A 72,089-nucleotide genomic window follows, 5' to 3' on the forward strand; every position below is an offset into this window, starting at 1 on the left:
GGAGGGAAAAAGAGGGGAGGTGAGAGAAAAACATGAAGTTTACTCTCATCACATTCCACTAAAGGAAGGAATAAAATGCACACTCATTTTGGTATGAAAACCTATCTTACAATACAGGAAAGTGAGAGAGAAGGGGATAAACAGGGTGAGGGGGATGATGGAAGGGAGGGCAGGGGGAGGAGGGAGCAATTTGAAGTCAACACTCTTGGGGAGGGACAGGATCAAAAGAGAGAATAGAAGCAATGAGCAGCAGGACAGGATGGAGGGAAATATAGTTAGTCTTACACAACATGACTATTATGGAAGTCATTTGCAAAACTACACAGATCTGTCCTATATTGAATTGCTTGCTTTCCCAAAGGGAATGGGTGGGGAGGGAGGGATGAAGAGAAGTTGGAACTCAAACTTTTAGGAATAACTGTGGAGTACTGTTCTTGCTACTAGGAAATCAGAAATATAGGTAATGGGGTACAGAAAATTTTCTGGCCCTACAGGACAAAATAGAAGTTGGGGATAAGGGAAGGGAGGGATGGTAGAAGAGAGGGCAGATTGGTGATAGGAGCAATTAGAATGCTCGGCATTTTGGGGTGGGGGGAGGGGGGAAATGGGGAGAAAATTTGGAACCCCAAATTTTATGAAAGTGAATGTTTTAAGTCAAATAAATTAATTTAATTTTTTAAAAAAGAGACCTATCATTACATCTTTGCTCCCTTCCCATATTGCCACATCATTCGAAAATGAGATGAGAGATGAGATAGATAGAATAAAACCCCATGTGACTACATGATGAAGGGTAGGTAATGAAAGAGACTAAGAAATGATATCAAAGCAAGTGCATGCAAATTTCCTGAAAGTCCCCTCTCCTAGGGAACTGGCAAAAAATGAGCTACCCCAGAAGGCAAACCACATTGGAAACAATGGTGTCACAACACGAATTTCAATAATTTCCTCAGTGGTGACAATATTTAGTAGTTTTCAACCATTTTGATGACATTTTTACAACTCAATGCATGATCTAATAGAATGCAGATTAAAAGAGAAGTTACTTTCCTAAAAGCATTTCTGACACAATAATTTTCCAAATTTCACAATATGAGAAAAAATTTAGAAACAGCACAACATACATATGCAGAAAGTGATTATTGATAACTAATATCTTGGAGATTCTGAACTTCCCTCAGGCTCCTTCCTCTAAAATCTATACTTTAAGTTCAGTTTTTCTTCAGAAGGATATTATTGATAATGAGATTGCATTGACTCTCATTATCTTAATCAGCTCCCACTCATTTAGAATAAGCAATGGAATCTAAAATAGGGAAGCCCACCATGTTCCCTTCAAATTTGGATGGAGACAGAATTCTTTTGTCTAGATAGCCCAAGGCTGGGAGCTGTCTGGGATAGATGGAGGTGGTACTTTCTCTATCCAGAAGTAAAATGATAATGAGAGTCCTATCAGTCCCTGTTGGAAAGACATAAACTTCACAGTCTAACTCCAAAGAGTGTTCAGTTTCAAGCTGCAGCTCCCGTGCATGGACACATTCTTGTTTCCAGCTTTAAAAGTAATAAAAGCATGCAATCAACCTAATTTTGTTTGTCTTTCCCTTTTTTTTGGCGGGGGGGAGCTTTATTTTTTTTTAATTTTCTTAAAATGTATCTATTTTTACTTTCAAATATTTATTTGCACAAGATTTTGAATTCCATATTTTCTCCCCATCTCTCCTCTCTCCTCACTCCAATAAGGCATGCATTCTAATTACCTCTTTCCACAGTCTGCCTTCCCTTTATCTCCCCTTTCCCTTATCCCCTTCCCCTGCTTACTTTCTTATATGGCAAAATAGATTTCTATATCCCATTGCCTATATATATTATTTCCCAGTTACATGTAAAAATAATTTTTTAGCATTTGTTTCTTTTAATGCTTTGAGTTCCAAATTATGTTCCTTGATTCCCTCCCCACTCACCCTCTTTGAGAAGGCAGGCAATTCAATATGGGTTGTATATATTTAGTTATGCAAAACACTTCCATAATAGACATGTTGTGAAAGCCTACATCTCCTTCCATCCTATCCTGTCCCCTACTAAATCTATTTTCGACTTACACTCAGTCCCTTTTCAAAAGTGTTTATTTCTGACTACCCCTTTCCCCAATCTGCTCTCCCTGCTATCATCACCTACCCTTATCTCCTTCCCCCTTACTTTCCTGTAGGATAAAGTCCCAAATTGTTTGTGTATGTTATTTCTTTCTTAAGCCAAATCCAATGAAAATAAAGTTCACTCATTCTCTCATCTCCTCCCTTTTCAGCTCCATTGTGAAACCATTTCCTTGCCTCTTTTATGTGAGATAATATATGCCATTCTGTCTCTCCCTTTCTCCTCCCAATATATTCCTCTCTCATTCCTTAATTTTGTTTTTTAGATATTATCCCTTCATATTCAACTCACCCCATGCCCCACCTATAGATAGATAGATAGAGAGAGAGAGAGAGAGAGAGAGAGAGAGAGAGAGAGAGACAGACAGACAGACAGACAGACAGACAGACAGACAGACAGACAGACAGAGACACAGACAGAGATAGAGATAGAGATAGAGGTAGATATAGTGAATTTTCTATTCAGCTCTGGTCTTCTCATCAAGAATGCTTGAAAGTCCTCTATTTCATTGAAATTTAATTTTTTTTCTTACCCTGGAATATGACACTCAGTTTTGCTGGGCAGGAAATTTTTGGTCATAATCCTAGATGCTCTGATGTTCATATTCTCAGCTCTTTGATACCTTAATGTAGAAGGTGCTAGATTTTGTGATACCCTGAATGTATTTCCATCTCTTTGAGGTGGGAGCTGTGGAATTTGGCTATAATATTCCTAGAAGTTTTCCTTTTGTGATCTCTTTCAGGAGGTGATCAATGTATTCTTTCCATTTCTATTTTACCCTCTGTTTCTATTAGATCAGGGCAGTTTTCCTTGATAGTAGATAATTTCTTGAAAGATCATGTCTAGGCTCTTTTATTGATCAGTGGTTTTTCCAATGAAGTATTTCACATTACCTTCTCTTTTTTTCATTATTTTGGTTCTGTTTTATAATTTTTTGATTTCTCATAAAGTCATTAGCTTCCATTTGCCCCATTCTAATTTTGAAGGAATTATTTCTTCAGTGAGCTTTTGGACCTTCTTTCCCATTTGGCTAATCTTGCCTTTTTAGGCATTCTTCTCCTTTTGGATTTCATTTGCATTTGAGTTATTCTATTTTTTAAAGTGGTATTTTCCTCATTCCCTTTTTGGTCTCCTTTAGCAAATTATTGTTTGGTTTTTCATTATTTTCTTGCATCACTCTCACTTCCCAATTTTTCCTCTACTTCTCTTACTTTATTTTCAAAATCCTTTTTGAGCTTTTCCATGGACTGTAACCCATTCATATTTTTCTGTGGCTCTTTTGATGTAGGAACTTTAACTTTGTCATCATCTGGTTGCATGCTTTGATCTTCTTTGCTACCAAAGTAAAGATTCTAAAATCTGACCTGTTTTATTCTCTTTGCTTATCTTCCCAGCCAAATCTTGCCTTTCTAATTCATTGTCAAGGTAGGACTCTGCTTCCAGTTGGGGTGGATCTGGGGGTGAGAGTGGGTGTATTCTCTCAAGCTTCAGGAGTGTTGTATCAGCTGCTCCATTTCTCACCATCTGTGGGCCTAGAGCTTCCAGAAGATGCTGCTGCTGTCAGCATCTCCTTCTCCATCCCCAGGGCTGTGGCTGGACTCCTGCAGGATTGCTATTCTCCCCCACTCTGGTCTAACAGTTTTCTCACTGACCATCTATGATGTCATTGGCATTTATGAGTTGAGGAGTCTGGAAACTGACACAGCTCTGAGTCTTGCTCCAGCCCCATCTGTCCTGGCATGGTTCATGTCAGACTGCACACCACTTCTCTCCCAGGCTGGTATGACTGATGCTTCCTGTCAACCTTCCAGGTTGTCTTGGCCTGGAGATTTGCCTCACTCCATCACTTTGTGGATTCTGCAGCTCTAGAATTTGGTTAGAGTCATTTTCACATGTATTTGAAGGGGCTTAGGGGAAGAATTCAGGCAGGTCCCTGCTATTACTTCACCATCTTGGCTTCATCCCCTCTATGTTTATTTTTCTTAGACCAAACTCTGAAGGTTGACACACATTATCATATATTTAAAAAGTGAAAGAAAACATATTATCAGTGAGGTGACATCAATTCAATGAAATGCATTTCCAAAGTATCTTACATAGAAAATCATTCATTCTATCACTTTTGGCATTCTAGACAGATTTCACTGTGTACATATTACAATTTTGTTGTCCTCCCAATTTTAGGAAGTGGTTGCCACCATTTTCCCCTTTGCAGATGAGGAAACTGAGGTAAATACATGTGAACTAACTTACTTAAGGTCACAGAGTTAATAAATTTTTTGAGATTGGGTTTTTACTCAAATTTTCCTAATCCATGCTATTTTGGGGTTTGGGTGTTTATGACTTAGATCAGGGGTATCTAAGAGCAAAGCTTAATATTTGGTGATCTTGTGGTTAGACAGCTACTGGCAGTCCTCTGCTTCCAGGATGATCTGAAATTGATGGGGAGTCAGAACTTCCAGGAGCTGACCAAGTGTATGTTTAGAGGTTTCCTCAATTAGAATGGTGGTAGCAGCCATGGTATCTAATTGTTTTGAAAAATAGACAATGAGCCTGTAGCCATGTCCTAAAGACTGGGTTAAAAATTCCAAAGCCTGTCATCTAGATTCATCAACATACAGAGTAAAAGGTTTTCCTAGATTGGGGAAAGGTAATGCTGGAGTGGTGGTCAATTTGGTTTTCAAAGTTTCAAAAGGTTTAGCCTGGATGGGGCCCCACTCTAGGAGTGATTCAGGGCCTTGAGTAGCAATTAATGGTTGTAGTGCCTCACAGGTTTTGGGCTTAATTGGATGGTAATAACCATGGGGGAACACTTTAGCATCTCCCAGGCTAACAATGGAGTGGCAAAAGTAGCTTGCCCAGGAATTCCCTGATTCCAAACAACTGGCTCAACTGGCTTCCACATTTCTGGGGGAAAATGGGGAGATCTAGTGAACAGTGAGAAAAAGGATATGGAAGGCTTACTTACTTAGAGAAAATTGCCTCCCCAATTTCACCATCAGCTTCCTTCCCAGCAATTGGATAGGCAAGGGGAGAGAGTAATGAAGGAGTGTTCAAATAACAGATTCTCATATAGACAGAGGAGAGATTATATCTTGAGACATCCCTTAATTTCTCTTTTGAAACCCACCAGATTAAGGGGTGGGAAGGGCCAGAGTAACTTGCTGTGATGTAAAGGGAATTTGAAGATCTTCCCTGCTCATTAAAAGGCACACAGAGCCCTGACCCAAAGCTAATCAGGTTCTGGGCTACTGGGCATGTCCAATTAATGGGTGAGGCATGAGGATTTTCAAGCTTCTTGACACTCAGTCAAATCAGATGCTATGACTTTATTATATATTCTGGGAGGTTGGCATTTTGCTTTGGCAGTTCACTTATGAGATGGATCTTTTTATTTCCTGGTCCACACTCTGAGTAGCTGTATGTTCAGAACCTCCCTTCCTGTCAACTGCTCAGATGTCTGTGCTCCTTTGATCCAGTGATGTATGTAAAGTTTACAGCAATATTTCATCCTCAAAACAAAATGTTGAGATTTAAGGGTGCTCAGGACCCCAAAATACTGACACACTGGGTCCTGCCCAAATGAATTCGACTCAAATCTTCTTTCAGTCAAAGAAAAATGATGTTTATATTGGCCAGACTGAGGAATCTAAGCATTTGTGACACTTGTATTGACAAGTAAGGTAGACAGAATCTGAGCTAGATTTTCATAGAGGCAATATAAACTGTATATCCAGAAAGATTGTGGGAGGGATCTAGAGTTGGCCAAATAGTCTGGAGTGACAGGATGAGGGTTGAGGGAGGGTCTTGAAGAAGAATCTAAAGAAGAGTTGATAACACTATGGTGACTAGAGGTCAGACTACAGGAACCAAGAGAATGAGATTTTGATAAGATCAAGTTTGGGAGGTAGCTGGAGGCAATCCAAAGGTAACAGACAATGGAGGGCTAGACTAGTTTAAGGGGAATAGATTTGGGCATAGACATTTTGATAGGATCAAGTGGAAAGATTCAAGGAGAGTTCAAGGGGGTTCCCAGAGCCTATATCCCATTTCATGAATTTTCCCGCAAATTACCTTAATGTTAGCAAATACATTTTGCATTCATTTCTTATTTGCCACAATTATATTAATAGGATAAGGTCTCTAACTGTAAATGAGACCATATTAGGACAAAATTCAGCCAAATGAAATCCAGTTTTATAGTCCTTAATGATAACATCCAGAATTTCAATTTTCCAGGGGCTAAATAGTTGCCAGTATTTCAAATTTTTGAGCTCATGGTTATCAATTAGGTCATTTCCGGATTGTGAAAAGGGAAAAAAAAAATACTGTTTTGGGGTTTTCATCCTGATAAAGAGGTAAAACTCTGAAAGAGAAAATTAAAAAGAGTTTATTGAAACAAAACAAAACAAAACCAAAACTGAAATACTTTGATGGGATGACCACCAACTCAAGATTCAATCACTAGTTACTTTTCAAGACAATTTTTCATAGCAAGAGCTAAACAATCTTCATTGGTAAAGGGGCAAAAAGAAGAGTTGAGTAATTGTGTCTCAGCTCCCACTTTTTTGGTAAATTAAGTTAAATATGAATAGTAGGCAATAGACAAGAAAATGGTATCCAAGTGAGTGTCTGGGGACTTCCTGATGCCTCACTGAACAGATTGATAACACTATGTGATACCCGATAATACTAGTTAGATTGGAAACAATTGTGTCAAATGTCAAAAATTTCAATAGCTTAGATAGAAAATATAACTTTGGATTTTCATGAATTTTTCAAGCTAACTTATCACACACCTGTGATAAATTTTACACCATATATATGATGCTGGACAAGTGACAACCTCTGTCTCAGTTTCTTCACCTGTAAAATTATCATACTAATACCTAATTCTAAGTGTTCCTGTGAAGAGCAAATGAAATAATTGCAAAGTTCTTAGCACAGTGTGTGGAACAAAGCAAGTGCTATAAAAATTATTATTGTTGTTGTTATTTCTACATGTGTGTATACACATAAATTCATACAACTGCTTTGCATATCATTCTATGAAACTGACTATAATTTTCTAGGTAGCTATAATTTAATTCCTGGGTTATTTTCTCCACTAACATAGATTGCAACCCATCACATAGCAGTTTAGCAGTATGAGATATTATGGTCAAAAATGTCACCCAGTAAGCCAGTCATTAGTGATGAGACTCTAAAAGCCTAACTAGGCTAGTCCTCAGACAATTCACAAATAGTAGCTTTTTCAGACATGGACAGCAAACCTTTTCAACTTGGGCCCTAATAATCTGACTGCTTTGAAAAAAATGCTCACATGCATATTATAAGGAATCAATAAAGTTAAACCTTTATGCAGGATATAAAGAATATGTAAAATATTGCATTTTATTTAGAGACTCATTCACTATACACACACATACACATACTATGCACATATATGCATAGGTGTATATATATACATGTATATAAATATATATATGTTAACACTGAACAATTCTGTGATGGATGATCACTGTATAATACAGAATATCAGTGAAGATAAAGCCTCAAATTTTCTATTAAAATAATGAAATTGGTTGAAATGTTGTTACGTATAATGTTTGTCAGTTCATTTCTATAATTTTATTGTTCCAATTTAATTGTAATTTATAAAGCCCCAATTATGCATTAAATTGTTTTATGTGGATGTGAACATGTTTTTAACATGCTGTTGGCACTGTTATCATGTCTTTAAGTGTGGATGCTTGCTCATTTCCAATTTTTACCTTTATGTATAGAAAATAAATTTCTCTGAAAAAAAACTTCTCTGTCTTCAAGAAATAAAAAATGGGAAGGAGGCAGGAATAGGAAAGATCATGGTGTGCATAATTAATGCAAGAATTAAGGAGCCAGCCTACTGTGATGGATTTTTCTTTAAAACAATCAGTTCCATATTTGAAAATTTATGCTCTACCATCCTACAATACAGCTATGGCACTAGCTGATTGAAAGTGTATATTGTTTGTTTTTGTATTAATTACAAGGTTAGGCTTTTTTTTTGTTTGTTTGTTTTTTACTAATTCCAGACCATTCAGGTTTTATTTATATTGCTCTCTTGCCAACCCACAGGAGCTCCCACAGCAAAAAAATTTATTTCCCTCCAGGCTCCAGCCAGTAAAGAACAGCAGTGTCTCTATTGCTTCTTTCCCCTAGCTGGATGCTTGCCACAACTTTCCACACCAAATCAATGCTCTTTTAAAAAGCAGCATTGATTTGCTAATTTCAGTACCATTGTTTTATCTTCCCTCACACAAGAGCTTCTGAACTTTTTTTTCTTTCCTTCTAAGTTGTCTTTTACTTTCTTTTTTTTTCTTCACTATAGCTGATTCACTGCCCCCTTCAACCAATCCATCCCTCTCCTACCTTAGATGACATCATTGGTCAATATGATCTCATACATATATCTTTAATCTATAGATAAAAATAGCATGTCACATAAGGATTGCATGCCAGTTTTTGAAGTTTTAAGTCATAGATTTTTTTTGTGCATGCAAGTGGATGCAGAATTTTTTTAGCATGACAATAAGGTCTCACTGCTTTCCATTTTTCAACCATGCACATCACTGTGATTCGAAAGAGAAACCTTAGAACTTCTCCTTAAAAGCTTGGTTTTTGAATTGTCTTATGTGAGAAGTCTAATAAATATTTTTAAATCTTTTTCCATGCAAGTGACAAATTTGAGAACCTTAAGGTGGATAAATGTTAGAGAAAAAATCAAAAACAATTTTCCAAATATGCGACTTGTCATTTCCATTGCGAAAAATAGATACAGACAAGGGAAAGAAATGCACATTTAGTTGAATCTGAAAACATATCTTATCCCCCCTTCATATTTTAACATGTCTCTACCTCTATACAGAAGACATCCTTCATTATCAGTCTCCTGTTACTAAGACGTTCTTCGTCATTTCTACTTCCTTTCTTCTGCGGCTTCCTCCAATTCTCAGCTAAAATTCCATCTTATATGAAAGGACCTTCCTGGCCACTCTTATGTAATTTTCTTCCCTCTCTTAATAATTCACAGTTTATTCTTTTTATAGCTTATTTGTAGATCATGTCTTACATATTACTAACATCATTAGAATGGGAGCACCTACTCAGCAAGCAATTCCTTTTGCCTTTCTTTGTATCCCCAAAGCTTAATGTCTAGTGCATCATAGATACTTAATAAATGTATATTGAACAACTGATTGTTTTGGATGATTATGAAATAAAAATAAAATCAATCATTTGATTTAGTAAAGTGAAATATAGTATTAAAAGCCCTTATGCAATGATATATTTCCCATGAAATTCACATGTTCATGTAAGATTATTTTCTTGACACGGCAGCATCAATAACTTGGTTTGGTGATCCTATGACCATTCTAATCAGATATCACATAAAATAAAGAACTCAGTTAACCAGCGGTGTTTGCTACTCTCAATAAAAATGCTTAGAATGAAATATACATAGTAGGGGGAAGTTCCTTAAGCAGATGGAATATTCTTCATCTGAATATTTATAGATGATATGGTCATAATAGTAGTACACTCTGGAAGATAACATTGCAGAATTTTTAAATTAAATTATGTAATATTTCAAAGAGTTCATCCAAAAAATCTATATACAGAGGGGAAAAAACAGTAAATGAAGACTGCCAGTTGTCTACACAGATGTGTGCATGATGCAAAGTTGGATGGTTAACACAAAGAAATGGTATCACAGTACATTTATCACAGACAGACACTGAAAGAGGATAATGACTAGGATCTAGAACTCAACAGGAAAAGAGCAGACGTGATGGATTATTACTGGAAAATATTCAGGGCTTTTCATGACACAAAATTTCTCCCTGAAATAAATTGATCTTTTTAAAGAACATCATCCTTCCAGTGATTCTTTATGGGTACAAGTCACAGCATAACATAATTTGAGAGCTCATTTCTTATGAAAAAATGTAAACAAAGTATGCACAGCTGATCTGTAACTTTTTTTCTAGTAGATCAGGAAAATGTTTTATTAATCTACTAAGTCAATCACAGAATGGCATAGCATAAAGAGCATTGGACATGTGGTCAATAAATTGGAATTTTGCTGCTGAAGTTTGCTTTTTGTAAGCAAGTCACAAGTGAATCCCATTTCACTCATCTAAATGTCAACAACATCTATCTTCCTAAAATGGGGTAACACTACACAAAGGGAAAACAATAAGAAGTTGCCCAAATTCAATGTGCATTCTGATGTACACCATATAGAGCATTTCAATATGGGGCAAACAATACAAATGGATAGTGAGTAGGACATAGAGTTGAACAGGAAGAGAACAGGCAAAATCATTTGTTTGGATATAATAAAACTATTGTTTTCTTTCTGTTAACTTCTTATGCAAGCCAGTACCTATATTTCTAATACTAATATTCACCTAATATTGCTATATAGCAGTGTAACATGGAACATTCAGGTCTCTGAAAAATTAAAATGAGTATTGCTCATAAGACTGCAGAGTAGTAAAGAGTGGGTACAAACACATTGATATACACATACAAATATATGTATGTTTATATACAAATATAAATACATATCTACATATGTTGATGTGTGTGAATGTGTGTGTGTGTGTGTATGTGTGTGACAGGCAATTCACTAAATATTTCAATACCAGGAGAATCTGGGAACTCATTTTCCTATATTTTACATGCTTAACAGAGACACTCAAGTGGTGACTTTATAAGCAAGGTCCAAAATTATGAATGATGTAACACTTTAATACTGTAAATTGCTAGACATTGTAAAGGTACTTCAATGACAATACTTTCTCTTCTGGAATTTTCCACACACCATAGAAATCACAGGTCAAAATCACCCAAAGTTATTTTGTTGTTGTTGATGTCATTGTTTTAGTGTTTACCTGTGATTTAATTTGCATTGTAGGGTCCCTGTGTGTAAATATTGTCCATCATTTTCAATCTGCAAGTCATTGGTAAATTAGGGTCTTAACAAATTGACTTAATACTTAGATGTTAAGTGACTTATCTATGATCACACAGCCAAAATTTATCTGGTGCTGTGGTTGAACCTAGAAATACTCAACTTAGCCAAAATTCGACCAAGCATCCAATGTTAACTCTCATTATTATTATGATAGGTGCTAAATAAAGCTGCTGAGTTGAATTAATTATTAGCTAAGATGTGCTACGTTGTATTATTTAAAAATATGTTTAAAACATTTTAGAAGTTCAGTAAAGAAAGTAAAATATTTTCATCTCTTTAAAAATGAATTGTTAGCAGAAATCCAAGCTGAGGAAGTGAAACATTTGAAAAATATTGAATTAAAAAATTAAGAGGTCCCAGGAAGGGCAGAGTGCTGCAAGTACAGCCTAGGAAGCATGGAAAACATGCAGTAAAGCCAAGGAAGCACAGAGCACAGCCCAACTTGGCAGGGACAGGACCCTGAACAGACTTCACAGAACTACCAGAAGCAGTAGTCCCTAAACTGCTCAAACCACAAATTCCACAAACAGCTTCAAAGTTCAGTAGAAGGGCTCTTCCACTCAGGAAAGGGGAGCACAGTCTGGAACCCCACCCCTGACAGCAGTAACTACAATGGTTGCTTCCATTTTTGGAGCCTTTCCCCTAGAGCCTCTGAGGGAACAGAGCAGCTGATCTGATTATCAACCCTGAAATGGGCCCTGGAAAAGAACTGAAAAGTCAAGTAAATGGCTGGGAAAACGCCCCAAAAAAGGGAAAAAGAATAAGACAATAGAAGGTTATTTTCTTGGTGAGTAGGTATTTTCTTCCATCCTTTAGGATGAGGAGGAACAAATTAGGTCCTCACAGGAAGACCTAAAAGTCAAGACTTCTGTATACAGAACTTCTAATATAAATATACAATGGTCTCAGGATATGGAAGAGCTGAAAAAGAATTTTGAAAGTCAAGTAAGAGAGGTGGAGGAAAAATTGGGAAGAGAAATGGGAGCAATGCAAGAAAACCATGAAAAGAAAGTCAACAGCTTGCAAAAGGAGACCCAACAAAATGCTGAAGAAATTAACACCTTAAAAAAGAGACTAACTCAAATGGCAAAAGAGGCCCAAAAAGCCAGTGAGGAGAAGAATGCTTTAAAGAACAGAATTAGCCAAATGGAAAAGGAAGTTCAAAAGTTCACTGAAGAAAATAGTTCTTTAAAAATTGGAATGGAACAGATTGAAGGTAGTGACTTTATGAGAAACCAAAAAATTACAAAACAAAATCAAAAGAATGAAAAAATAGAAGATTATGTGAAATATCTCACTGGAAAAACAACTGACCTAGAAAATAGAGCCAGGAGAGACAATTTAAAAATTATGGGACTACTTGAAATCCATGATCAAAAAAGAGGCTGCACATCATCTTTCATGAAATTATCAAGGAAAACTGCCCTAATATTCTAGAACCAGAGGGAAAAATAAATATTGAAAGAATTCACCAGTCACCTCCTGAAAGAGATCCAAAAAGAAAACATCCTAGGAATATTGTTGCCAAATTCCAGACTTCCCAGGACAAGGAGAAAATAATGTAAGCAGCTTGAAAGAAACAATTCGAATATTGTTGAAATATAATCAGGATAACACAGAATCTGGCAGCTTCCACATTAAGGGAATAAACGACTTGGCATATGATATTCCAGAAGTCAAAAGAACTAGGATTAAAACCAAGAATCACCTATCCAGCAAAACTGAGCATAATGCTTCAGGGGAAAAAATGGTCTTTCAATGATATAGAGGACTTTCAAGCATTCTTGATGAAAAGACCATAATTGAAAAGAAAATTGACTTTCAAACAGAAGAATCAAGAGAAGCATGAAAAGGTAAACAGGAAAGAGAAATCATAAAAGACTTTCTAAAGTTGAACTGTTTACATTCCTACATGGAAAGGTAATATTTGTAACTCTTGAGACTTTTCTCAGTATTTGGTTAATTGGAGGGATTATATACACACACACACACACACACACACTCACACATATATATATCTATATCTGCATATACATATATGTATATGTATGTGTGTATTGTATAGACAGAGAGCACAGGGTGAGTTGAATATGAAGGGATGATATTTAAAAAATAAAAGTAAGGGGTAAGAAGGGAATATATTGGGAGGAAAAAGGGAGAAATGGAATGGGTCAAATTATCATTCATAAAATATGCAAGAATTAGCATATTCAATGGAGGAGAAAAGGAAGGAGGTGAGATGGAAAAAGTGAAGCTTACTCTCTTCACATTTGGCTTAAAGAGGGAATGACATGCTCATTCAATATGGTATGAAAATCTATCTTACACTACAGGAATGGAGGGGAGAAGGGGACAAGTGGATGAGGCAATGATAGAAGAGAGGGCAAATGGTAGTAATTAGAAGTTAACACTTATGGGGAGTGAAAAGGTGAAAAGAGAGAATAGAATCAATGTGCTCAGGATAGCATGGAAGGAAATATAGTTAATCTTACACAACATGACTATTATAGAAGTCTTTTGCAAAACTGCACATATATAGCCTATATGGAATGCCTTGCCTTCTCATTGGGGATGGGTGGAGAGGGAGGAAGGAAAAGAAGTTGGAATTCAAAGTATTAGGAAGGAAAGTTGAGAAACGATTTGCATACAACTGGAAAATAAGAAATACAGGTAATAGGGTTTAGAAATGCATCTTGTCCTACAAGAAAAAAGGGAGAAAATTGGGATAGGGGAAAGGAGAGGTGTGATAGAAGGGAGGGCATATTGAGGGAAGGGGTAATCAGAATTCATGGTATTATGGGATGGGGGAGGGGAGAGATGGGGAGAAAATTTGGATTTTTTTTCAAAATTTTTTCAAAATTTTGTGGAAATAATTGTTGAAAACTAAAAATAAAGAAACAAAAGAAAAACTTTCCACAGAAAAACAAAAACAAAACAAAACCAAAAAAAGAAACAACCAGTTAGGAGTAGAGGGAAGCTAGAAGGCACAATGAAGATTTCTTCCTGATTGGCAGTAAGGCATCATAATGATCAAGTTTTAACTAAAACATTGGCACAAATGGTCAATTAAAGACAATGTCAGAGGTAAGATGATCAGGTAATTCATTTTTTCATATCTTAGGTTCTTGCCAGAGGCACTCAAATGGGGATTTTATCAGCAAGTACTCCAAAATTCCCAAAGTATAAATAATTCTCTGCCTCTAATTGCCAAAAGACAAAGAGGTCTAACATCAAGCCTGTCTCACTACAATGTCTACTTGAACTCAGTGGTTACAGAATTTGTCAGACTAGAAAAAGAGAAAGGGGGTAAAATGGTTATGTCTAGGAGATTTCTAGCAGTTGAATTCAAAATAAATGTACTGAAAACAACAGAATAAGAGGACCTAGGTTTTGCTTGAAATTTTTCAAAAAATAGCAATAAATTTTTATTTTATAAAAGAATAGAACTATGTATAGCTATGTATATACACATAGTATAAATTACTAAATTAAGATTTATGATAAAGAATTTATGCTAAGACCAACATTCATGTAAAAAGGGAAAACTAATCTGGAAGTATAAGCCCATGAAGAGCGTACTACTACTATTACCACCACTACTACTACTATGACTATAACTACTAATTCCACAAGGCAGCCAGAAAAATTAATCCAGTCCGTGAACACATGATAGAGATGTAATCTCTAGAGCACAGGAGGTGTTAATCTCATTGTGCCCTGGTCAGACTAAACCTTTGTCATTGCAAATATAGAGATACCATCCTGAGGAGAAGAAAAATATGTTAAAAGCACTGGATACCATGAGATATGAGAGATGATTGTCACAAAGAAGATATTTCATTTGTTGTTGAAGAAATATGGGAAACATAAGCTAGACTGAGAAAAGAAATAGTCCATAGAGATCTCATCATTCACTCTATTTTGTATCTGTGGAAGTGGAGGTAAAAAGGCCCACAGCTGTTAAATTGCAGAGCTAAAATGTTAATTCAAGCCCTTCCATGAAAATTCTAGTACTATTTCTAGTCAACATACTGCCTTTCACTTTCTTTTGCATATTTGAAAAATGCCATATGGAATAGACTTTTTTTTTTGCTTGGTCACAGAAGGATGAATAATCACAATAAATAAAAGTTGGAAGGATTCAGATTTAGGTTTGATAGAAGGGAAAATGTGCTATAATGGTGGAATGGGACTTAAGCAACTGGAAAGATAGTCATTACCCATAGTTGGGATATGTGACTATAAAAGAAATGCAATACTCCCTAAACTAATTTACTTAGTGTCATACTATTTAAATGCAATGGTTTACTTAATGGAAATAGGAAAAAATATAGAAAAAAAGAAAAAAGTGAAGAATAACAATGGAAGTTATAGATAAAACAATAGTAATGACAAGTTCAAAGGAAAAGAGTTTGGTTTCAGATCTCAAAAAATGTTATTAAATATAATTTTCATAATTTGTTATTCTAAAATTGACAGATACATTTTTCCTGCAAAGAAAAATACATAAAATTATATCTGAAATCATGAAACTCTATCATTTATAGATTACTGTTAAATATGTGTGTAAAAAAAAAATCAACATTTGTTTCCAAGAGATGATTTTCTGTGACTCTGTTGAACTTCATTGTTTTTTTCTGTGCGTCTTAAGTAATACTGCGGTTTACATTTCTCTCACCTTTTTAAAGCATCACTATGAATGAACCCTGTTGCACTCAATTATTTAAAAAATAATAACAAATTTCTCATAAATAATCAATATTCTCATAAATAAGAGATATTGGTGTTCAGCAATTGTCTTATCCTAAGCTTCTTAACTCTGGGAACCATAAGTTCCATTTATTTTTGGCAAAGATACTGCAGTATTTTGTCATTTCTTTCATCAGTGGGTTAAGGAAAACAAAGGTTGATTGACTTGCCCAGGTTCACACATCTAGTTAGGGTATGAGGTCAGATTTGAACTCATATCTTCCTGATTCTAGTCCTAGGGCTCTAAAGACCAAAACATGTAGCTGCTCCCTAAGTATGCATAGTAAAACTAAATAAGTCATATATTGCTCATGTCCAGCTACATTTGTCTCATTCCATTTCTAGAATTAGGTATCATGCTTCATCATTGTTCCTCTGGAGTCATGACTGGCCACTTCACTACACATTTTTAAGTCAAAGTTTTTTATTTTTTGTGACAATTTCCCAGTTGTTGAATACAATTCTCCCAGTTTACTTCACTTCACTATACATCAATTTATACAAGTATTCAGTTCTTTTTAATTATGCTCCTTCTTTCCATTTTAGTAACACAATAATATGAAATTACTGAATATTGATATACAATAATTTATTCAGCTATTCTCATTTTATGGATACTCAGTGTATTTCAAGTTCTTTGAAAAAATGAAAAGTACTTCTATAAATATTTTGCTACATATGTAATCTTTCTCTGTGTATTTGGCCAATTTGGGGTATACAAGTAATAGAAGTATTGCTATATAAATGGTATACATATTTTCACAAGTTTTGAGGAATTACTTTCACCAATGACTGGAAAGATTCACAGTGACAACAACTATACATTTCCATGCCTTTCTTCCCAAATTTCGTCAAAAAATAAGATTTTTTTCTTTTTTGTCAAATTAATAAGTCTGAATTGGAAATTCAACTATTTCAGTGTCCGTTTCCATTATTAGTTGTAATTTGGAACTCTTCATATGATGATTAACAACTTAGATTTCTTCTCCTGAAAATTCCTTAATCATATTCTTTGGAATTCAACTATTGGTGAACGGTTCTTGTTCTTATACTTACAAATTCATTGAGTGCACACACACACACGCACATGCACACACATGTGTGTATAATCTTATACAGAAAAAAACTTGAGTAATTTTTCCTCTTTTAGTTTTAACTAAGCCAATTGCATGCAAAAAGCATGCAAACTTATATAATCAAAGTTGGTCTCTTTATCTCCTGTGATCTTCTTTAGCCTTTCTTTTGTTAATAAAATTTCTCCTATCCATAGTGGAAAAATATCTCATTCTTCAAATCTCTTCAATTGTCTGTATGATGTGAACTTTTGTATCTGGGACATATATTCAGTTGTAGATAATTATAGTATTGTTTAGGTCTAAACCTGATTTCTCCAAGAATGCTTTTGAGACATTCCATTTTTTTCTCTGAAAATTCTGAATTATTAATAATGAAACACAAATCAAGACAAATCTGATTTCACCTAACACTCAGAAAAATAGCAAAGATAATGGAAGATGGAAATAACAAATAGTTGAAGCACTATGGGAAAGTAGGAATGATAATAATACTGTTATTAAATTGAATTTGTATTCCTATATTATAATAAAGACATTTGGAAATATTTTAGAAAAGTGAATGAAATTCATATACATTTTGACCCAGAAATTCCATTGCATGGACATCAATAACAAAAAGCAGGACTCCATATACACAAAAAATTTACAGTGGCACTTTTTATGGTATTAAAACAAAAATCTGGAAACAAATGAGATGTCCATCAACTGGGAAGTAGCTTACAAACCTATTGCATATGGTTATGTTGAAATATAACTACTATAAGAAAAAAAATGATTTGGATGAAAACAAACAAAGAAAGACTAAAGAGATTTGATGAAAAACAGAGTGAGCTAAACCAAAAAAAAATTACGGGTGTAAAATCTTACAAATGGAAAGACCAATCATCATAAGACATTAGAAAGAATACATTATGAAATTTTGATGACCAGTTTTTGCTTTGAGATTGAGGTATATCAATACCTTCCCTAAACCTTTGCAAAAATGTGGGTCCATAGAGGTGAAACATTGCATATAATTTTAGAGTTTTTCAATATTTGATTAATTTTGTTGATTTTTTTCTGACTTTTTTTCATTATTAAGAATAAGTCATTAGGGGTAGGGGAAGAAAGAAAAAGAGGAACATAAATGTCATATAAAGCCAAATAATATCAATAAAATTTTATTTAAATACCTCTGAAAACTCAGATATACATATGTAGGGTTCATTATCTTAATACTTGATAATCGTTAGGTTTGGTTTAGGAATATCTCTTTCAAAAAATGATTTCTAAATTCTCTCCTTCACCCCTACCCCTGAATTATTGAGAAGGCAAGCAATTGAATGTAGATTATACATGTGTTGTCATGCAAACCTTATTTTTATGTTAGTCATATTGTAAAAGAAAGCATGGAAAAGAAAAATAAAGTAAAAAAAATATGCTTCAATCTATATTCAGATTCCATCACTGATTTGTCTGTGGCTGGATAGCACTTTTCATCATAAGTCCCTCAGAATTGTTTTGGAATTGTATTGCTGGAAATAGCTAAATCATTCACTATTCATCTTCTTACATTATTGCCGTTACTATGTACAATATTCTCCTGTTTCTGCTCATTTGTATCAGTTCATGTAAGTCTTTCTGAGAGCATCCTGTTCATCATTTCCAATTCTTTCCCATTAGAAAAAAGCTGTTATAAATATTTTTGTATATATAGGTCCTTTTGCTTTCTTCTTTTTAAAAATCTTTTTGGGGGATATGAATAGAGTAGTTGTATTCCTGTGTCAAAAGGAACACATGGTTCCATAGCCCTTTGAAAATAGTTCCAAACTACTATACATTAGGCCTGTACAACCTGCTGCCCACCAAAGGATTTTGGGTGGTCCACAAAAAATATAGAGGAAAATATCCCTACATTTTTCACAGGCTGCTGGAAATCCTTTGGCCTGCCCATGGACTATAAGTGGACCTGCTCTACTGAATGACTGAATCAGTTGACCATTCTACCAATAGTGCTTTAGTGTCTGAACTTTCCAGCATCCCCTAGAACATTTCTTATTTTTCTTTTCTGTCCTATTAGCCATTCTAACAGATATAAGGTACTGTCTCAGAGCTGTTTCAATTTGCATTTCTCCAGTCAATACTGATTTAGAACAATTTTTATGACTATAGATAGTTTGATTACTTCATATAGAGATGGTTCAAATATTTTGATCACTTATAAATTGGGGAATGGCTCTCATTTTTATAATTAGACCTTGCTCACTATATATTTGAAAATAGAAGATTTTATTAGAGAAACTTGCCTTGAAATTTTTTTCAGTTGATTGCTAACCATATTTCCCTTCTGTTCTATTTCCATCTTATTCTCATCATAATTACCTCAAAGAGAGAATAACACACACACACACACACACACACACACACATACACATTCAATTTAGTATAGAAATCTATCTTGTGTTAAAGGAAAGTAGAAGAAGAATGGAATTTGAGAAGGGGGGGTGATAGAAAAGAGGGCAGATTCAGAGATGGGGTAGTCACAAGCAAAATACTTTTGAGAAGGGACAGGGTGAATCTAGAGAGAGTATAGAATGAATGGGGCAATGGGGAATAGAGTGGAGGGAAATATTATTACCAAACATAACTATGGGGAAAAAAGAAAACTTAAAGCAAGTTTCTCTGATAAAGGTTTCATTTCTGAAACATACAGGGAAATAAGCCAAATTTATGCAGATGGGAGCCATTCTCTAACTGAATAATGAAAAAATATGAACAGTTTTATATGAAGTAATCAAGATATCTATAGTCATCTAAAAAGGTTTTCAGATGCAGTAATCAAAGCTATCTATAGCCATAATAAAAAATTGCTCTGAGAGCTGGGGCCAAAATAGCAGAGTAGAAAGACGGACCTGTAGAAGTTCCTCTACATAACCCACAAAATGCCTGTAAAAAAATGACTCTAAACAAATTCTAGAGCAGCAGAAGTCACAAAACAACAAAGTGAAAGAGTTTTCCAGTCCGAGACAGCCTGGAAGGCTGAAAGGAAAGGTCTGTCACACTAGGCTCAGAGCAGAGTGCAACCCAGCATGGCATGGCAGGCACAGGACCAAAACAGGCTTCAGGGTGCCACTAGGAGCAGCAGTTCCCAGATTGCTAAATCCACCAAGACAGCTTCAAAAGTCAGAGACAAAGCTCCTTCACCCAGAAGAAGGAAACGACATCTGGACCACTGGCAGTAGATGCTGCAGTGGCAGCATCCATTTTTGGAGACCTCCGCCTAAAGGTTCAGGGGGAATTGGGCCTCAGATCTGAATCTCAGCCCTGAGTGTGACCTCAGGGTAAGGAGGAGTGCTGGCATGTGGAGAGGGAATTCAACTTCTCACAAATTATGGGCAGAACAGTTTTTAGTTGCTCCCAGACCAGTGTACAAAGCAGGAGAGGAGTAACTCCTCACACTTGATTGTGCCACCATGGAGGAAATGAGAAATAACAGGTTGGCAGAATACACTCTCTTCTTGACAAAGGACTCAAAAGTCAAGCAACTGACTGGGAAAATGCCCAAAATAGAGGGAAAATAAAACTATAGAAGGTAACCTTCTTGGTGGACAGTTATTTTCTTCCATTCTTTCAGATGAGGAAGAACAATGCATACCATCAGAGGAAATCAAGACTTCTGCATTGAAAAACTCCAGAATAAATATGCAATGATCTCAGACCATGGAACAGCTAAAAAAGGATTTTGAAAATCAAATAATAAAGGTGAAAGAAAAATTAGGAAGAGAAATGAAAGCAATGCAAGAAAATCATGAAAAATGAGTCAACACCTTGGTAAAGAAACTCACAAAAATGCAGAAGAAAATAGTAGCTTTAAAAACAGGCTAACTCAACTGGCAAAAGAGGTCCAAGAAACCAATGAGGAGAGGAATACTTTAAAAAGAAGAATTAGCCAAATGGAAAAGAAGGTTCAAAAGGTCACTGAAGAAAATAGTTCTTTCAAAATTAGAATGGAGCAGATGGAGGCTAATGACTTTATGAGAAACCAAGAAATCATAAAACAAAACCAAAAGAAATGGAAGATAATGTGAAATATCTCATTGGAAAAACAACTGACCTGGAAAATAGATCCAGGAGAGACAATTTAAAAATTATGGGGCTACCTGAAAGCCATGATCAAAAAAAGAGCCTAGACATCATCTTTCATGAAATTATCAAGGAAAACTGCCCTGATATTCTAGAATCAAAGGACAAAATAAATATTGAAAGAATCCACCAATCACCTCCTGAAAGAGATCTGAAAAGAGAAACTTCTAGGAACATTGTAGCCAAATTCCAGAGTTCCCAGGTCAAGGGAAAATATTTCAAGGCGCTTGAAAACAAAAGTTTGAGTGTTGTGGAAATACAATCAGGATTTCACAACATCTAGAAGCTTCTGTGTTAAGAGATTGAAGGGCTTGAAATATGATATTCCAAAATGAAAGGAAGTAGAATTCAAACCAAGAATCAACTACCCAGAAAAACTGAGTATAATGTTTCAGGGGAAAAAATAGTCATTCAATGAAATAGGGAACTTTCAAGCATTCTTCATGAAAAGACCAGAACTGAATAGAAAATTTGCCTTTGAAACACAAGAATCAAGAGAAGAATGAAAATGTAAACAGGAAAGAGAAATCATAAGGGACTTTCTAAAGTTGAACTGTTTTACATTCCAACATAGAAAAATAATATTTTTAACTCTTGAGAATTTTCTCAGTATTTAGGTAGTTGGAGGGATTATACACACACACACACACACACACACAGAAATACATATTTATGCATGTATATTGGCAGAGATCATTGAATAAGAAGGAATGATATGCAAAAAATAAAATTAAGGGGTGATAGAGGAATATACTGGGAGGAGAAAGGAAGAAATGGAATGGGGCAAATTATCTCTCATGAAAAAGGCAAGAAAAAGCTTTGTCAATGAGGAAGAAAAGGGAGGAGGTCAGAGGGAAAAAGTGAAGCTTACTCTCTTCACATCTGGCTTAAGGAGAGAATAATATGCTCATTCAATTAGGCATGAAAATCTTACACTACAGGAAGATAGGGAAGAAGGGAACAAGTGGAGTGGGGGTCATGATAGAGGAGAGAGCAAATGGGAGGATGAGCAATTAGAAGTTAACGCTTTTGGAGAGTGACAAGGTCAAAAGAGAGAATAGACTAAATGGGGGCCTGGATAGGATGGAGAGAAATATAGTTAGTCTTACACAACAAAACTATTATGGAAGTCTTTTGCAAAATTATACATACATAGCCTATATTGAATTGCTTGTCTTCTCAGTGGGGATGGGTAGGGAGTGAGGAAGAGAGAGAAGTTGGAATTCAAAGTATTAGAAATGAATGTTGAGAATTGTTTTTCATACATCTGGGAAATAAGAAATACGGATAATGGGGTATAGAAATCTATCTTGCTCTGCAAGAAAAGAGAGAAGATGGGGATAAGGGAAGGGAAGGGTGTGATAAAAGGGAGGACATATTGAAGGAAAGGGCAATCAGAATGCAAGGTGGTAAGGAGTGGGGGGAAGGGAGAAATGGGGAGAAAATTTAGAACTTAAAATTTTGTAAAAATGAATGTTGAAAAGTAAAAATAAACATTAAAAATGCTCTAACTTACTATTGATTAGAAAAATGTAAATTAAAGTAATTCTGAGGCACTACCCCATACCTACTAGATTGCATAATAGGACAAAAAAGGGAGGCAAATATTGGAAGGGATGTGGGAAAAATGTAACATTAAAATGGTGATTTATTTATCTAAAGCAATTTGGAACTATGCCCAGGGAGCTAGTGAACCATGTACACCCTTTGACCCAGTAATACAAGTACTTTCTCTGTGTCAAAAAGGAGACAGAAAATTAAAAAGAAAAAGGACCCATATTACAAAAATATTTATAGCATTTCTTTTTTGTTGTGGCAAAGAAATGGAAATTGAGGGGACACTTATTTACTAGGGAATGACTGAACAAACTGTGGTATGTGATTATGATAGAACATTATTGTGCTGTAAGAAATGGTAAGCAGGTTGCTCTTAGAAAAACCTGGAAAAGACTTATATGACTTGATGTAAAGTGAGTGCACTGTGTATAAAGTAACAGCAATATGTCAAGGTGATCAGCTATGAATGATTTACATATTCTCAGCAATGCAATGATCCAAGACAACTCTGAAGTACTTATAATGAAAAATGCTATTCATCCCCAGCAAAAAAATTGATGGTATCTGAATAACGATTGAAGCATACTTATTTTTACTACTTCATTTTTCTTGAGGGTTTTTTTGGGGGGTTCTATGTTTTCTTTCACAACAAGACAATTATGGAATGTTTTGCATGACTACACATGTAAAAGATGTGAAATTACTTGCCTTCACAATGTGGGGTGGGGAAAGCAGGATATAATTTGGAACTCAATTTTTTAAAAACTAATGTTAAAAGTTGTTTTTACCTGTCTGTATAAAATAAAATAGTAAATAAGGGGGAGGGGAAAGAAACTCAATTTTTTCATGGTATTTTTGAGTACAAGAATGAGTCTTTATTTTTTTTTTTAAAGAGAACAGGTTCTGCAATGAAGGAAATATACACTTACATGTATATGTCTCTAAATGAATCTACTTATTTAACATTATCAAACATTATGTGACAAGTAGACAAAAAAAACCTGGGAGTCAGAGTTTCTGCCTAATTAATAATCAATTTATTAATTAGTTAGAGTAGCTAGTGTCATAGCAAATTGGTGACCTTTTGTTTCCCTAAGTAATCAAAAACATATAATGGAAACAATGTTTTAAATACCTTGTTTTTGGAAGGGGAATTTCTTCTGCCCCTGACAGAAGAAATCAATCTTGATTTATGGACGTGTAAATGAGGATATGGACTAGAAATCATTAGTTCTCTCTGCTGAGTATGTGCCTTGATCATGAGAACCATTTGCCTGTAGCAATCTGGACAGAGGAATCCATCTTTACTCAGACCACTCAGATTGGTTTTTTCTTTCATAAACTCGGTCACCCTACATGCCAGTGAATGGATACATGGACTTTTTTCCTAAGGCTAGGGATTCATCTAGATTAGATTCTGTTTACACTATGCATGGAAGTATTTGAGTGATGTCTTGCCCAATTTTCCATAGCATGTTCCACAACTATTAGGGTAACCTCTTTTATCAGGCCTGTGATTCAAAGATTGCCTGAGTGACCTACAAGGGCTGGTCATTGAATGAGGAAATAAAGAGCAGAAATCCTATAATTGGTCATTAATATGATAGCAAAATAATAGTTCTCTCAATTATAATGTAAAATAAAAAAAAAAGATTGAGAACAGCTAGATGGTGCAGTGGATAAGAACACTGGGTTTGGAATAAAGAAAACTAATCTTCATGAGTTCAAATCCAGCCTCAGACACTTGCTAGCAATGTGACATGGGCAAATCACTTAACCCTGTTTACCTTAGTTCCTCATGTGTAAAATAAGATAGAGTATATTTGCAGAGAAGTACCCAAATAGGGGCATGGAGAGTTAGATATGGCTGAAAAATAATTTAACAACAAAAATGAAAGCTTTAAATTTCTATTAGTAGTCATATATATATTTTTTAAATTTTAGTTCATCTCTTTTATTTTGGAGATATGAATCCTGATTCAAATTGTGGTCCAATGACTCATTCACAATCTCTAAGTAATAAGAAGCAGAATAAGAATTTAAACTAAACCTTTAATTACAAATCTAGGCTTCTTATCACTGCACCATGTTCCTTCTGATAATGAAGTAATAAGCAAGGAAAATACATGTAAAGCTGTTAGGATAATGTTAATTTGTATAATACAATCCTCTGAAATTAAATGAAGAAAGCACTCCCTATCACAAGCGTTATTGACTGATCTCTGGATTTGAGTAGCTTTTATACTTCCTGGAAATGTAGCCACAGGAAAGTAATTTTGTATTTTTATCACTGAGCCTCAGTTTTCTCCACAGTAAAATTAAATTAAGTTGTCCCATGCCCTCTAATAGAGTTGTGAATAAAAGTACTTTATAAACCTTATGTTGACATCTACACCCAAGTCATGTAGGCAAGAGACAGAGTAATAAACAAAACTTCAGTTAACACTACTATAGAAAAAAAGATCAAAGAGATCATAGTGTAATTGGAGGGGAGAAAATTATATAAATAACACTACACTAGCAAAATATATCCATTTTTATATAATAAATTAAAGGCATGAACATAGGACACACACTGGAATTAAAGGAGATTGGGAAAGGATTTTTTTTTTTTTATTTCAAGGAGGTAGGATTTTATCCAGAATTGATGGAAACCAGGGAAACTAATAGAAATGATGATGCAGAGGATTCCCAATATGGAGGACAACCACTAAAAATGCTGGAATCAGGACTAAGATCACTTTGTGTAAAGAAAAGCAAGGAGGCAGAACAGAGAGTGAATTGCATATGAGAGATGTTATAAAGGTAAATTTATAGAACTTAGAAAGATTGTACGTGGGGAGTGGTGAAAGAGTATGAGGAGTCAGAGGTTACACCTATATTTTGAGACTTGAATCCCAGAAGCCTGGCAGTACCTTTGGTAGTAATAGTGAAATTAGGAAGAGGGAGAGGGTTTTATAGCAAGATACGTAATGAGTTTAGCTTGGGAAACATTCAGCTTAAGACATGGACAGGAAAATCCATTTGAAATGTCTAATTGGCAGCCTGATCTCAATTTTTAAAGTGCACTATGAATCACAATTCTCAGATGACAAGATGGGAGGTAATGGGAGCTTTGAAAGGTTTGAGGACATATGAAAAAGGTGTGAGAAAGTCCTTGTGGTAGGTGCAATAGTAAGACAATTAGGGAGGTTTATAGAATTACCTTCTTGCAGTGATAGTTCAGTTGAAACTATTTTAAAAAAATTTTGCAATAGATTTAGTCAGCATGATTTTTTTCAGCTTCACTCAATAGCACATAAGTAGAAATGAAATCAGTGGATGGTGTGGATAATCCATGCCTAAGGCCTAGAAGGGGTAGATTAGGAAAAGATAAGAGGTCAAGGAATGGAAAAGAATGAAATTTTGTAGAACTGATCTGGTTCACTGAGTCAAAATGGGAATGGGAGGAGAATATTTTCAATGCAAGGGTATTGACCAGGGAAAGAAAAAATATCTAAGGACTGAAGACGATAGGATAAAAAAGATGGTTTGGTGTTGTAACATATTAAGGACAGATGGAATCATAACAGTTTGTGATCAGATAATTCAATTTTAGAATTCAAGAAAAGAGAAATGATACATATGTAGATGAAGCTAAGACTAAGGGCATAAGCCTGTGTTTAGATGAAGTGGAGGAGAGGGGTAGGTCAAAGGAAATAAACAAAGTGAAGAACTGGAAATTTACAGATCTTAAACAAGTATCAATATGTGTATTGAAGTCCACTGATATGAGGCTGGGAGATAAAGGAAGATTGTGAGACTACAAGTGGCAAAGTAGAACATGAAATATTCAAAATACCCTACCTTGACCAGTGAGTGAGGTGAATGAGTGAAAACGTGACAATTAACAGAAAAGGTGCTCAGAGAGGCTGTGCCTTCAGGAGGGTTGTATGTCTCAGTGAGATCATGAAGATAAAAGAAGTTGAATGGAAAAATAAATAAAATCTTCTTTTCTAATTTAAAAATGAGAAAGCACAAAGAAGGAGGTAATTTAACAATGATGGATTGATGGAAGGATGGGGAAAGTGGGTTTGAGTGATGAAAACCAGGGTTTTATAATCACTATGATGAGGAGAATATGATGGAGTAGAATTTTGTTAATCATACAGGAATGTATTCACATGGCTTATTAGAAACACTAAGGATTTGGCTCAGGGTAGTGTCCTCTCTGGGAATTGAGCAGCTCATGATAGGGTATAGATAGGCAGAGGGAGCAGAAGGGAATACCTCTCTATTTCTTTCAGACAGGAAGGGCACCATATCCATGGAAAGAGGCCAGTCCAGAACAATGATGTGGAATGAAAAAGTGTTTCACTGAAATTCTGCTGTCAAAAAGAGGCCAGTCCAGTATATGGGCTTACAATTCAATGACATTGTCTCTCTCTGTCTCTTTCTGTCTCTTTGGCTCTGTCTCTGTCTCTCTGTCTCTATCTCTCTCTGTGTGTCTGTCTCTCTGTGTCTGTCTGTCTCTCTGTGTCTGTCTGTCTCTCTGTGTGTCTGCCTGCCTGCCTGCCTGCCTGCCTGCCTGTCTGTCTGTCTGTCTGTCTGTCTGTCTCTCTCTCTCTCTCTCTCTCTCTCTCTCTCTCTCACTGCTAGCAGGAAAAAAGGACATATCAGGAGAAGAGCAAGTAATGAAACAGTTCTTCATCTTAAAATTAAGAGAAATCACCAAATTTTGACCTAACAATTGGCACAAAGAAAACATAGGTGTTCCATTAGCCACCACCACACCATACATATATGGAAACATCAGTTACAGCAAATACAGAAGTTTAGAATGTTGTGGATAAATTCACTTATCTTGTTAGTATATTCTTCAGGGTTGCACACATTGCTAATGAGGTAGACCTATGGATTGCCAGAGCCAGTTCAGAATTTGAGAGTCTCCAAAGGAAAGTGTGGGAGAGAAGAGATATTTGATTAGCAATCAAACTGAAGGTCTACAGAGTCATTGTTCTTATCTCATTATTGTATGCCTGTGAAACATAGACAGTATACAAGCACCATGCTAGGAATCTGAATTGCTTCCATTTGAATTGCCCTAGGAAGACTCTGAAGATCACCTGACAGGATAGCATAGTACACACTGAGGTCCTTTCTTGAACTAAATTACCAAACATTGAAACTTTTCTTCAAAGAGTGCAACTCCAATGGATTGGTCCCATTATTCAAATGCAAAACATAGGCTTGCCAAAAAAATAAGATTATTTTATGGAGAACTTAATAATGTTATGGAGAACTTATGGAGAACCATGTGTTCACATGGTGGTCAGAAGAAGTGATACAAGGGCACTTTCAAAGTTTCATGTAAAATCTTTGGAATTAGGGGGTGGAAGATGGTAGAATGCAGCAACTACTCACTTAAGCTCTTAGACAAACTCCTTCAGATATCTCTAAAAAAAGAATCTGACCAAGTTTTGGAGGTGCAGAATCCAATAAGAGACAGACTGTGGCAGATTCACAGACCAGGACAGACTGGAAAGATGACGGGAAGGATCTTTTCCAAATGGATTGAGGACCACACAGCATACAACCCAGAGCGTCCATTCTATGGCAGGACCAAGCAGCAAAGCCTGGAGCAGTCTGAGGCAGTGGGCAGCATAGCAGAATAGCAGACCAGGGCAGTAGTTCAGCAGAGCCCAGTGAGTGAGAGCCACAGTGCCCCAGGTATCCGCAGCAGCTGTTCCTGAGACTGTCAACCCACAGATCAAACAGAAATAAGCTATTTGAACTTCCAGGAGCCAAAATGGCGAGGTGATCAGTAAATGCTCTTTTCCCCTCCCCTTATTGACTTCAAAAAACCACAAAATATTTACCTAGAAAAATCCTGGATCAGTGGGATTAGGAGAAGGGGCAAACAGGCTTATAGCAAGTGAGGCTAGGAAAATCGCTAAGGAGTATTCGTCTTACTGTGGCAGAGGAGTGGAGCTGTACCACCTCAGTGAAGGGAAAGAGATTTGGAGCTACAGTGGAGTAGAGTCTTCCAAACACCAATACCAGGAGCCCAGGCTTGCCTCGGTTCTCTAGGAGAAACGAGAAGACAATAGGGCACCCAGAATCATCAACCCCTGAGTTTGCCTCTTCTCTAGCTCAGCTGAGGAGATCTCTTGTGACCAAATCATTCCTTCCCCATAGTTAACAAGCTAGCTCCAGGGCTACTCTGGGGAAACTGAAAATAACCAAAAAAATGTCACTTGGCCTCTGCTTTCCCACATCAGTCATCTCAGCACCAGGTTATTTAGCTTCTAGCTGAAAGAATCAGAGGCCACAATACACAAAGTGTCATCATCATGAGTAAGAACAAAGCAAGAAGGAAAAGATCATAGAATATTTCTTTCTTTTTAATTAATTTATTTAACTTTTAACATTCATTTTCACAAAATTTTGAGTTCCAAATTTTCTCTCCATTTGTCCCCTCCCCCCACCCCAAAACACCCAGCATTCTAATTGCCCCTATCACCAATCTGCCCTCTTTACTATCATTCCTCCCTTCCTTTGTCCCCATCTTCTCTTTTGTCCTGTAGGGCCGGATAACTTTCTATAACCTTTTACCTGTATTTCTTATTTCTTAGTAGCAAGAACAGTACTCTACAGTTGTTCCTAAAACTTTGAGTTTCAACTTTTCTTCATCCTTCCCTCCCCACCCATTACCTTGGAAGGCAAGCAATTCCATATAGGCCATATCTGTGTAGTTTTGCAAATGACTTCCATAATAGTTGTGTTGTGTAAGACTAACTATATTTCCCTTCATCCTATCCTGCCCCCCATTGCTTCTATTCTCTCTTTTGATCCTGTCCCTCCCCAAGAGTGTTCACTTCAAATTGCTCCCTCCTCCCATTGCCCTCCCTTCCATCATCCCCCCCCCACCCTGCTTATCCCCTTCTCCCCCACTTTCCTGTATTGTAAGATAGGTTTTCATACCAAAATGAGTGTGCATTTTATTCCTTACTTTAGTGGAATGTGATGAGAGTAAACTTCATGTTTTTCTCTCACCTCCCCTCTTTTTCCCTCCACTAAAAAGTCTTTTGCTTGCCTCTTTTATGAGAGATAATTTGCCCCAATCCATTTCTCCCTTTCTTCTCCCAATATATTTCTCTCTCATAGCTTAATTTCATTTTTTTAAGATATGAACCCATCCTCTTCAATTCACTCTGTGCTCTGTGTGTGTGTGTGTGTGTGTGTGTGTGTGTGTGTGTAATCCCACCCACTACGGAGATACTGAAAAGTTTCAAGAGTTACAAATATTGTCTTTCCATGTAGGAATGTAAACAGTTCAACTTTTGTAAGTCCCTTATGACTTCTCTTTGTGAGGCCAAGGCAGGGCTGGGCTCTGCTCAGGGTCCAGGGTGCAACAGACCTTTTGCATTAGGTTTTCAGGTCTCTCTGGAACAGAAATCTCATCTGCTCCATTGTTCTGTGGCTTCTGCTGCTTCAGAATTTGTTGGGAGTTCTTCTTTACAGATATTTTATGGGCTGTGGGTTCGGAGATAGCATATGTGTGTCTTTCTACTCCGCCATCTTGGCTACTCCCCCCAGAATTTTTCTATGGGGACAAGGAACAAAACACAAATACTGAAGAGGTCAGTATTGAGACTTAACTCCCATCTGAAGCTTGAGAAGGGATTATGAACTTCTCACATGCACAAAGAACACTCTTGGAAGAGTTGAAGAAGGAAATAGAAGAAAAACAGGCCAATGATTTTAAAAGTATGAAAAAAAGGAAATCACTAAAGAGAATAGATCTTTAAAAAGAAAAATTGAGCAAATGAAAAAGGAAGCACAAAACCAAACTGGTGAATTTGGACAAATAGAAAAGGAAGTACAAAAACTAACTGAAGAAAATAACTCCTTAAAAGGAAGAATTGGACAGATGCAAAAGTTAACTGAAGAAAACAATTTGACAAAAATTAGAATTGGGCAATTAGAAGCTAATGAGTCCATGAGCCATCAAGAATCAGTCAAACAAAATCTAAAGAGTGAAAAGATAGATGAAAATGTAAAATATTTAATTGGAAAAACAACTTATCTGGAAAATAGATCCAGGAGAGAAAATTTAAGAATTATTAGCCTACCAGAAAGCCATGATAAAAAAAAAAAAAGAGTCTGGACAAAATCTTACAAGAAATCAAGAATGAAAACTGTGCAGAAGTGCTAGATCCAGAGAGCATAATAGTCATTGAAAGAATCCACTGGTCACCTTCCAAAAGGGATCCCAAAGTGAAAACACCAAGGAATGTTGTTGCCAAATTCCAGAATTATCAAGTGAAGGAGAAATACTACAGGCAGCCAGAAAGAAACCATTCAAATATTGAGGAGCTACAGTCAGGATCACACAGGACCTTGCAGCTTCTACATTAAAAGATAAAAGGAATTTGAATATGATCTTCCATAAGGCAAAGGAGTTGGGACTACAACCAAAGATCAATTGCCCAGCAAAATTCAGCATAATATTTTAGGTGTGGAGATGGATATTCAGTGAAATAATGGATTTCCAGACCTTCCTGATAAAAAGGCCAGAACTCAATATAAAATTCGATTTTCAAATGCTGCTCTCAAGAGAGGCATAAAAAGGTAAAGAAGGGAAAAGAAAAAACTTGTTACTCAATTTGGGCAAACTGTTTACCTCCCTATAAGGGAAGATGATACTTCTTAATCTTGAGAATTGTATATCTATTATGAAATGTAAAAGGGATATACATAGATAGAGAGAATGGGTATGAAGTAAATTATTTGATGATAAAAATGTGATTTAAGCATGCAAAGGATTTTAACTTGAAATGTGAAAAGGAGGAAGCAGAAAATGATAAATTACATCGTAGGAAGAAATACAAAATTATAGTACAGTAGAGGGAAAGAAGGGAGAGAGATGAGCATTGTTTGAGAGATACTCTCATCTGATTTGGTTCAAGGAAGGAACAACACAATTAATTAAGTATATGAATCTAGCCACCTCTATAGCAGTAGGAGGGAAAGGGAGGAAGAAAGGAGAGGGCAGCTAAAAGGAAGGGAAGAAGTAGTAAGGGTAAAGGGGAGTAAAAGTGAGGGGAACAGAAAGAAGGAAGGGAAGACTGTGGGAGGTGACAGTCAAAAATTAAAACTCTATTGTGGAGGAGAAGGGAGAAGGGAGAACTAAAAGCACAAATGGTGGGAAAGAGGATGGAAGGAAAGACAGGTAATAATCATAACTGAGAATGTGAATGGGATGAACTCTTTCATAAAACAGAGATGGATAGCAGAATGGATTAGAAGCCATAATCCAACAATATGTTGCTTACAAGAAACACATTTGAAACAGGTAGATAAACACAGGGTAAAAGCAAAAGACTGGAGCATATTACATTGTGCTTCAGCTGAATTAAGAAAAGCAGGGGAAGCAATCCTAATCTCAGAAAAAGCAAAAGCAAAAATAGACCTAATCAAAAGAGATAAGGAAGGAAACTATACCCTGCTAAAAGGCACCATAGACAATGAAGCAATATCATTACTGAGATCAATCAATGTACCCAGAAAGTAATCAAACAGTAGCAGTTATTAAGGGATTTTCCCACAATCTCACAACCATGATAGTCAATTCATTTCTAAGCTGTAATATGAAAATAAGATTCAGAAGCTTTGATCATGCTGTCAGAGAAAAGTCTTTTAGCTGAAAGGATCTATCCTACCCCTCAGGCCTATGTATAGAAATAAGAAATGAGGAAATGATCTGTCTAGCATGGGGGATTCCAAGTGTGGGGGCACTTTATAAAGGCAGACCATTGCGCCTTTACCAGAGGTCAGGAAGTTGAAGAGTGGCCAAAGAGGAAATTTTATACTCCTCTTTCCATATCCCCACCCGCATTGTCAAAGGTGCCATCCCTTGAGTAACTAATTAAAGAATCCTGTTTATTGAATGGGTATATCTCATTCAAAGTGATAATGTGATAAGACCTTAGCCTAAAAGGACCAAGGTCTCACATTATATCCTAGACCATCTCCAGTCATCCTGATGAATATCAGGCCCCTGGACCCAGTTGGTTCAGGAGAAGAAAGTGAGGCTGGTGACCTTGCATCACCCTCTCTCACTCAAATCAAAGTCAACTACAAGTCACATCATCATCTTTATGTCATGGTCTTCTTCAAGAACGAAGCTCAAACACAACAATCCCCACTGACCATATCACCAGAATAACTGAACCAGTAACTGCCAGCACACCTAGCCAAAACCAAATGCACTAAGGAAAGATAGATTTAGAGGGACAGTCACCTGAGTACAAAAATAGCCCTACAAGGTTACCTATCAGTAGAATCTTGAGTATAATCAGTCACCACTTGGAGACTCAACCTTCAAATGCAACTTGAGGAAGTTATGCCAGACAGAAGCAAAAGAATATTAAATTCCCATTTATCTGTAACAAATAAGAAATGAGGTTGTTTGGCCAATATATATAATACCTTTGTAACCTGTGCCTTTGCTTGTCCTTTTATCTCTTTGAATTTTGCTTTTCTCTGGAGTCAGGAAAAGGATTTGTGGGAAAAGATTATTACCATCATCATCTTCTTCTTTATTGCAAGCATTTATATAGTCCTGTAAGATTTGCAAAAGTTCTTTATGAATATGATCTCATTCTCACAATAATTCTGGGAGATAAGTGAAGCCAATTTTACAGATGAGGAAATTAGGTCAGACTGAGTTTAAGTGACATGCACAGAGCTATCTATCTAGCAAGTGTCTGAGAAAGGATTTGAATTTTGCTTCCTGACTTCTATCCAGCATTCTATCCATTATGCCACCTGGCTGTCTTAAAGACATATTGCAGCACTTTTTGTGAAAGCAAAGGATATGAAGTTGAATTGGCCTATTGACTGAGGAATGGCTAAACAGATGGTAGCATGTGGATGTGATGGATATTTCTGAGCTTCCAGAAATGACAAATGTGATGAATACAGAAAAGCATGAAAAGATCTTTATGAACTGATGCGCAGTGAGGCAAGCAGTACCAAGAAAACAACACCCACATCAAAAAATAAAAAGTGAATGTAGCCAAATTATCAAAAAGAAGAGATAATAAATCATACCTCCAATCCACTCCTTTGTAAAGGTGCGTGGTCCACAGGTATTACACATTGAACTTATTTTTAGACGTTTTGAATATATTGATCAGTTATGCTGATTTTGTTTCTGCCTTAAAAAATACTGTGTTATATAGGATGGCTTTCTGGGAAGGGGGAGGAACACTAGGAACAGCTATAATGATTTTACAAAACACGGAAGACATCAATAAAATGTACTTTAAAAAAAGAAAATCTTTGTAACTGACTGTGTGACATGGCAGACACTGGCACAGGACCACTCATCATGATATGCCCTCATAAGAGAAGGTACTGTGCTCCATGAGCAAAGCAGAATTGAAGCAACTCAAAAGAAAACATAGGATGCACAAATTTAGAGATTCCATCCCAAATGTTCACATAGACTATTTATTACTGATCTATAGTAGAATATTCTGAGCTAATATTGGTCTGATCAACCAAAATTGGACACACTTTGACTTGACTCTAGCGTAGTGATGTCATTTTGGTCCTCTTTGAGAATGAAGGACAACAATCAACCAGAAAAATTATAAAAGCCATTATAATTTTCAAGGGTGGAACATGTTGCCACATATGGTAATGAGTTATCTCTCAAGATTGACTTTCAAAAGCAGAGTCAAGATGACAAAGTAAAGGCAGGGACTTTTCTGAACTCTTCCAAATTTCCCAGCTAGAAAAATGACTCAAAACAAATTCCGGAGCTGCATAACTCACAAAAAGACAGAGTGAAACTTTTTTCCAACCAAAAATAACTTAGAAGGTTGGCAAGAAAAGTCTGCCTCACAGGGGTGAGAGTTGAATATAGCACAGGTTGCTACCTGACAAGCCAGCAACAGACTTTGGGCACAACAAGAATCAATGAAAACCAACTGATTTTGCAGACAGTACAGGAGTTAGACAATTGATAGGAAAAGATTGTAGGGAAACTTTCTTGGTATCAGGTGCAAGACTCTGTTACATTGCTCAAATTTGGTTCTGGGTCAGAGTCCCAGGGCAAGGAGTAGCACTAGCAGTAGTGGAAACCCTGGTCATAGTTTGAGGATAGAAAAGAGTGTGTGGGGTCACTCACAGGCCAAAATAAGATCATGAGAGTGGTGAGCTCAATTCTCCTTTGATCATACCACCTTAAAAGTGGAAAGTTTGGGGGATGGAACCAAGATGTCAAAGTACAAAGATAGAAGTGTTCTGGCTCTCCCCCATAGCCCATAAAATACCTGTAAAATGACTCTAAATGAATTGCAGAGAAGCAGAAGCCACAAAAAGACACAGTGAAAGAGATTTACAACCCAAGACAGCCTGGAAGGCTGACAGGAAACATCTATCACATTGGATTAAGAGTGGAGCACAGTGAGGTCTTGGTCATGCCACCCAACACAGACAGGACTGGAGCAGACTTCAGGGTGTGGAATCACAGGTAGTATCTGTGCTTCTCAAATTTCTCAAACAGCAACTCCAAAGACAGCTTCAAAGGTCAGTGAGAAAGCTCTTTCATAGTCTGACCTCAGTCCCAGCCCAAGGGTGTCAGTAATGTCCACTTTTGGAGCCCTCAGTATAAAGACCCTGGAGGAATCTAGTAGCTGATTTGGGTCTCAGTCCTGAGTGGCAGTCCTGAGATGAGAAGGAGTGCTGTCTTAGTAGAGCTGGTGATGGCAGTGGAGAGGGAACCTTACTTGCAGATCCTGGGCAGAAAAGAGTACTTGTGGTTGTTCACAGATCAGAGCTCAGGCTAGGAGAGGAGTAAACTCCTCTCCCTTGATTGTGCCACTTTGCAGGAACTGAGAACTTACAGAGCCCTAGAGTATACCCTTCACTTGAAAAAGACTCAAAAGTCAAGTAACTGGCTAGAAAAGTGCTCAAAATGGGGGAAGAGGATAAGACTACAGGAGGATATTTACTTGGTGAAAAAGTATTTTCTTCCATCTTTTCTGATGAGGAAAATCTAAGCATACCATCAAAGGAATACATCAAAGTCAAGGCTTCTACATGTAAAACCTCCAAAAAAAATGCAGTGTTCTCAGGCCATGGAAGAGTTAGAAAAGGATTTTGAAAACCAAATAAGAGAGGTGGAGGAAAAATTGGGAAGAGAAATGAGAACAATGCAAGAAAATCATGAAAAGCTAGTGAACATCTTGTTAAGGAGAGCTAAAATAGACTGAAGAAAAATAACACCTTTAAAAATAAACTAACCAAAATGACAAAAGAGTTCCAAAAAGTCAATGAGGAGAAAATACTTTACAAAGCAGAATTAGCCAAATGGAAAAGGAGGTTCAAAACAGCACTAAAGAAAATAGTTCTTTAAAAATTAGAATGGAACAGATGGAAGCTAATGACATTGTAAGAAACAAAGAAATTAAAAAACAAAACCAGTGAATGAATGAAAACATGGAAGACAATGTGAAATGTCTCACTGGAAAAACAACTGAGGTGGAAAATAGATCCAGGAGAGATAATTTAAAAATTATTGGTCTACCTAAAAACCATGAACAAAAAAAGAGCCTAGACATCATCTTCCAGGAGATTATCAAGGAAAACTACCCTGACATTCTAGAACCAGAGGGTAAAATAGAAATGGAAAGAATTCACTGATCACCTCCTGAAAGAGGTCCCATCAGGAAAACTCCTGGTAACATTGTAGTCAAATTCCAGAGTTCCCAAGTCAAGGAGAAAATATTAGAAGCAGTCAGAAAGAAACAATTCAAGAATTGTGGAAATACCATCAGAATAACAAAGGATTAAGCAGCTTCTATGCTATGGAATCAAAGGTCTTGGAATATGGTGTTCCAGAGGTCAAAGGAGATAGGATTAAAACCAAGCATTACCTACCCAGCAAAACTGAGTATAATACTTCAGAGGAAATAATGGCATGTTGAAGACATGGAGGATTTCTAAGTAGTGTAGTTGAAAAGATCAGAGCCAAATAGAAAATTTGAATTTCTAATACAAGAATCCAGAGAAACATGAAAAGGTAAACAAGAAAGAGAAGCCTTAAGGATCTCATTAAAGCTGAACTGCTTACATTCCTACATGGAAAGATCTTATCTGTAACTCATGAGAACATCTTCTATATTAGTGCAGTTAGAGGGAATGAATATATATGTGTATATATATATTATATATGTACATATAATATATACACACATATACATATATACATATACATACATATATACAGACACATACATATATCTATCTGTATATGTGTTTATGTATGTATGTGTGTGTATGTATGAGTATATTATATATGTGTAAGTATGTATATGTAGATGACTGCATATGTATGTGTGTAGAGATAAAATGATATAGATATATGTAGACAGAGCACAGAGTGAGCTGAATATTAAGGAAGAATATAAAAAAAAGTAGAATTTGCTGTTGAATGGAAAGTACCAGGAGTAAGAGAAAGGGAGATGTAGAATGTACCAAATAATATTACATAAAAGAGGGAAGAAAGAGTTTTTATAATCTAGGGGGAAAGGGGTGGGGTTGAAAGGGAATAATTGAGCCTTACTCTCATGAGATTTGGCTTAAGGCAGGAATAGCACACACTCAATTGGATATGGAAATCTGTTTTGCCCCACAGGAAGGCAAAGGGAACAGCAATAGGAGCTGGAAGATAATAGAAGGGACAGCAAATTGGGAAAAGGGATAATCAGAAGCAAACACTATTGTGGGTGGACAGATCAAGGGAGATAATGGAATAAATGAAGGTCAGAATAGGAGAGAGGGAAATGTGGTTAGTCTTTTACAATGTAAATATCATGAAAGTGCTTTGCATTGTTACACATGTATGACCTATACTGAATTGCTTGTTTTCTCAACGACGGTGGCTGGGGAGGGAGGAGAGATTATTGAACTCAAAGCTTTAAGAATGAATGTTAAAAATTGCTTTAGCATGAAACTTGGAATTAAATTATGCATGCAATGAAGTATAGAAATCTATTTTACCCTACAGATGGGAGTAGGTATGGAAGAAGGGTAGGTAATAGAAGGTAATAGACTGGAGGAAGGGGTGGATGGGGTGCAAGCTCTCTTAGGGTGGGAGGGATGGGGAGAGATGAGGAGAAAATTTTGAATTCAAATTCTTGTGGAAATGAATGATAAAAACTGAAAAATAAATAAATTTTAAAAAGGAATGAAGTTTACAAACTCTCAAAACTAACTGAGAACACAACAGCATGAAAAACTTGAAGCTTAAGAAGGTGCTCCCTCTACTCTGGAAGCAGAGCCCAACTTTAACATAAAGTTAAAAGTCAAGAAATTGATTAGAAATATGAGCAAACAACATCAACAACAACAAAATGATCTAACCATAGAAACTCAATATGCAGGTGGGATGATCAAAACACAAACTTAGGGGAAGACTACAATGTCAAAAGGGTTACATTGGAAGCCTGAAACGAAAAAAAATAAATTGACTTTAGGTCCCAAATAGTATGTCTGAAAAACATCAAAAAAAAATGTTTAAAAATCAGAGAGACAGAAAAAGTGGGAAAAGAAATGAGTTATACAAGAAAATTATGGAAAAGAGTCAACAACTTGGTAAAGGAGACAAACTGACACAATAATATTACTAAGCACAACAGCACCTTAAAAACACATTTGGCCAGTGAGGGCATAAAGATTAATTGATGTAAATCATTCCTTAAGAAGCAGTAAAGTCCAAATGGGAAAAATAAAGGAATCAAAATTCATTGAAGAAAAAATTTCTTAAAAAGTAAAAAAGGACCCACATGAACCATCAGTATTTCTACATATTACCAACAAATTGCAAAAGCAAGAGTTTGAAAGTGAAATCTCATTAAAACAAAAACATAGACAATATAAAGTGCTTGAGGGTCTAACTTTCATGACAAACACATTAACTATATAAACCCAATCACAAAATACTTATCACACAAATAAAATCAGATCTGAGTAATTGGAAAAACTATATTAATTGCTCAAGGCTGTGTTGAATCAATATAATAAAACTTAAAATTTTACCTAATTTTTGATTTAAGTACAAATGCATATATAGAAGTTTGCATGTATGCATATATGGCTATGTGTGAATACATACATATGTTTGTAATTGAACAAAAATTTTTATAGCAGTTCCCTTTGTGGTGACAAAGAATTAGAAACTGAGGGGATGTTCGTGTTTTGAGCTATGGCTGAACAAGTTCAGGTATATAATTGTGATGGAATATTATTGTGTCATAAGAAATGATGAACATGATGTTTTCATAAAATAAGTTGGAAAGTCATATGTAAAACTGATGTAAAATGAAGTGAGCAGAACCAAGAGAACATTGTATACAGAAACAGCAATATTGTATAGTTTTCAACTGTGAATGACTTAGTCATTCTAAGCATTACAATTATGTAAGACAATTCCAGAGCACCTATGATGAAAAATGCTGTCTACCTCCAAAGAAAGAACTTATGGAGTCTACAGGTTAATGCATTTTTTAAGCTTTGATTAGTTTTCTTGTGATTTTTTTTTCTTTTGGCTTGTGTCTTATTTCACACCATGATTAATAAGGAAATGGTTTCTCTGACTGCACGTGCATAATCTACATCAAATTGTTTTCATTCTCAATGGGGAGTGGGAAGGGAGAGAATTTGGAGTTAAAAAAAATGAATGTTAAAACTTGTTCTTACATTTAATTGAAAAAAATAAATATTTACATTTTTTTAAAAGATAGGTATTCAAGCCTAGCCTTAGTGTCCTCTTGTCTGGAATGCTGTGGGAAATATTCCTGTTCAAATGAGTATTTATGAGCATTGAGAAAATAATATATGAGTGTTGGGATGGGATATAATCCCTCTTCCCTATCTCAGTAAGGAATTTAGTCCCAGAGGATGGGAGCTTTGATTTGGTTGCAAGGCTTTAGTATCCTTTAATCTCTGTAAGTATCAACATCTCTCTCTGGCTGAATCAAAAGGAACTAGAAATGCAAGATATTCCAATGGATTATTAGTATCTAATCATGGGAGATAACAGGCAAGTCAAGTACTTGAAATTTTAAGGTCAAAAAGGGAAGAGTCAATTTTAAGGAAAATAAAAACAACTGTACTTCCCTGACATCTTGTGAGGAATTTCCCCTTCATGGAACTTCTGCTTCTTCTAGAATTTTCTCTGCCTTCCCCTAATACAATACCTCTTTACTCCCACAATGTTAGTTTCTGCCATAAAATACTTAATTTATTAGAGTGGTTTTGTTTAACCATTCCAGATGAATTTATATTTCAAGTAAAAAATATATAGGAAAAAATCTTCCTAAAATATCAAAATCACAAAGGGAATGAAATCCTAAATTGCTTCTGAAAATAATGTAGAAATTCCACCAAGCATAAATAGATAAAAAAAGAAAGTAAAACCTTTATCCCAAATGATGACAGGTTTTTGTGATTGAACAATTTTTCTTCCCTTTCAACTTCAATCATTTCTTACCAATATTACTGCAAAAATTATAAACATCAAAGATAGATGTGTTCCCATGTAGACTCTTTGAGATTGTAGCCCCAAAGGGACATTCTGCTACTACTCTGTATTTCCATGAAAAGTGACTGAATAAATCCCTTGAATTTCCTTTACATTGCATATTATACTTGAGGAAATGAGGTACATATATATTTTTTTCTAAATTGTATCACGCTTTCCATGACTTTATTAATTTCTAGAATTGGTCTGTTATTTGGGAAAACTGTATATTTTCTTAGGGAAAAAAGGTTTCTTTCTTACAATTTCCTTAGCCATTAACAATAAAGAAAATAGAGAAAAAATGTTTCTGGTATGTTTTCTACCATGTAGGGAAAGAAGACTTATTATTCATGCCTGAGACACTTATATTTGAGCATATGTTAATTATCTTCATTCTTAAGCAGTTTACAGTACAAAGGACCTAGGAAAAGGCACTTACTAATTCAAGAGATTAGGTCTCACGTAAACAACTATAATAAAAAACCATCAACAGCTGTATGTGCCTCTTTTCAGTATAAAATGTGATACTTCATTTTCTAAGTCTACTCACAAATAGACTGCCTTTTACTTAATCCTTGCATGGAGACTGCAAATTGATGTAGGTTAATGTCAAATAAGGTTTCTTTTTAATGATATGATCCACAAGAAATGAAAAAATGAAGCATTTATCTAGGGTTGACTATATGTGAAACACTATTAAGTACTAAGGACATGAATCAAAAACTAAGATAATCTCTGCTTTCCAAGAACTAATTTTCTTTTTTTAATTGAATTATTTTATTTGTTTTCAGTGTTCAAAAATCAATACGTGTGTGTGTATGTGTGTGTGTGTGTGTGTGTGTGTGTGTGTGTGTATGATTTTTTTTCTGCTCCCTCCCTGAGAAGGCATACAATCTTATATAGGTTCTGCATGGGCATTCTTATTAAATGTGTGTTGCATAGAAGAATTAAAATAAACACAAGAAACCATAAAACAAACAAAACATAATACAATAGAAAATGGTCTGTTTCTATCTGCTATCCAGTTCCATAGTTTTTTCTCTGGATGTGGAAGGTGTTTTGCCTCGAGTCCAATGGAAATTTTTTAAGTCCATCCATTTCAACGAAGTACTAAGTTAACTAGAAAAATTCCTCGCACGCTGTGGTTGTTGCTGTGGACAAAGTTCTCCTGGTTCTGCTTCTTTCACTCAACATCAGTTCATATATGTTTTTCAAATTGGGAAGACAACTCATTTAGTAATTTTCAGTTACAAGTCAAAGGGGAAAAATCCCATAATCCTTAAAATGAGAAAGCAAACAAGATATTAATGCCTCTTTCTCACTGTGATTTTCTTGCATTGCTCTCATTTCTCTTCCTAATTCTTTCTTCAATTTATGGAATAAAACAAGTATTTCCACAGCATATTACAATAAAAAATGATAATTGTACAAGAAATAGCTTTTTCTTCTCTCCCCATTCATCTGAGATGGTTACCATTAGACACAAATAGGTAAGTTAAATACACACACACATACACACATTCACACGCACACACACTCACACATAGAGGTATATATGTATATATGTATGCATATATACACATATACATACCTCTGTGTATACATATGCATACACACTTGTATGCACTTACATGTATATATGAATGTGTATATATGTAAATTATTCTATACTTACTTCTACTTATCAGCTCTTTCTGTGGATATAGATAGTGTCTTCCTTCATGTTTTTTATAATTAATTGGGGCATTTATAATAGTTAAAACAACTTATTTGATCAGTCATTCTTAAAATAATAATGTATTGCTATGTTCTATTGGTTCTGCTCATTTTGCTGTTCAAGGTTCTTTTAATCTGTGTTTCTTTTTCTATTCATTGCCTTTGACCATTTACCAATTTTGGAATGACTTGCATTCTTATATACTTCACAGCATTCCTTATATATTTAAAAAATGACATCTTTATCTGACAAACTGTCCATAATTTCTCCCAATTTTCTGCTTTCCTTCTAATCTTAACTATATATATATATATAAAATTTGTACAAAACATTTTTAAATTTAATGTAGCTTCAGTACTGAGATTGCTTCATTTTCTTTGTTATCTAATGCAACTGTATCTACTTTTAAAGGCCCCATTTCCCATTACAAAAAATCCCTTTCTTTCTTAAGAACTCCAAATGTTATCTCCTGCCCAAGCATTGGCCCTTATAGTACCTATGCCTCCTAGGATTCTATGATCTTATTGATAGATACACCCCTCGTAAGGAGTGTAGGAATGGTAGTGGTATGGTCCATCATCAGCATTCTGCTGCTTTTCTTAGAAGTTACTTTCCTCCCTTCCCATACTGGTCTATAATTCATTAACACTGGATTACTTGCTTTTCCTTGAATTAGATTCCTATTTCTAGGTTTCAGGTCTTTACGCTGGCTTTCTTTCATACCTGGAAACCTTTCCCACCTCATCTCTGCCTCCCGGTGTACTTCAAGTCCCAGCTAAAATTCAACCTTCTATGAAAAACTTGTCCTAGTTGTTCTTAATACCCATGTACATATATATAGCTATGTATGTATATGTATGTATGTGTCTTTATAAAGTTAGTTATATGTTGTCTCCTCCTCCTAGACTGTAAGTACCTTTAGGTTTCTTTGCTTTCCTTTATCCACAATTCTAAGTACAGTGTCTGGACAATATTTGTCAGTTGATAAATGTCTATTACAAGACTGACTCTTCCCACTATGGGATCAAAATTTTCGGCTATCTTTCTCCCATCTTCAATGTTTCCCTTTGTGACATAACTTATTCTCCCATAGCATCTACTCCTCTTAGAAATCTACAGGAAATAACTTGCCTTCACTGTATGATTATGGTATGTAAAATGCTCTCTTTTATCTTCCTTTCACCCTCTTTTCTTTTATTCAGCCTTCCATTTTCCAGTTTAGGCCCACAACCTTTTTGATTTACCTGTAGACAGAGTGTTGTAAAGGTTATTCCATGTGGTTTCAGGCTAAAATTTCCTTTATCACTTAGCTTCTAAACTTTGTTTTCACCTTTATTTCTTTATTTGATTTAGAAAGAATTGTCCCTCTATTCATATTTTATTACTATTCACTTTTGGTGAATTCCCTATAACATACAGATTGAAGCAATTTATTTATTTATTTTTCTTTCTTGTGTTTCTGTGCTTATAGAGTGAATAAACTCATGACTTTTTGTTTGTTTTAAAAATACTTCAAATGTCTCTTACTGAACATTAATCTTCTTTTATTGATGATTAGGCTCAGGTGGCATGGTTGCCACTTGTATCATGAGGTCCTTTAACTGCATGTTCTTTAAAATATTTGTTGTTCATTTGACATTCATTTATTTTAAATTTTGAGTTCCAAATTCTCTACCTCACTTCCCAATCATCCCCCACCTCACTGAGGTTGCAATAAATATGTCAATTATATATATCAAACCATGCAAAACATATTAGCCATGTTAGAAAAAAGTTAAAAAATATATTTCAGTTTTCACTAAGAGTTCATCAGTACTCTTTCTAGAGAAGGACAGCATTTTTTGATCATGCCTTTTTTAGAATTATCTTGGATCATTGTATTGATCAGGGTAGTCAAACTTTTCAGTTGATCTTCAGTACACTGTTGTTTTTACAATGCACAATGTTCTCCCAGTTCTTTTCATTTCACTTTACATCAGTATGTATAGGTTTTGCCATGTTTTGCTTTGTTTTGTTTTTCTCTTGAAACCACTCTCATTGCTATTTCTTATGGCACAATAGAATATTAAAAAACATCATATGATGCAACTTGTTCAGATATTCCCCAATTGATGAGCATCTCCTTGATTTCCAATTCTTTGCAACCACAAAAAGAGCTGATGTAAATAGTTTATACATATAGATTCTTTTCCTTTTACTTTGCTCACTTTGAAATAGATAATTAGGAGTGCTATTACTGGGTCAAAGGTTGTCCAGGGGGCTATAACCCTTTGGACACAGTTCCAAATTTTTCTACAGAATGGTTGAACCAGTTCACTACTTTGCCAGCAACTCTTTAGTGTACCTTTTTCCCTCTCCAGCATTTCTCATTTCTGATTTGTTTGAGATGGTACCTCAGAGTCATTTTAATTTGTATTTCTCTAATAAATATTGACTTATAATATTTTTACATGACTATAGACAGATTTGATATTTTCTTCTGAAAATTACCTGTTCATAGCCTTTGACCATTAATCAATTGGTGAATGACTTGTATTTTTATAAATTTGATCCAATTGCTACAAGAATGAGAAGTTATGCCTTTATCAAAAATATTTGCTATTTTTATTACATCATTATCTGCAGTGTCTTTTAACAAAATGTAATTTTCTTGATTATCCTTTTGATTACATATATTTTTGCTTTTGTTTTATTTGAGATCATGATTTCTTCCCCTGCTTTTTTTTTTTTTTACTTCAGCTGAAGTGTATTCAATTCTGCTCCACTTTCTTTTTAACTCAGTATTTTTTTAATTCAAGAGCATCTCTTCACCAGGAAGCCCCAGGTTGTCTGAGGCAGTGGTTGCACTGTGAAATCTCAGGCATATCAGCCTGGGATGGAATCCAGTGCAACTGAGCAAGTGAGGGCCATGGAGCACCAGGTATCTGCAACAGCTGCTCCTGAGACTCTCAGCCTGCAGAGTCTGTAAGTCACTTACTTGAACTTCTGGCAGCCAAAATGTCAGAATGAGCAGTAAAAGCACTATCCCCTTCCCCTTACTGACCTTGAAAGAACCATAAAATATTTCTCCAGAAAAATCCTGGAACAGTGGGATCAGCAGAAGGTGCAAACAGTCTCTTAGTATGTGAGGCTAGGAAAATCACTTAGGAGGGTCCCTCTTGCTGTTGCTGAAGAGTACTGGTGAAGGACAGGAACTGTGCCAGACAGACCCACCTCAGTAAACCAGGAGGAGATCCAGAATGCCAGTGGGATGGAGCCCCACAGCCACCAACACCAGGAACCCAGGCGTGCCTCAGCAACCCAGGGGAATCAGGAAAATACTAGGGCAGACAGGATCACCAACCACTGAGCTTGCCTATGCTCTGGGTCATCAGAGAAGATCTCCTTCCCCCACACATGAAAGCTAGCTCCAGGGTAAATCCAGGAAAACACAAAAAAATTTCACCTGGCCTCTGCTTTCTCATACCAGCAAGCTCAGCACTAGGAAAACTTCAGCACTTCAACTTTTAACTGAAACAAGCAGAGGCCACAACACACAATGCCTCAAGTTCAAGATACAAGAACTGGGGACGGAAGCCCTTGTGACCTAAAAGCAGAAATCTACGTTAAAAGCGAGGAAAAGGGTGATTATCATCATCATGAGTAAGAAGCAAAGAAGTAAAGAAAAGACCACTGATTCTTTCTATGGGGACAAGGACCAAAACACGAATACTAAAGAGGTCAGCAATGAGACTATACTCCCATCTGAAACTTTAGAAGGGACTATGAACTGGTCACAAACATAAAGAGCACTCTTGGAAGAACTGAAGAAGCATTTTAAAAGCCTAATTAGAGAAATAGAAGAAAAAAACTGGCCCAAAAGGGAACCCAAATTAAAACACCAAGCAGTATTGTTACCAAATTCCAGAACTGTCAAATGAAAAAGACAATACTACAGGTAGCCAGAAAGAAATCATTCAAAGATCAAGGAGCTAGAGTCAGGATCACACAGGAACTTGCAGCTTCTACATCAAAAGACCCAAGAAATTGCAATATGACATTCCATAAGACAAAGGAGCTGGGACTACCACCAATGACCGATTACCTAGCAAAGTTGAGCATAATATTTCATGCAAGGAGATGGCCATTCATTGAAATAAGGGATTTCCAGACCTTCCTGATTAAAAGGGCAGAAGTCAATAGAAAATTCGATCTTCAAATACAGGTACCAAGAGAGGCATAAGAAGGTAAAGGTAGAAAAACAACTTGCTACTCAATATGGGCAAACTTTCTACATTTCTATAAAGGAAGATGATAGTTGTTAATCTTGAGAATTGTATATTTATTATGAAATATAAAAGGGATATATGTAGATAGTGGGAGAGGATATAAAGTAATGATGTGATAATAAAAAATGTGACCTAAGGGTGCAAAGGGACTGTAACAGGAGATGTGAAAAGGAGGAAGCAGAAAATGCTAAATTACATCATAGAAAGAGGCACAAAGTTATATTACAGTAGAGGGAAAGAGGGGAGGGAGATGAGCATTGTTTGAGAGGTATTCTCATCTGATTTGGTTCGAGGAGGGAACAACAAACTTAATTAAGTATATAAATCTAACTATCTCCGTAGACAGTAGGAGGGAAAGGGGGGAAGAAAGGGGAGGGCAGCTAAAAGGGAGGGAAGAAGTGGTAAGAGTAAAGGGGAGTAAAAGCAAGGGGGACAGAAAGAAGGAAGCGAAGACTGTGGGAGGTGATAGTCAAAAATTAAAACTCTGTTGTGGAAGGGAAGGGAGAAGGGAGAACTAAAAGCACAAATGGTGGGAAAGAGGATGGAGGGAAAGACACAGATAATTATCATAACTGTGAATGTGAATGGGATGAACTCTTTCATAAAAAGGAGATGGATAGTAGAATGGAGTAAAAAATATATTCCAACACTATGTTGTTTACAAGAAACAAATTTGAAACAGAGGGATACACACAGGGTAAAGGTAAGAGGTTGGAGCAGAATATATTGTGCTTCAGCTGATGTAAAAAAAAGGAGGGGTAGCAATCCTAATTTCAGTCAAAGCAAAAGCAGAAATAGATGTATTCAAAAGAGATAAGTAAGAAAACTATATTCTGCTAAAAGGCACCATAGACAAGGAAGCAATTTCATTTCTAAACATATATGTTCCATGTGGCATAGCACCTAAATTCATAGAGGAAAAGTTAAAGGAGTTACAGAAAGAAATAGACAGCAAAATTATACTACTGGGGTACTTCAACCTCCCCTCTCTGAACTTGATAAATCTAACCTCAAAATAAACAAGAAAGAAGTTAAGGGGGTGAATAGAACTCTGGATAAGATAGATATGGTAGATCTCTGGAGAAAACTGAATGGGGATTGAAAGGAATATATCTTTTTCTCGGTGGTACATGGCACATATACAAAAATTGACCATGGTCTAGGGCATAAAAACCAGTGCAGAAAGGCAGAGATAGTCAATGCATCCTTCTCAGATCATAATGTAATAAAAATTATATGCAATAAAAGGCTATAGCAAGATAGACCAAAAATTAATTGGAAACTAAAATAATCTAACCCTAAAGAATGAGAGGGTTAAACAAGAAATCATAGAAACAATCAACAGCTTCATTCAAGAGAATGACAATAATGACATAACCTACCAAATCTTATGGGATACTGCAAAAGCAGTTCTTAGGGAAAGCTTTATATCTTTGAATGTCTTCACGAATAAAAGAGAAAAAGAGGGGATCAATGAATTGGACATGCAGTTGAAAAATCTAGGAACAAAAAAAAAATGAAAATCTCCAAGTAAACACCAAGTTAGAAATACTGACAATCAAGGACAAATTAGTAAAATTAAAATTAAGAAGAGTATTGAGCTAATAAATAAATAAAAGTAAGAGTTTAGTTGGTTAAAACTAAAAAACAATAAAATTGATTTTATTTAAATAAACAATAAAATTTAAAAAATTAAAAAAAACAATTAAAAACAATAAAATTGATAGATCTTTGGTCAATTTGGTTAAAAAAAAGAAGAAAACAAATTATCAAAAATGAAAAGCGTAAACTCACCTCCAATGCAGAGGAAATCAAAACAAAAATTAGAAATACTTTGCCGAGCTGTATGCCCACAAATTTGACATTCTAAATGAGATGGATGATTATTTTAAAAAATATAAATTGCCCAAATTAAGATAAGAGGAAGTTGAATACTTAAATAACCTCATCTCAGAAAAAGAAATTGAACAATCCATAAATGAATTCCCTAGGAAAAAACTCAGCTCTGCTCTTTTCACCAGTAATGATTGAAAGTCTCCTCTTTCACTCAATATCCTTTTATGCTCCATTTAAGAATTAAGCTCAGTTTTTCTGGGCAGGTTGTCATTGGTGTAATCCTAAGTCTTTTGCCTCTGGAATATACTGTGGAAGCTGAATTTTTTGTGACCCTGACTTTGGTTCCATGATATTTGAATTGTTTCTTTCTGGAATCTTGTAATATTTTCTCATTGACTTGGGGACTCAGGAATTTGGCTAGAGTATTTCTGTGTTTTGTATTGGGATCTTGTCAAGATGATGGATTCTTTCAATTGCTAATTTACCCTATGGATTTAAGATGTCAAGGCAGTTTTCCTTGATCATTTCTTGAAACATGATTCCTAGGCTCTTTAATCTTGCTTTCAGTCCAAAAATTCATAAATTATCACTCCTCCATCAATTTTCTAGGTCAATTGTTTTTCTAAGTAGGTATATCACAATTTCTTCATTTTTTTTTTTATTTTGACTTCATTTTATTGTTTCTTGATGCATTGTGGAGTCATTACCTTCCACTAGCCCAATTCTAATTTTTAAAGCTTATGACTTCTATTTATAATATTAATACTTGCTTCTCTTTTTCAAGATTATCCTTTTTTTTCTTATTCGTATTCCCAATCAGTGCTTCTTTTTTTGCTTCTCTAGGGCAATTCACAACTATGGATCCAATAGGTTCTCTTCTGCAAATTATTTCTTCTGTGTAGTACTTAAATATCCTTCTCAGGATTAATACTTCTCTCTTGACAATTCAGAAAAAAAAAATACTGCTCTTGGGAATCTTTGCTTATCTGATATGTGTTTAATTTATTTTTTCTTGCATTTACTCAGAATATTTCAATTTTAGATGACCTGCTGATCATATTCTTTTCCATTTGAATATTTTCACAGGACTTCTGAAAGCTTTGTTGTATCTTCATCTATGATTTGTTGTTGTTAACTAAGTGTTCTCTTGAATTCAATTATCGTCTCTATGCACATAACATTCATATATATTTATGCAGCTCTAACTTGTATTCGGAGTACCCATCTCACATCTTCAAGAGCCTATTGGATATATTGTAATATATGTACCATATATTTCTCAAACTTCATATTTACAAAACAGAAATAATTTCCTGTATCCTTAAGTCCCCTGGGCTTCTTAACTTCCCCATTTCTATCGAGAACCCCGTTATTACCTTGTTACCCAGGTTAGCGGTGTTTGTAACCTCCTTACTTCTTCTCATCCCCCACACATAATTTATTGCCATGATCTACTGCCTTCACATTCCTAATCACAATAGATTCCTCTGAGACTAATGCTACAAGTAGACTAGTGCAATATCTTTCTGATTGATTTCCTTGTCTCAAATCACTCTCTACCTCAGTCCTTCTTTCACTAAGCAGAAAAAAGTAATCTTTCTAAAGTGTAGATAGGATCATATCCCCATTCCCCCAACCTCATTAAATAGTAGTTCTCCATTACCTCTATAAACAAATTTAAAATTCTGTGGTATTTAAAGTCCTTTATTAGCTGCCTTCCCATTATTCCAGTCTCCCTACTCTTTTGTACCATTACCTTCCTCCAAAAAATACATGTTCTGTTATTGGTCCTTTCTGCTGGAACAACATGCTCCATCTAGAGACTGTAGATATTTTAATTGACTGTTCCCCATTGATATAATATTTGCCCTCTTCATTTTTTAGTTTACATGGTTTCCTTTAAATCTCAGAAAAAAAAAAATTCACCTTCTACAAAAACCTTTCCTGATCCCCTCTATTATTGACATTTTCCCTCTGCTGATTATTTCCAATTTATCTTGTACTAATTATTTTTTTTACATATAGTTGTATCTACGTTGTTTCCTCAATTAGATAGTGAACTCCTTGAGATCAGGGACTGTTTTTGACTTTTTTTTATTTCCACAACACTTAGCACAGAATCTGGCAAATAGTATGACCTTAATCAAAGATTAGTGACTGAATTGTTTTGTTGCCCTGCCAATAGAGTAGTATATGTACTGGTATGAGAATGAATGCTGAGAGAGCATTTTATGGATTAGCTTTGAGCCTTTTCTGGTGTTAACTCTTTAGATTGTTACATAGTTAGACATCTTGATGTCTTGGCCTATGGAAACAGGTGCAATTTCTTTACCTCTTGTGCATAATTCTTATTTTATGGAGGTTTGAGAATTTCAGTGAATTAAATAAAATGTCTAGTATTCAAGTGACTCAAAACTGTCATTCGCTGATTTTCACTTTGTATTTTTTTAGTGATTTCTTTTCTCTGCTAAGTATGATATTTAGTCATTCTTAGTCCTGCCCTCTACCTCATTGACTCTTGTATTTCCATTGTATTCTTTTGTGATACTGCTTTCTTACTAATATTTCTTTTTATGCCTGCCTGAATCTTTTATAACCTTTCCACATCATTTTTTAGGGTACTAACCATTTCTCCCCTATAGTGTGTGTTAGTACTGAGATTCATTGCCTTTCCTGTGGAAGCCAATATACTGAATTGTTTTAATTATCCCCAGCAGAGAGTATTACAAATCTCTTCATTCCCTCCTCCATGTCTGAGGCTAATTCGTTATGCTACATGATTATCCCCTTTTTTCTGGTCCTATTGAACTTCCACTTCTTCATTTGTAATCTAACCCATAATATTCTTCCTTACTTTCTACTTACTCCAAAGACGTGTGAAGAAATTGAAAAACTTTAATCCACATATCTTATCTATCTCTTTTAAGTCCTGACTAGTCCTCATGATGTCCCTGGCCTTTATACTACTTTCTACTTTGACCATCCTTAATGAGATTTGCTGTAATAATCTCACCTCTGATAAAATATATTTACCAATAAAGAAATTGATTTAATATTGATGGATTCATTAATGACTTGCCCTTTAAGTATAAATTCATTTCTACTTTCTCTCATCTTAATTTTCAAGTTTTATTCTTATATACTGGTTTTGGTATTTTTTTAGTTCATATATATATATATACATATATATATATATATATATATAGAGAGAGAGAGAGAGAGACTTTTTTAATAAATGTATTTTAGTGTATGAGGTTATTATTAATAGGAGACATTAGTAAGAATATGTTCCCTATGCTGTACACAAGTTTGTTTGTTTTTTTTCCTTGCCGTAGGTACATAAAAAAGGGCATTTCATTCTTTAGTCTTTCAATGTCATCCAAAAGTTTTTAAATTCATTTTTGGTCAGTCAGCTTCCCTCTGGGTTCTTTTGAAGAAATTATTCAAATTCTTCACATTTATTGAATACTCAATTATGTTCTTTGTTGCTCTGCCTGTTTTGAAGTATATATTAATTATAGGTACCAACTGATATTGTTTGATCTTTAGAATATCATATTCAATTTTTTTTTCCTTTCTTTTTTTTCTGGTGCATGTGAAGTAATACATCACCATTCTGACTGGTTCACTTTCTAATATAAAATAGCCTTTCCCTACTTCTTGTGAAGTTTGTTTTGTAATATAGTTCTGAAATTTGAGTAAAAGTTGCTTGGGGAGTTGAGGTTTCTAAATCTTGGTATTCTGGTCAAGTGTCTCAATCTATACTTAGTCATGGTGCTAACAAGTCTGGGCAAACTCACTTTATGATTGATCAAGTGATAGTGACATGATTTTCATTTTAACTTGTTTATTCATATCCTATCTTTTGTTGTATTTAGTTTGAATTTTTCCTCACTTACTTATCCATCTTTCCTATAATTTTTTTATTTGCTTTTTTGAAGAATCTCTTATTATGGACAATGTTTATGTCCTTTAGACTATTAATATATTTGTTGCTTTTTAAAGTAAAAGCACAAATTTCATTCTTTTTCTTTTATATCTTCCCTTTTTGTCAGTTGTTCTAAACTATTCTGGAGTTTCCCACATTTGCTCCAGCATAATTTTAGGGCCTTATAAAAATTTGGCCTAGTTCAGTGGATTTTTTCTCAATTTTCTGTATTGTGAAATGCTTTATTGAAAGCATCTTTCTTTTATTTTTATCAATCACCTTATTGGGTTTTTTCCTGATTTTCCCCATTGATTAATCAGAGTGTTTGAGTTTTCCCTAATTCAACCTTCCTTCCACTTCCTCCTACTCCAAGTTTTTCTTCAGTGCATATATTTTCTCAGACCACCAGAGTTGGGCAGGGTCTCTGTAGCACAACATTATACAGCAGTCATGAATATCTTGGTGCAATTCTGAATCATGAAATACAAGAGACTCTCCACATGGAAGACAGAACCAAAACATTTATTCACACACCAGAAAGCCAAATCCATCATAATAACAAAAATCTATATACAATAACAATTCAGAGAACACTACCAGCCCTATGTCTTCCCCTGTCAGGCTTCCCACAAACCAGGTCCCTTAAACAAAATCACAAACAAGCCCTTTCACTCACAGTAGCCAGCATCCTTCGTCCTTCTCAGCTCTGACTGCTCTCAAGAGTTAACTTCCTCTCAGTTCTGCTCTAACTCCACCTCTTCTTGTTCCACCTGTTTGGCAAACTCTTCCGACCACAGGCTTCATGTGACTCAAGTTTCCATGTGACCCAAACAGGTCTCATGGGTTTATTAATGAACGAGAAAGTTCTTCCCATTTTAAATTACCATTGCAGTTTTTGTTTTGAGGGAGGGAGGGCTAGGCAAGGTGACCAGCATCAATTCCCCGCCTGGGTCATCTGGATCAAGTGACTAGATATTCAACAAGATAACTGGAGATGACTCAGGATGCAATGGGAGACCTTGACCCTTTTAGACCAAGGTTTATTTTGTACTCACTTAGGGTGAGGTAATGCTCATTCAGTGAATAGACCTGTTTAAGTAGCAGACACAGGATGGTGCCTTTAAACAACGACACATATAAAATAGAGAAATGTTCAACTGGTTTTATATGACAATTAATTTCACATTCTGCACCATTTTGTGAGAAATGAGCCCATCTAACAAGCTCCTAACTATGAGAAACATGCTCATCTTTAAAAAAGAACAATATCTGTTGTAAAATCAGGAAAGCTTTTATTAATCTTGTGTTTTATCTTGTTATGAAGGAAATAATAACAGTGAGACAATTAACAATGAAATAGAAATTTGGTAAATATCCATTGTTGATACCTCATTTTAGAAGTTGTTGGGGTTGAATCAGTGCTGGTTGCACAATGGGAGGTATTCCCTGCATCTGCACAGCTTCTCATAGGAGGAAATCATGATTGACAGCAGGAAACTGAAGCATATAATGTCTATAGAACCATATGTGGCTAGACCCTGGTTCTGGATCAGGTTGATTACTCAGACAAGACATTTCTAAGTTTATACCAAGGCAGTATACTAAGGAAACGACTGTTGAAACACTTGATTTAGAATCATTGTTTCCTTCAGTAGGTACTGAAATGCAAATCACATATAGCTGGAAATCTGACTGAGGAGTAATCAAGTTGCAGCTAGAGGTCACCTTGATTCTGGAGTAATATCAAATCAAACTAATCTTTTTGATATATACTTTTTGAGCGAGCCCTCCCTCACTCAAAACAAAGTCAAGTGCCAGTCATGTCATTATTTCTCTGATGGCATGGTCTTCTTTGGCAACGAAGGACAAACACAACAACAACCACTATAGTCTCTTATCCTTAAGAGGGAGGAGGGTGACTGGTTAGGAAAGCAATTCAGCAAACTTTTGCAAGCCAACACATTTGGTCCTCTTTTCTATTTTTATCAGTCCACTCTTCTATGACCCGTTCTCATCTCTGGGACTGACTTTCTTCCATCCCTAAAATGACTCCTAGTGCTGGTCACAAAGGTGCTTGAGATTTGCTCCCCAGGACAATGCTATGAGAGACTTGTGCCTTGACAAGTCTTTGTAATTGTTATTCTCTTTTATACCTTCCTTGTAATTCTTCTACAATTTTAGATAGGTGAAACATTGGTAAAAGTGCTGACCCTTCAGTCAGGAAGACTTTTTAGTTAAAATTGGCCTCAGACATTTACTAAACTGTGTGACCCTGGACAAGTCATTCAACTTTTGTTTGCTTCTGTTTCTTCATATGTAAAAAGGAGATAATAAGAGCACCTAATTCCTAGGTTTATTTTAAGGACAAAAAAAGTAATATTTGCAAAGCTCTGAATAAGCATCTTGCATACAACAGATGTTATAGAAAATATTAGCTGTTGTTGTTACTTGTCCATACAATATTTCCTACAAAGAAAAGAAGTTAAAAGACACAAAAGGCTTAAAGCATTGATGGACAAAATGATTGATGAAAAATTTCAATAACTCAACTTGTGTAGTTAATATACTCTGCTTTCATTTTCTTAAAACAAATATGCTTCATCTCCCCCTCAGAACTCTAGGGATATGCTGAAAAGTCGAGGAGGCTCATTTCTACTTCTATTATCTAGTGGCCCTTTCAGGTTTAATATTTCCACTGTTACTCACCAGAAGATAAGTACCCCACTTACATTTACAATGTAAACAATGACATCTCTACCTTTCATAAACAAAATTTATTTTGAATGCGTAAACAACAAAAGTACAAATATTTCCTCTCAAAATTTTGGATGCGCATTTTCCACTATAGCATCTTGTTCTCTGAGGAGAATGTACTCCCTGTTTCATAATTCGACATAGCTTCCTTACAATTGATGTCAAAAATTCACACTTCTGCCTGATGAGTACTTTTCTCAGTTGCTCAGTGGGACTGGGTCCTCAAGGTGATATCTGATTTGGGCATTAGTGCTGGGCTTGCATTAAAGCATAGTAAGGACTTTAATTTTAGGACTCCCAAATTCCCAGGCCTAAACTATCTGATTCCTGGGGGCTCACTTCCCTGACCTTTTAGATCTCAAAACACTGGAGCCATCGGATCAATTTTTAGCACCTAAAGAACAACAACAAATAAGGCAAAGTATTAAGACCCACTTGCACAGGCCAATTCAGCCTCAAAGGGAGGGGGCCCAAGACCTCTCCCCTTGCAGTTTTGTCTCTAAGTGGGATTAGTCATATCCAAAAGAAGATCTCCACCAAAAGAGAAAACCAAAAAGCATGACTGAGACTCTCTATTGCCTCTGGAAGGCACCAGCAATTATAGTTCTGCAGTCAAACAAAAAAGGTTCTCCAAATTTTAATGTTAGCAGGCATCTAAAAGCCTTCCCAAACTCCTTCATAAGGAAAGTATTATCAGAAGAGCTCTGAACATCTCTTATTCTCCTGCTACACTTAAAATCATTCTTCTAGTTTCTTAGAAAAGTTGTATTAAATCTTCATGAGAACATACAGAAATTTGCAGGACGGCTGATTAGAACTTTGTGCATTTTACTTCAGAGCTACATTTCTTAAAGCCCAAGTTTTCCGTCCAGTCAGGCCAATTGCTGTGCTTTTTCTTCTGCTGGTGCTGCTATCTTCTCTGAGAGCTCCAGGTTAATTTCTGAGACTTCTTTCCCCTTCTGCCAGTTTACTCTGACACAAAAAATCTGGGACCTTAATACCTCTCAAACTCATAGGCTGGCTACAAATCTGGAAACATATAACCCAGGACAGACATGCATTCATCCAAAATCTCGAAAAAAATTCCCCAAAAAATTTCCAACCCCAAATCCAATCTCAGGTTTGCATAGTACTGAAATACACTTAATTTGCAATGTGCTAACAGCCTTGTGGCAGCGGTTGTTTGGATAATGGCAAACTGTCCCTCCTTCTCCCCTCAAGAAAATGAACTTATCACAGTTTTGAGGTAAGAGGACATCGAACATTTCCCCATCTTTTTTTTTTTTTGGTCCTGGAGGTAACTGGGATAAGTGAGTTGCCCGGGGTTATATAGCTATTAAGTATCTGAGGCAGGATTTAAATTTAGGTCTTCCTCATTCCAGGGTTAGTATTTTATCCACTGTGCCAGCTAGCTGCCCCTGGGCATTTGATTTTAAATCTCACCCACCCATTAGCTATCCCTGTTCATTTTTCAGAGTGAGGATTGTTTCATCACCTTATAGAGAGGCATCACCTTTAGTAGTGACTTAGGTCATTTGATTTTGATTGGGCTGAAACACAAGGTCAGATTCAAACAGGCCTTGTTTATTTTCTAATATGTAAAGAAATCTAACATTTACAGCTATCAAAAATAGAATGGACTGCTCTGAGACACTGGGGTTTCCCTTGTAGTGAAGGTCTTTAGGTATAGAAACTCAGGAAGGCAGCTCTGGATTTAGAGGCAGAGGACCTCGATTATGACACTGGTTTTGACAGTTGCTTTCTGGTTAATCTTGAACAATCACTTAATCAGACCTGGCTTCAGTGTTCTCATCTGTGAAATGGAGGCAGCTAGCCTCTGAAGATACTTTTAATTGTAAATATGGTTTGCATCAAGGTATTCTTTTTCAGCCGCATAATGGAACAGATGATTTCTGAGTACGCTTTTAACTCTGTGACTGTAATTCTGGACCACTTTAGAAGTGGAACTTCATAATAAGATCCTCTGAAAACCTCAAAAATAAAACTTACTTAAGCATAATCTTAGAAGACCAGCTTTTTTTAATATTATTCGGGTGAAATTGTGTGATACATTTCTCCTCTGTCTTGGTTTTCGTATTTGTAAAATGAATTTTAAGAATCCATAAGATCCTTTGTAGCTTTATAAATATGTGATTGAAGATGTTTTGTAATTATTTAACACTATAGTTCAAAGTTAAAATGAAAACATACCTGAATACAATTCTGCTAAGGAAAATACAGGTTTTGCCGGATTGTGTTAAATGGAAGTTTCCCATAGTCAGAAATGATCAGTCAAAGAAATTGGTGGAATCCCCACCTGTTAAATATTTAAAACTAGACTACCAAAACTACTTTAGGAATACTCTGGGAATTGATTTATATTAAACTCGACAATTTAATTTTGTATTTATTTTTCTTTTCTAATACATTTACAAAACTTGTTTTGGGTTACTTTGTACCTAGACAATATCTCTTGGAGATTCTCATTCAGAGTAACTTGGGAGTGAAATTTAACTTGCCTAAAATTATATTTCATCCTGGTGAATTGCATTTACTCTTCTAAATTATTTTATTTGTCCTCCTTTGTTATATTAAGGTATTACACCAAACTGCATAGAATAAAAAATTTGACCTAAACAAAACTATATAATGAGGTGAAACAATTGCAAGTAGGCTACCACCCCTTATTGGTTCTTCAAGTGAATGTATGATTTGGGGAAAAATTAATCCTTTCCATGTAACCATAGTATCCCAATATTTTTCCCATCCCTATAAAATTACTCCTAAGATTCATGGAATCATTTCTGCAAGAGTGACAAATTAAATAAATAAGAAGACATTCATTGAGAAAATAGGGCATTTTATTCTGTTTATCATAACAATCTTCCTTAATGTTTGGGGATTTTCTTCTTAACTATTGTCTGACCTCAAAAGGGAAATTTAAGAGTGCATATTTTTGAAATTACTTGCATTATGCTGATTGGTACAACAGTTACAAACTCAGCTAAATGTTGAAAATGACACACAAAATGTTTCATGATAGACTTATCCTTGCAATCACAATATTAGGGCATGAAACATGTTATTGAAAATTGGGAGGATTCTATGTATTCTTTAAGTATATTAACCAAATCATCATTAAAATTTCCCTGTAACTTTCCAACCAATAAGGAAAAAACTATTTATCTTTGCTTACCCTGAATAAATACCTAGGTGATGCTGTTGATTAAAAAAAATCAAAGCTAAGATGGAACATGGGATAATTCCAGATCTGCATGAGATCCTATCACTATTATATCTCTTATTTCAATACTTTTTTATTGTCTTTTAAAAGGGGATTTTTTATTACATTTTGTTTTAATCTATATAATGTATCTATGTTTTGATATCACAGACTTATCTAAAGGAATCAATTGGAATAATCATAATAGATACATTTTTGTCTAATAACTTAGATGAGAATTATATCAGAGGTTTTTCTATTAATGTATGAAATCTGAGGACTTTATAACTGAAAAAAGAATAATTTTTAAAAAACAACATTCTTTAGATCAAATTTTTGAAATGCCAGTGAATTTATCTATTAAAAAAAAAAATTCAAAGTGCTTTCCCTCTCAAAATAGAACCCAGACCAACTTTATGTCTTTATTAAAAGGGAATCATACTAAATACAACTCTACATTTGATTTCAGGTGTTCCAAAAGTCATGAATAATATATAGAATATTTAAAGCATTTCATCCCATGGTGACTCAAACTTGTATGTTTCTATGCTACTCTGTATAATTCAAAGAAAGGCAAATTAGCATCTGAGGTGTTTTTATTTCAAATACAATATCTTCTAGTTATTACTTTCAAATATGCAATTAATTATGTCATATTTTTTCTAATATTTTTGTTAGAAATGTAGCAGTAAAATTTTCAAGTGTGAAATTTAAAAAGTAGTCAACCTTATGACTATTTGCAATGTGGCCCAATATTTAAGAAGCCTTAAATATATTTTTTAAATTTTTATAAATTTTCAAATTAAATTAAAATTTCAAATTAAATTAATGGATAACATTCAAAAATTAAAGAATAGAAATAGGATGGATTCTTTTACCTTCAAATTATTGAGAATATTTAGAAGAAAAAGACAAATACAAAATATATTTTCTATTTAGCTTGCATTCTTATATGACTTTGGCATCTTCGGTGTCTAACCAAGCTGTAAGCATTCCACATTGCCTGCTTCAGCTACCTTCATGGCCCTTGGAACAAATTGTTATCGTCCTTCCATTACACCAGAGGAAGTCTTCACATGCATGGGCTAGACATTCCCCTAACTTACCAATGGCTTTGAGACCCGTTTGTTACCCTCAACCTAGTTTGGTCCATCTGCTGAAATGCTTTGCCGGGTGTGGCCATGGCACATGTTTCAGTTTCTTGGAGCCACAGGTGAGAGTTGGGTGGAACAGGTGAGCACAAAGGTGGAAAGAGCCCTGAGAATGGTTTGGCAGCCATCACACCAAAGGTATTGGTTCTGTTTGGATCAATCCTTTGCTGCCTATGCTAGTTTTGACCTAATAATCAACACCAAGAAAACACAGGTGCTCCTTCAGGCACTGTCACACCATCCATATGTGGAACCCCTGGATACAACAAATGGAAAAGTTTTGAATGGTGTGGACAAGTTCACTTACCTTGGTAGTGTACTTTCCAGGGATATACACATTAATAATAAGGTTGATGTATGCATTACCAGAGCTAGTTCCATGTTTGGGAGGTTTCAAAGAAAAGTTTAGGAGAGAAGAGGTATTAGACTGAGTACAAAACTGAAGGTCTACAGAGCCGTTTTGCTGACTTCATTGTTGTATGCCTGTGAAACATGAACAGTCTACCAGCATCATGCCGGGAAATTGAATCACTTCCATTTAAACTATCTTAGGAAGATTCTGAAGATCACTTGGCAAGATAAAGTAACAGACACTGAGGTCCTTGCTCAAATTAAACTGCCAAGCATTCAAACTATGCTTCAGAGAGCACAACTCCTATGGCTTGACCACATTGTTCAAATGCAAAATGCATACTTGCCAAAAAAGACTATTTTATGGAGAACTCACATGGGGCAGCCAATCACATGGTGGTCAGAATAAGCAAAACAAGGAAAACTGTCAAGAACTCTGGATTTGATTATGGGACATGGGAGACACTGGCATAGGAGTGCTCAGCATGGTGTGCCCACATCAGAAAGGGTGCTGTGCTCTATGTGCAAAGCAGAATTGAAACACCACAAAGGAAATGTAGGATGCACAGATTTGGAGTAGCCACCCAAAATGTTCACACAGACTATCTGTACCCAATCTGTGTTACAGCCTGATCAGCCACAGTCATACATATTGAAAATTCACTTTGTCATGGTCATGTCATTTTGGTCCTCTTGAAGAACTAAGGAAAAAACCATTGTTATATGAAGAAGAATGGATGAGAATATAGAAGGTCCAGTTTGCAGAAGAAAAGAATGATCACCTCAACATTAGAGGGTAGAACAGAAGAAATATTGGGGATACCAAGGAACTGTGTTAGCCACAAACTGTTAACTGTTAGAGTGCTTAGAGAAGCACTCTATTCTGTTGACTTTATGTCTTCAGGTAGTCATCTTGCCTCGGGGCCACAGCTTTGTTGAATATGAATATTGACTTGGAGAGGATAAATTTGTGATCAGTTCAGCACTCTACACCATATATCAAGTTTGTAATTTTCACATCCTCTCCATTCTCTTTACAGTGACCTGGCCCATAAAATGTCAGTGGTCTTTGTGAGGGTGCCTCCATTAAATTTTATTGCATTTATGTAAGTGGAAGACTGTGTTGATGATTAAGGTAATGAGATTCACCAGTCTTCAGTAGTAAGTATCATCAATTATTGAAGTAAACGATTTGTTGCTGTTTCTTAGTTCATTATTCACCGGAAGTCCCTACCATGTCTTACTTACTCTGGCATTAAAGTCATTGAGAATTACAAACTTTTACTCTTTTGGCACATTAGTTATGAGAGTCTCCAGGTCTTCATAAAATTTTTCTTTGACCTTATCAGGGTTTATCATTGCAGAAGCATATGCACAGATGATGGTGACATGACACTTTCCTGCAAGTAGCAATCACCATGAACCTGTCATTCACACCTTTTGGGAGGTTGGTTTGTTGAATAGCTTCGACTACAAAATCTATGCCAGCTTCGCGGTGATCTTCATCACTGCAGCCAATCCAGAAATAATGTGTGAGTCTGTGTACGTATGTTTGTGTTTTATGTATTTGTGTGTGTGTGTATATGTACACAAATATACATACACATATATACACATATATACATATATATTTATACTTACATACATGCATGTATGTATTTTATGTAGATGTATGTCCATATACACACACTATACATGAACATATAATGTATGCAATATGTATTATGTATTGATAAAAATTTAACATCATTTCACCCCAAAAAGTATCAAAGTCTGAATTCATCAACCAGAAGACAAACCGTGGCCTAACAGACATGTTTTGCTCTCTGAGTGAAATGTCCCTTCCTGTGTCAGCAGCTACAAGGCCAGATGAAGCTGACCTGGAGCACTCTTTTGTTTATGACTTCCAAGAACAAGATGCCCTCAACCAGACACTGTCTTGAATAATGGGACTTTCTTGGTATTCTATGGAAATATGCTATGTTATGTTATATCGTTTCATGTTAATGATAAAATAAACACAGATATCCAGGATCTATAGTTTCATTTAACACTTTTAACACCTCTCCTATATTATTATATTTTCAACATGTCCAATTAGGAAAATTTCTTTCTCATGTTATGGTTAAACACATATGGAGACTATAATTTTAGGTAACACAGACATTCTAAGTTGGAATTGCTGTAAGTATATAAGTGGTCTTCCTCAGCTTCATATCTCTGAGTCAGAATTATTTTCTGGTTCATACACACACGCACACACACATATATACATATATATACACACACATATATGTATTCTCTTAGCTAAAGAAAATAAACTACATCTACCTATCTATCTATCTATCTATCTATCTATCTACCTATCTCTCCATAAACATATACACATACATGCATACATATATGCATATGTATGTATATATATGTATGTGTGTGTGTATAGAGATAGAGAGAGAAAGCTTGTTTGCTTCTTCCAACCAAACTACTAGGTTGACAGTTTATATGTATTATATTACTTCTATACCAATGTGTATAGGCATGTATAATGTATATACACATATACATACACATATGCACACATATATGCATGCATGCATATCTGGTTCTGACTTTGGTAAATTGGCCTTTGTTTTCCAGCCTTGTTTCATTCAGGACTCCTGTTTCACACAAATACCTACTGAGTTCTCTGGTGAAAGCAGCTGTTTGTCTGTCTGGTTTACTAGATTTCGTGCTGTCCATAAACAACATGCTCACTTGCCATGCACTAATGTTGAATATGTGAATAGATAAATAGATAGATATATGTATAGATATATGGATAGATAGATATAGGGTGTGTGTGTGTGTGTGTGTGTGTGTGTGTGTGTGTGTGTGTGTGTTTTGATTATAGGGTAGGATCCCCATCTGTCACATTTAGGTTAGACGAAGAAGACTATTTTTGGAACACCTTTTCTAGCCCCTTCATCTTATTAGAAGATAAGCAGTGCAAGGGCTACTGAACTGCACTGTGGCTTTATTCCACTGAAAAGCTGACCCTATGACTTGGACTGCCTATGAGCAGGGTTGTGACAACAGATCCCAGTGTATCCTTACCTGCTGCTTTCTCATTTGTCCATAACCATAGGCATTTGATATAGGTGAAATGATATGTGATGCCTTTTGACTTATGTATAAATTGGATTTAAATAGACAGAGCTGTGTTAAGATACCTATCTCATTCTCTCCTCCAGTCATCAAATTCCAGTGAAAAGACAAAAGTCGAGATGACTTCCGATGGCTCAGGATGACACTGGCATCCTCAACGTCTATCCAGGTTCTAAGCACTACACAGTACTTCCACCACTTTCATGACTCATTGGAACAAATTGTTCACATCCACCTATTTCCCTGGGGAAATTTTCCTGTGCTTGGGGCAGGCACCTCACTAAGACACTGGTAGGTTTCAGGTCCCTCAGTTATGCTTAATGTGTTTAACCCATCTGTCAAAATGGTTTAACAGGGTATGGCACCTATGTATACTATTGTTTCTTGGAAGGACAGGTGAGAGCTGAGTGGCAAGTGGGCATCAAAGATGTAAAACATCCTTGATAAGGACTCATCAGCCCTTGCACCAGAGGTTCTAGTCTTCTCTGTACACCCTTACAACCCAAGTAAGACATTGTCTTGATAAATGAGAAGTGGCTGACTGCTTATGCTTACGTTAATAGCCCTGTGGACTCTACGCCTAGTAGATTTGCTGAATGAATACTAAGTATCAGAGTTGTCCAGTATTAATTGATGAAGTCATTACCACATGTGGTAGTGAATTATCTCCTTGACTTGTGGATTCAACTTTAAGTATTTAATACTCTCTACATAACACACTTTTTTTTCTTTTAAGATTTTACAATTAAAGGTGTTTGTGGAAAACAGCTATTCTATTTTCAGAGTGTTCATATGTTAGCCTACATTTATAGAAGTGAAGTTTCCAGAATTAAGGAGAATACATTTCCCATTCTGTTCTCAACTGGTTTGACCACATCTGAAATTCAATCATGGGTGGCATATATTGAAAAGAATATTGCAAATTGGGAATTTTTTCACAGGATGATAAGCATGAAAAGAATTCATAACAACATGCCATGGGACTTAGCCCTAAATATAATAGATTTTCATGGGAGTTAATATGCTTCCCATTTCTGAATGTCTAAAAACTGAGGATAGATGACAAATTATTAGGAATTCTGAGGCTAGATAGCTACTTATCAAGTATACTATATAAGAAATTTCTACTCAGGTACAAGTTAGATTGGGCTACTGCCATTTATCATTTTGGGATTTTATTGTTTCCTGGTTATTGAAAAGCTATAAAGTGTCTAGGGGAAAGTAATTCAGATCATCTTCTCAACTAAAATTAGTCATCCTTTAAAAATTATTACTTCCTTAAAAATATTTTAATATTTAATGCTTTAAATATATAAATATATAAACACATATACATATTTTATAATATATCCATACATTATATAAATAAAAATATTTACATATAAATATATTTTAATATTTAAAATACATTATATAAAAATATTATATTTATAAACAAATTTATTTGTTTAATTTAATTAAATTTTAATTTTAAATTAATTTTAAATTATTAAATTAATAATTAATATATTTTAATATTTAATATTTTAAAATATTACTACAATCATAATCTAGCAGTATCTCTTTCTGTTCCTTTATTCCTCCAGCAACTGTTTTATCTCTTATGTATATGTGTTTGTTCATACACACATGTGTATATGTGTGTCATTGTCATCCTAAATACCCACATGAATCAAAATGATATTCCTAAGTCCCTGTTCTGATCATGCCACTTCCTTGCTTAATAAACTGTACCGATTCACTCCTTCTAGGGTCAAAAATTGAATCTGTTTAGGGCATTAAATCTCTTCCATTACTAGCCCCACCTACCTGTCATTTTACATTATTTCCCTTCTATCAATTGGGAAGCATTTATGAAGCACCTACTGTCAGACTCCATACTGTCTTTAAATCCCTCAGATTACTTTTTGATAGTCACAGGTGACATTTTCTCTCCTAGTCTATGCCTTCATACAAGCTATCTTGCAAGCCAGATACTAATTTCTGGTTTTGGTGAATCAGGTTAGAAGATATACCCTACAGTTATGGAACAGAACAGAACAGTCGTAGTAACTGGCAATATTACAAAGACATTTCTGGCCATGACATGAGTTTGTTTGCATAGTGACCTAAGAAAGTAGCTGGCATGACAAAAACAATGCAATTTAAAGTCATATTAATCTGCCAAACCTCAGCATATGACTCCTAAGAAGTAACAACAGGAAAAAAAATGTTAGTGATTCCCATTTAACTTCCCCACAGTGCCTATTACAGTGTCTCGCATAGGTCATCTTCCAATAAAAAATGTTTACTGATTTTGTTGACTGATTTAAATAATTCAGTTTTTATCTTTGGATCCTGCAGTGTCAAATTCTTTCAATAGAATTTCAATTTTAAGAATCCTAAATGGGGATTAAATAATAAAGGAAAAATAAAAACCAATTCCTTCATTCCCCTTACTGTGTATTGTCAATTACATAGCTTTTCCTGCCTTGTTCAAAGAGATTTTTTTTCTCTTGTCATTTTTGGAATCATACTGAGGTATTCATAGTAATCCAGGAAGTGCTTCCCACCCCAACTATCCCACCTCTCTTCGCCAACTACATTATACATCAGGCTTGCACAACATATGGCCTGTGGGCTGCTTGTGCTCCACCAAAGGATTTCCGGTGGCCAGGAAAAAAATGTAGAGGATATAAAAGGAAGAAAAGATGTAAAAAGTTTCTCCATGCACAGTTTAACACACCTTCTGCTAGTCACTCTTGTGCCTGTCATGTAACTTGGCAGATGGGTTGCTACTGTGCGCTCTCTCTTGTTTGTCATATGGTCCACAGAAGTCAACCATCATCAGTGTGTCTCTAGTTCGAGAGGAGGGATTTTGTGAAAAAATTTTAAGTTTATTAGCTGGAATTAACTTATATTAATTGAAATGTCCCCATCTTTAATATGATTTATTTGCAAAGTAGTTTAATCATTAATTGTACTGTTACTTGGAAAGTGAGCTGCTAAAAATCTATGACCCAAAGAAGTTTACCCTGTTTTAATTTTGGCCCCTACCTACTTCTAAGTTATGTATATCTGTTATATGTACCCAATGTCACTGTGAGGCAAAGATTTGAATGAGATATATTTTAAATGATGTTAGGGTCATGAAATACTTTCTCTGATTATGACTGTGTGCATACACATCAATGGACGCCCAGAGCCGCACTGCTTAACCCAAACATTATAGTAAGTCTTTATCTAATTTCAGGATCCTTAACTAACTACAGAGAAAATACATGTGTGAGTAAATAGTTGGACAGTAGGGAATTCTTTTGTCTCAACCTCAATGTCCCCTTCATTCTCCATCACTTAATAAAGTGATAGAAAGCTGACAATAAACAAATATGAACATCAAATGCACATTACTAGAATTTTACAAAAAGGAACACTAAAACAATTTCTTTTAAACAGAAAAAAGACAAACTTCTAACTTGAATGAGGAAGATGATGCCATAATACCTCACCGAATCAATAAAGACACAGAATTTTAGAAATAGAAATTACCTTGAGGATCAGAAAAGAAACAATTTCTAAAAGAAACCCATAGACATACAGTCCATGGAGGTGAAAATGAGGGTAAATTATAACTTTTAATTTGTTAATATTGTAAATTCTGTTATGTGATATGATTTTATGCTGTGTTTCTTAGGTTATATCATGTCATATCATACCATATCATAATTCATTATATAATTTATTATATCATGTCATATCATGCCATACCATTCCATGATATACCTTCCTGCAGTGCCATACCATATCATATCACACCATTCCGTATCATATTACATCACATTACATCACATATCCTATTGTGTATGTATACACATACAAACATGAACACTTTGAGGGTGGGAGTTATCTTTTGGCTCTTTTGTTATATTAAGCGCTTAGTATAATACCTGACACATAGAGGTAATGAATGAATATTATTTATTGATTAAGAGTAGCTAAGTACCACAATGGATAAAGTATTGGCCCTGGATTCAGGAAAGCTCATCTTCCTTTAGTTCAAATATGGTGTCACACACTTATTAGCTGTGTGACCCTGGGCAAGTCACTTGACTCTGTTTGCCGCCGTTCCTCATATAAAAATTATCTTGAGAAGGAAATAGAAAATCACAATAGTGTCTTTGCCAGGAAAACCACAAATGGGGTCATAAAGAGTCAGTCATGACTGAAATGACTGAATAACCACAATAACAAAATTGATCAATGCACATGTATATACAGAATATGCATATGACCATAATACACATATGCATACATATATATGTATACACACATATGGGCACATATACATACATACACATATACAGACACCCATATATATATATACCAAGTATCATTAATTTGACCACTCATTATAAATACCCTGAAAAATCACAGAGAGGGAAAGTGATCATTCAATAAAATATCATCACTTTACAAACATGGAAACTGAGACCCAGAGATAGAAAGGGACTTTCACAATGCTCTTGTCCCAAAAAAATAGCAGCCCTGGTATTAAACCCAGGACTTCAGACTCTCAGTCCTATGTTCTTTCTCTGCTTAAAAATAGTTTTAAACTAAATGGAATCTAAGGATGCAATATCAGTCAAATGATCCATTAGAAAGTCAGTTTATAGATACATGCTAAGGAAGGTGAATTGGTCTTATTCTACTGGTCAGGTTACATTTGGATTTTAACATTCAGTCCTGATTCCATGTTTTAGTAACAATGTGAAAAGTAGGAAAACATCTAAGGGAAGACAACCCAGACTACATATCAACAGCTATAACAACAAAACAAGCAAAGATAGTTTTCTAGCAATCAAAACTGATCAAAAGTGGAACGGGTTATCTTAGTAGTATGTGTTTTCAGAGGTTAACTAGTGCAAAAAGAATTCTTTTTTGCACTAGTTAACCTCTAAAATTCTTTTCATCTCTAAGATTTCATGATTCTGCAAAAAATATAAAGAAATAGTCTTGTTATCTGGGGCCATACAGGGGAGTTTAAGCTTTCAGTGTCTTTACGGGTTTAAAGAAGGATTTGGTGGACTGTTAAAATGTTGCCTTCAGTAGATTTTAATTATGTGTTAGTTTAAATCTTCTGCACATTACGATAAGGACCAGAAATCAAAAGAAGTTGCAGTGATGTGAAAATAGTGCTTCTTTACTTTCAACTTGTTCCTATCTGGCAGCTCTATGTTTCCACCAACCACAACAGCAATGCTGGTCCAAACTATGGGACGGTGCTCAGTATGGAGGGTTTTGAACTCTGGTGGAAAGTAGGAATCATCTGAAATCAATAGTAAATAATCAATCAATAAATATATACTGAAGTCCTATTATATGCATGGCCCTCCACTAAGAGCTGTGCTACACTGACAGGGAGAATTGGAAAGATGGTTTATGAACCAGTTTTGGTCTCTTTTTTTCTGATTTGGATTATGAAAATATTTTCATTTTTGTGGAAATTAAAAAAAAGAGAGGCACAATATATGCATCAATACCTGGGTTAGTTATTTAAGATCTAAGGAGAAATACATTTACTGATATTTATGAAAACTGAAGAACCTTCTTTTGACATTTTCCCTGAGAAAATTCTGCAAGGTTATAGGGAAAGGGTGAGAATTGAAGGATAAATGGCCAAAGAGAGATCCTTTCTTTTATTTTTTTAGGGGAGCAGCACCCAATATTGAGTTCATATACTGGCAGCACCCAATATATGAAATTCATATTGAATCAGAATTTGAACCATTAATGATTCAATACCCCAACTACTGGGTTTATAAGACGATAATATACAATCTTGGGTGCTGTTCCTTCCACAAGGGAAATCTCTCTTTGGTTAGTTATGTTTCTCTCTTGTCCCGCTCCCACTTACCATACTCTAAAGAATTTAGTAGATAAATATTTAGACATAATACTGTCACAAAATTCTTCTTATGATACAAGTGCAATCAAGGTGAGATTTAAACATAAACTTGCAAGTTATATGAGAATTGAGTATACCCTTAGAAAATATGGGAATCATGATTTCTCTTTATTTTCTGCATATTCAAAAATGTTGTTTAGTTCATCATTTTCTCCCTTTTATAATCATGCATTCATAAAGATTATTTATGTTTTAGCCATTTCCTCCTCAATTTGTCCTTCCCACTTAATGCTTTCTCTTTTCTTTCACTATCACAGCAAAATCCCAGGTTTACTTTCATGTATTTATACCCTTACACTTTTGTTCAAATTTTCCTTAACTCAATCAAATAAGTAAAAATTATGAGATCTGTATGCATTCTTATCTCTTTTTTTTATTGAGAAGAGGTTATACAGGATACAAATTGTTTTGTTTTTATGACTTTTTTTCATTCAGAGTTGTAATTGCTGTAGCAATAAAGATCATGCTATTATAATTTAGCACTAACCAATATGATTGTATTTCAGCTTTAGAAGAATGAAACATGTATGTATATCTGTGTGTACATATTGATGAGTAAGTGCAGCAGCAAATAAATGTGACAAGTGCTGTACATAAAAATACACTTGCATTCTTCTAGGAGATTGTAACACAAATGAAATACCTCAAAGCAGCTGCTAGGAATATGCATAAGTATTTCCATGGTTTGTTCTCAAAATATAATAAACTCTACTCCTGTAAGACAGAACCAAAATATTTATTTCAAACATCTCTATTGGGATACCAAAAGGCAAGATTTAGTAAGGTACCCATCACCAACCCAGGGAGTGCCAACATTTCTCTTAGTCAAGCCTCCCTTCAAGTAACTTCTCCTAGGCAAGTTCTTCTCTCAGCCAGTTTCTGTCTCTGCCTGCTTTTCTTTCCACCCACATCTTTCCCTCTAAACAATACAATGTATACAATTTCCAATCAAACACAAGGTACTTGATTGACTTAGTGTCTAGAAGTATTGAAATCAGCACTTAACTGGAAAAGTATGGTAATCCCTGTGGCCCAAAGCCTAACTGGCTCTTCTCCAGGGCTCCATGTGAGGCCTATTAATAGTCAAGGAAGATCTTATATCCCATTAACCTTTCAGGGACCTATATATTAACAAGAGAAACCTAGGAAACAAGTGTTTGTTTGGTTTTTTTTGTTTTTAATGGGATTAGCAGAAGATATAAGAGCTCCAAAGAGTTCCATTTGTGGGGAAAGATGCCAGAAGTGCCAGTGATGAATTTAACATAGAGGGTGGGAAGAGAAGCAGATAGTATCAGATCAAAATACAGTCTGATGTGGAAAGATAAGATCCTTCTTCAAAAAGATAATAAGAAAGGACAAAGGATTAAAATAAGTGACATCTATTTTTATCCTTCTTTTATCGTCATGGGAACTATAGAAGTCTTAAAAAATTTAGGAACAATGAAAGGAGTGAATATTTCTATTCCTGAACAATGGCAATGTTACAAGCAATGTATGATTCTGTACTGTAAGAAATGATAAAAGGAACAGTTTCAAAGATATTTGGGAAGACCTGATGAATAGATGCAAAGTGAAATGAAGAAGACCAAGAGAACAATTTATAATTAATATCACCATTCTTTGAAAATATTAAAAATTCTGATCAAACAAATGAACAACCATAATTCCATAAGTAATGACTGTTCTAAGGCTGATTGGTATTGGATTCTCAATATCTTCCCCTGTATGATAGGGCAGAGATGTGAACAGGCTAGACAGCTTCAATCCTTATCAGTTCCTTTTTTAACTCTTCAAATGGAAATTCTCCTTAAAGACTCCCCAAGTGAGAGTTCTCTGTCAGGACTCTTCCAATGAGAATTTTCTTCAAGGATAGCATCAAATCAGTTCCCAACTTTGAGAGATAAAATGGAAGAGGTCAATCCTACCTCAGACCCTGGGAAGACACGAGAACAGTAGTTAGTCCTCATCACATCCTAATTTCTTACTTATTGATCTAAAATCATAAGGAGATTTCTCCTTGGGTGAGATTCAAGACCCTATTTCTTGGTTTACCTGATTTATCTCAGTCCCAGGGGGAGAGATCCTTAATTCTGTATTTTCCAGTATGTATTCACATTTGTATACCTTCTCTGATGTCTATTTTTCTGTGATTTGCATGTGATTTTTTTCTACCTATGTTCATTGTGGAACTGGATTTACTAGAGAAGGGGTTAAGTCTTGGATATAGAGGCTGATATCCTCCTCCCCACCAAAATGACAAAGCAAACAAAAGTTAACTCAAACCCAGTAGTACTTCCCAGACAAAAAATGTTTAAGGGAGCAGATAAATATAGTTTCAGTCTCCCTTGGAAGAGACTAACATAATGACCTCTAGATATTAGTGTGTAGCTTTGATTTGATCTCAATTGCTTTCCTTAATACTTTCCTAAGTAATTCTTAAAATGTATTTTTTTTTAACTGATAGCTGTAGCCATGATGGGCTTATAAAATCCATTATCTCCCAAACTCTAACACAAGCCTATTTTGAATTTCTGCAGTCACCCATTCAGGTAACTGCATAATGACATTGTGTTAACAATGAAAATGTTATACAAATAAGCATTGAGTTCCCTGAAGAAATCAATCAGAGCTCAGGTTGGCTGCTGAAGGTTTGGAAAAATAAAGCTCTTTCAGTGTAATCAAAGACAAGCAGTAGAATTTGAAGCAACTTAATTTTCCCCTCTTAGGACCATCTGTGACAATAATTTTATTAATTATTTCTCTCAAATTCTAATTAGAGGCTCAAGTTATGAGGCTATCAAGTGAAGGTGAGTAATATTTCTTAGAAGAGGTGAGAGAGAGAGAGAGAGAGAGAGAGAGAGAGAGGCTCTTAAAGCACCTGATAGTTCCTATAGCAGTAAATGTAAAGTTGATAGTACATTGAGGAGTCTATTTTCAGTGGTAGGAACCAGTGTTCAGTACTATAACCCTTATTATTGTTAATTGGCACCAGACAATTGAATCTGGTTGTAACTCTAAAAATGTAACAATTACAAAAGCCAGCTGGGCACACACACTAAACAAATTCAATCTCCTATTACCATTGGTAAGTTCTACTCACCGGGACATGGACCAGTGAAGTACACATTATATCATCTAAGTAACTAGAAGGAAAAGAAAAAAAAAATGACTTTACTGTTTGAGAAGTAAACACCAGAAAGGGCAAATATTCATTGTTATACTGAAAAAGATGATCTGCTGAAGAAGGGATTATGACTTTGTATGGTAGGTCTCTTGACTTGATCTTCAAGGTTTGAGTCATATGAAAGCTCACTTTTGACCTTAAAATTGGTTGCAGTTGTCCCTGTTTTCTTCTTGTTATTTGTTAAATATATTTTTCTCATTCTTGACATTATTTCTTCTTATATTTCTTTATTTCTATTCCTTCCAGTGGAATTATGTCCCCTTTAATTACAAGCCATGTTTGTCACTCCTTAGTGTGCTTTCCTAATCATTTCTAAAAATTCCTGTAAAACCTT

Source organism: Notamacropus eugenii, chromosome 6, assembly GCF_028372415.1.
Source record: "Notamacropus eugenii isolate mMacEug1 chromosome 6, mMacEug1.pri_v2, whole genome shotgun sequence".
In the NCBI taxonomy this organism is placed as follows: Eukaryota; Metazoa; Chordata; class Mammalia; order Diprotodontia; family Macropodidae; genus Notamacropus; species Notamacropus eugenii.